Genomic DNA, 72,089 nt, shown 5'->3' on the forward strand with positions numbered 1-72,089 from the left:
TTTGAAAGTAGAGATTCTCAGTATGCCGAATCCTGGATACAATATTCAGTCGAAACCGTAAAATAAACGCAATCTGGCTTGCCCGAAAGAAACCACGTCAGGAAATAAATCAGATCAATACATTCAAATCAGTTTTGTACCCATTTGATATTTGCACCCATTTGATATGAGAAGGATGGTGAATCTGCTAGCTGCACTTTAGGTAGAAAGGCCAGCATGTTGAGTAGCTCTGTTGAAGTTCAGACTAAAACCACGAACGGAGTCACCATGGCATTGGCATGGAAACGTCGCTCCATGCCGTCAGCTGCAGCTGCCCATTTGACAACCCCAACGTGATCAAGATTTCATTCCAGCGATAAGTCTTTCTTTCACATGGATGGAGATTGAGCAAAATTGGTTGCTTATCTCGTCGCAATTTCCCCCATCAAGCGACTTCCCATTGTCAAGTCATTGGACTTTATTGTGGATGTTGACGTAGCCGCCAAAGAGTCACCAGGGATGACATCCTTTGAGTGGAGGCCTTACACCCCACACGTGCGGTGCGTTTCTCCATTTTTGCAATTGGAGAAACACATAAACAAAGCCGGAGTGGTCCTCTCTCTTGCTCTTCCTCCCGCCCTCCACTCCATCAATATGCAAAGGAATAAGCAGCGGCCCCAACTGAGAGCTTGGCCAAATGGCCCTCCATTGTCACCAAACCTTGTTCCTCTATTGTGGAGGAGCCACACACCAGCTGAGCTGAATGGCGGAGCAAAGAGGCGTGGGAGGGCCCCCTGGAGCAACCAGCCCTTGGGCCTGATCCCAGCTGTATCCTTTCCAGCTCGGCTTTTGTCGTGCGCAACAAAAGGGCAGAGAAAGAACTTTTGTCTGGAGATGTTGCCCGAGCAGGCGACCTGTCCTTTGCTCGCTGGCACCCGGCACAATTAACCGGATGGAATTGATTCAGGCTTTAGCACTGGAAGCTATCAAACACGCAACATCCCTCATCCCCCTCCACTAATCCCCAGGGCGGCTCAAGCAACCTCTCAAAGAGCCTTCAAAGACATGGGTGATGGTGTGTTTCCATTACGACTCCTCCTTTGGGCCCGGCTTTGTTTCCTCTCTTGAGAGACCTTGCTATCCAAAGATAAGGGAAGGACTCGGGCGATGGGAGGAGATCTCCAAGCAGATGTCTCATGAAAGACATCTTTCCTTCCTTGAGGGCCACACCCAGTCGGTGAAGTTAGGGGACACCTGCTCGGACCCCTGGCCCTTGACCTGTGGGGTCCCGCAAGGTTCCATTCTGTCCCCCATGAGTTGCCAGTTGTACAAGCTGGATTTAGAAAAGGCAGAGGAATGAGAGACCAAATTGCCAATATCATGAGGAATCTGTATAAGTATTGTCGAAGGCTTTCATGGCTGGAATCACTAGGTTCTTGTAGGTTTTTTCGGGCTATAGGGCCATGTTCTAGAGGCATTTCTCCTGACGTTTCGCCTGCATCTATGGCAAGCATCCTCAGAGGTAGTGAGGTCTGTTGGAACTAGGAAAATGGGTTTATATATCTGTGAAATGACCAGGGTGGGATAAAGGACTCTTGTCTGCTGGAGCCAAGTGTGAATGTTTCAACTGACCACCTTTGAACCCTCTTGTGTTCTTGGGGAAATGCCTTGAAAGCAGCCTCTCCCCATGTCTTCCAGACACTGTATAAGGACCAAGTAGCAACAGCAAGAACTGACCATGGACTTACTTACTTAGGCGATCCCTCGTAGTCCGAGGATGATGGTCCTCCAAGTTTGGTGTCCTGGCGGTGGGTTCGTAGGTGATTGTGGAGCCCTATTCTTGACCATGGAACAACATACTGGTTCAAGATTGGGAAAGGTGTATGGCAGGGTTGTATACTCTCACCCAACCTATTCAACTTGTATGCAGAACACATCATGCGATGTGCGGGGCTTGATAAATCCAAGGCTGGGGTGAAAATTGATGGAAGGAACATTAGGTAAAGGTAAAGGTAGTCCCCTGACAATAAGTCCAGTCATGTCTGACTCTGGGGGTTGGTGCTCATCTCCATTTCTAAGCCAAAGAGCCAGCATTGTCCGTAGACACCTCCAAGGTCATGTGGCCGGCATGACTGCATGGAGCGCCATTACCTTCCCGCCGGAGCGGTACCTATTGATCTACTCACATTTGCATGTTTTTGAACTGCTAGGTTGGCAGAAGCTAGGGCTGACAGCGGAAGCTCACGCCGCTCCCCGGAATCGAACCTGTGACCTTTCGATCAACAAGCTCAGCAGCTCAGTGCTTTAACCCACTGCGCCACCGGGGGCTCCTCGAATATGCAACCTTAAATATGCAGATGATACCACTTTGATGGCCGAAAGCGAAGAGGAACTGAGGAGCCTTCTAATCAAGGTGAAAGAAGAATAGTGCAACATCTGGGTTGCAGTTAAACATAAAAAATAAGATTCTGGCAACAAGAATGAGTGATAACTGGGAAATAGAGGGAGAAAACGTGGAGGCCATGACAGACTTTGTATTTCTAGGTGCAAAGATTACTGCAAATGCAGACTGCAGCCAGGAGATCAATAGACACTACTTTCTTGGGAGGAGAGCAATGACCAGGCTCTGACTTATAAGAAGCACTTCTTGAATATCAAGCAAAAAGTGGATGCTAGAAATAATATCATATGAAAGCTGACAGGCACAACCTGGGGATCACAACCAGACACAGTGAAGACTGCTGCTGCATACGCATGCCCAGTGTGGAATACATATCACCAGGGTAAAACAGTGAATGTGGCTCTTAATGAGACATGAGACATTATCACAGGGTGTCTACGCCCTACACCACTGGAAAAAGTACACTGTTTAGCCGGTATTGCACCACCTGACATCCGCCGGGAAGTAGCAACCAATAGTGAAAGGACCAAGGCAGTGACATCTCCGGCTCATCCCATTTGGGTATCAGCCAGCATGCCAGCGACTTAAATGAAGAAATAGTTTTCTAAGTTCTACAGAAACACTTGCTGGAACACCTCAGCAAGAGAGAGTCCAAAAGTGGCAGGCTCAAACCCAGAATCTCAATCAATGGCCGATACAAAATGAGAGACTCCAGAAAACTGGCGACTTGGACTGTGTTCTGGCACCATGAGATGCAGAGCCAACCTTAAGAAATGGGGCTACAAAGTGGAATCCACGACATGCGAGTGTGGAGAAGAGCAAACCACAGACCACCTACTGCAATGTAGCCTGAGCCCTGCCACATGCACAATGGAGGACTGTCTTGTGGCAACACCAGAGGCACTCCAAGTGGCCAGCTACTTGTCAAAGGACATTTAATAGAATACCAAGCCTGCAAACTTTGTGGATTGTTTGTTTGTTTGTTTTTAATGCAACACAACTGTTTTGGTTCACTCCTGATACGATAAAAAAATAAAACATGGGGAAATGGTGGAGGAAGACCCTGTAAGTTTCGGCTTCAGGGTGGGGGCTTCTCTTGCAATGAAAAGGAGGGGTCCTTACTCCATCCAAAGCCTGAGACAGAAAGTTCCCCAGTCCCAGCTTGTGGGGCAGCAGTATTGTCACTGTCAAAGAATAGCAGGTTGGTGCGATAAAGTCCTGAATGTGAATACCAGGCAAAAATGTTCTCTGCATAAGCATCCAAAAGAAAACATGACATTTCACCTTTTATCCCACAGCGTTCCCAACCTTGGGCAGAAAAGAATTCTCTGTTCTGCCGAGAGTATGCCTGCCCCAAATGTTTGACTTTCAGCTCCAAGAAGCACAGTTCCAAAAACATCCTCCGACTCCTGGCTCCAGGTAGGGCATGTGTTTTTGTCTGTGTGAAGAATGCCTGCCATTCACCACTGCAGGCAGGGCTACTGTATGGTCATTTCCTGAGGCTAATCCTATTTTCCTGCTGAGGATCAACTCTCAACCCTACTCCTGTGTGTATATATTGGTGCGTGTGTGTACAAAAGCCTTCACTTCATTTCCCATTGCGCCCTTTGACCGTTGGAAAAAGCAACCCTCTGAAACCTCCACTAGTTGTTATGTACATAATTTAGATTGTTTACTGTGTTGTATATGTGTGTATTGATATGCAATTTGACCGTAACTCTTTGTTGTGGGAGGGGCTACAGACCACGTGACCAGGTCTGGGCTTGTTCAGGACTCAGACTTCAATTCCCATTGCACCCTTTGACTGTTGGAAAAAGCAACCTTCTCAAGCTTCCAATAGTTATTTGTTATGTACATAATTTAGATTGTTTACTGTGTTGTATATGTGTGTATTGATATGCAATTTGACCTTAACTCTTTGTTGTGGGAGGGGCTGCAGACCACATGTTCAGGTCTGGGTTTGTTCAGGACTCAGACTTCATTTCCCATTGCACCCTTTGACTGTTGGAAAAAGCAACCTTCTCTAGCCTCCACTAGTTATTTGATATGTATGTAATTTAGATTGCTTACTGTATTGTATATGTGTGTATTGGTATGCAATTTGACCATTACTCTTTGTTGTGGGAGGGGCTGCAGACCATGTAATCAGGTCTGGGCTTGTCCAGAGCTCAGACTCCATTTTAGAAACAGTTTGTTTTGGACTTCAGTAGGAAGTAGACTCCATTGGACTTTCAGACTAGACAGAGACTCTATTATAGACTCTCAAAACAGAGAGATGCTTTGGAGTCTGGAATATTGGTTTTAAGAAAGATGCCCTGTGTTACCTACACAGAGAAAATTCTTCAAATCTACTTATAACTGGATTGATAAGCAAACTACCTATATGTGAAATACATGAAGTTTGTGAGTAAACCAACTACGAGAGTTGAATGAAAAGTACTGCCTCCACCTTCATAACTCCTCAACAGAAGGCAGTACTTGTAGATGGCAGGTACTGGCTTGCTCAGTAGACTCTCCTCTACAGTTCCATTTTGGTGGGAAGCCTTAGCATTGAACGGTTGTGTTGTTAAAGTGAGACGTATGGAATCCTACACAGAAGGTCGGTCAATGCGACTTAAGCACCATGCAGTCATTGAATTCTTGACAGCAGAAGGTGTCACCCCAAAGGAGATTCATCAGAGAATGCAAGCTGTTTATGGTGATTGTGTTGATGTGAGCACTGTGTCAATGGGTAAGTTTAAAGATGTTGAAGTGGGAACATCTGACTTCCATGACAAAGAGTTGGATGTCCTGGGACAGCAATCACCGAGTCTAACAAGCAAAAAGTTGACAGATTGATTCAGGACGATCATTATATCACTCAGAGAGAAATTTCAAGCATAATCGGTATTTCATAAGAACATGTGGGTCACATTATTGCTTTGCTTGGCTATTGGAAGATCTGTTCACGATGGGTTGTAGAGGAAAGTCTACTGAACAAGCCTGTACCTGCCACATACCTGTACTACCATCTATTGAGGAGATACAAAGGTGGAGGCATTACTTTTCATTCAACCCTCGTACATGACTCTCATGTTCCCTCTCAATCTTCTCATCTGCAGGCTAAACTTCAGCCTGGTTCTCCCCCAAATGTGTTGGACTCGAATGTTCACCATCCCACAGCCAATGTGTCTGGACTAGAAACGGAACATGGAAGGCTTTCTCAGTCCCATCATGATATCTCAAGATATTCCTTAATCCATCTAAAACACAGATATGTGCCTTTCACCTTAAGAACAGACAAGCATCCAGAGCTCTGAGGATTACCTGGAAAGGATTCCCACTGGAGCATTTCAGCGCACCCAAATACCTGGGAGTCACTCTGGACCGTGCTCTGACCTACAAAAAGCACTGCCTGAACATCAAGCAAAAAGTGGGTGCTAGAAACAATATCATACGAAAGCTGACTGGCACAACCTGGGGATCACAACCAGACACAGTGAAGACATCTGCCCTTGTGCTATGCTACTCTGCTGCTGAGTATGCATGCCCAGTGTGGAACACATCTCACCACACTAAAACAGACAACAACCGTTTTCTGCAGTCTTCCAATTCATTTGGCAGACGTGGCTTTGAATGGGGTTACACTATGTCTTAATTGGCTTTGATATTGCCGTAGCCTTTGTGTGTTTCACCCAAAGTGTTGCTTAATTGTTTTTTTAACTTTTGTACAAATAACTTTTTTTCCTAGCAATAATTGCTCGTAAGAGGGGGGTAGTCACTAATTAAAACATGTTGAAGTTCACACAGTTTGATGTGGTGAGTCTGATCTCTCAAAAAGGAACGGGGAAAGTCAACAGAGAGTCGTATGCTTCAGTCTGCGAACAGTCATCACTGAGTTAACCTGCAAGGCAACTCAAGATTCTCAAGTCAAATTAGTACACTCAAAGCAGGGCATCTCCGCTCCCTCCCATGTTTGCCTGTGACTCACTGGGCCTCCTTGGGGCCAGCTCCTTTTCATCCCTTCTGCATGCGCCGGATAATATCGGAGCCTCGTGGCACTAGCCGTGAGCATGCCACGAATTGGGCCCCGTCTCCCACAAAAGCTGTCCCGCTTCTCCCTGACCTCCCTTGCCTTAAGGTTGCCCAAAGCAAGGCTTCCATGACTGGTCTCCACCAATGATGGAACTGGATTGTTGTAGTTTTTTCAGGCTATATGGTCATGTTCTAGAAGCATTCTCTCCTGACATTTCACCTGCATCTCTGGCAGGCATCCTCATGTCATGCTACCCCTCTATTCTGCTTTGGTTAGACCACACCTGGAATATTGTGTCCAATTCTGGGCACCACAATTCAAGAAAGATATTCACAAGCTGGAATGTGTCCAGAGGAGGGCGACTAAAATGATCAAGGGTCTGGAGAACAAGCCCTATGAGGAGCGGCTTAAGGAGCTGGGCATGTTTAGCCTGAAGAAGAGAAGGCTGAGAGGAGATATGATAGCCATGTATAAATATGTGAGAGGAAGCCACAGGGAGGAGGGAGCAAGCTTGTTTTCTGCTTCCTTGGAGACTAGGATCGGAACAATGGCTTCAAACTACAAGAGAGGAGATTCCATCTGAACACGAGGAAGAACTTCCTGACTGTGAGAGCCGTTCAGCAGTGGAACTCTCTGCCCCGGAGTGTGGTGGAGGCTCCTTCTTTGGAAGCTTTTAAACAGAGGCTGGGTGGCCATCTTTCAGGGGTGATTTGAATGCAATATTCCTGCTTCTTTGCAGAATGGGGTTGGACTGGATGGCCCATGAGGTCTCTTCCAACTCTTTGATTCTATGATTCTATGCTTCATGCAGGGACATGAGAGAAGCCTCCCACAAAGATAGTAAAAACATCTGCAAAGATGTTGTCCCCTGGGCGATTCTCTCACACCAGACGCAACTTGCAGTTTCTCAAGCCGCTCCTGAGACGAAAAAATATTATTATTATTATCATTATTCAGAAGATATTATTATTCCTCGTCTGTAGTGGTGCCAAACCTTTGGAGCACTCTCCAAGGTTTCCTCTGTTTACATCTTTGCATTCATTGGTACAAACACCCTCTTTTCAAGACAAAAATTGAGCTGAAACTTGTTGTTTTCTCCTGATTTCTATGATTCTATGTGAGAGCCGTTCAGCAGTGGAACTCTCTGCCCCGGAGTGTGGTGGAGACTCCTTCTTTGGAAGCTTTGAAACAGAGGCTGGATGGCCATCTGTCAGGGGTGATTTGAATGCAATATTCCTGCTTCTTGGCAGAATGGGGTTGGACTGGATGGCCCAGGAGGTCTCTTCCAACTCTTTGATTCTATGATTCTATGATTCTATGTGAGAGCCATTCAGCAGTGGAACTCTCTGCCCTGGAGAAGGACCACATTGGCCTTCCTCCAATGTCTGGAATAGTGGGATAAAGGCAGAAATTGCTGCACAGTGACGCAGTGGGTTAAAGCACTGAGCTGCTGAACTTGTTGATCGAAAGGTCGCAGGTTCGATTCCGGGGAGCGGCGTGAGCTTCCGCTGTCAGCCCTAGCTTCTGCCAACCTAGCAGTTCGAAAACATGCAAATGTGAGTAGATCAATAGGAAGGTAAGGGCACTCCATGCAGTCATGCCGGCCACATGACCTTGGAAGTGTCTACGGACAACGCTGTCTCTTCGGCTTAGAAATGGAGATGAGCACCAACCCCTAGAGTCGGACATGACTGGACTTTATGTCAGGGGAAAACCTTTACCGATGTTTGACAATACAAATGTGAGTAGATCAATAGTTACCACTCCGGCGGGAAGGTAACAGTGCTCCATGCAGTCATGCTGGCCACATGACCTTGGAGGTGTCTACGGACAACGCTGGCTCTTCGGCTTAGAAATGGAGATGAGCACCACACCCCAGAGTCAGACATGACTGGACTTAGTGTCAGGGGACTACCTTTACCTACATTGCAACTACAATTGTTATGCACGTGCAGGATTCTGCCCACAATCTTTCTCTTTCTCGCCTCAAGCGATGGCAACCCCGGCTCTAACCAATGGCTGGCAAGTGCTTATCCCCCTTCAGCTGTTGCTTTGCAGGCAGGATCTGTCCCTCTGCCAAGAGAGAATCATCGGGATGGATAAGTGGAACAGTGTTTTCGTTGTTAATTATGTGTAAACTTACCGCCTCCTGGCTCCATGGTGTCGGCCGAAGGAGCAACTTTTGCTGACATGGAGAAAAGAAAGGTCCCTCCCTAGGTGCATGCATGCAAATAACCCTGAGAGTTGGTTCCTCTTCTGAGAGAGAGAGTCTAGACATGTGTTTCAATTCCACCCGATTACATGGTGCCTCAACAAGCATGGGTGGGAAGGGCAACACTGTGCTGGGGCAAGAGCGCCCGCCCGCGTTCAAAACCCAGGCCCACTCCCAAGCCAAAAACCTGCCATGCGTTGGAGAAGTCCTAATCCCTGTCCCTGCCATTGACAACTCTGGGAAATCCATTTGATCTCCTGTCCCTTTCTTTCGCTATCCGGGCGGTGGGAATAAACCTGTCCGACTCCCTCCAAGTGCAGTGACAGCTAACAGTAGCTCATCACTCGGCGGAGCCTGGATGGGATTAGTCATAGCTTTTGAGAGCCTTTTAATTGGGATTTACACTAATGCGGATTACAGCCTGCGTAGCGGACGTTTATTTTGTCAAAATGCAATTTCCTTCCTTTCCAAACCAAAAAAAAAGGAAGAGCGGGGGGAAAAAGACATTGAGAGTGGTGAATAAGATTTGCCACCAGCAAGAGAGATTGGAGCCAGATCACATCAGTAGGAGGTGTGCAGAATTCACCATCCGCATCCAGATAGGTGGCTTCCTTTGGTTGCAGTCATAGAGCAAGTCACCTGTCCATCATCGTTAAGTTTTGGTAAAAATAAAGGTTTTCCCCTGACATGAAGTCCAGTCATGTCCGACTCTAGGGGTTGGTGCTCATCTCCATTTCTAAGCCAAAGAGCCGGCGTTGTCCGTAGACACCTCCAAGGTCATGTGGCCAGCATGGGGGACACGGAAAGAGCCTCCTCGAAGACTGAGTAAATACAATGTATTGTCAAACGTCGGTAAAGGTTTTCCCCTGACATAAAGTCCAGTCTCGTCCGACTCTAGGGGTTGGTGCTCATCTCCATTTCTAAGCCAAAGAGCCGGCGTTGTCCGTAGACACCTCCAAGGTCATGTGGCCAGCATGGGGGACACGGAAAGAGCCTCCTCGAAGACTGAGTAAATACAATGTATTGTCAAACGTCGGTAAAGGTTTTCCCCTGACATAAAGTCCAGTCATGTCCAACTCTAGGGGTTGGCGCTCATCTCCATTTCTAAACCAAAGAGCTGCCGTTGTCCGTTGACACATTCAAGGTCATGTGGCCAGCATGAGGGACACGGAAAGAGCCTCCTCGAAGACTGAGTAAATACAATGTATTGTCAAACGTCGGTAAAGGTTTTCCCCTGACATAAAGTCCAGTCATGTCCGACTCTAGGGGTTGGTGCTCATCTCCATTTCTAAGCTGAAGAGCCGGCATTGTCCATAGACACTTCCAAGGTCATGTGGCCGGCATGACAGCATGGCGCGCAGTTTCCGATTCAAGGAAAAGACATTTATTTATTTGTTTGTTTATTTACTGTATTTGTGCTGGTACAACTGTACCAGGAGCTCCCACTTTATTTGCTTTGTATTAAATGTTTGCTTGCAGTCAGGGACTCTGCAGATATGTGGCTTCCTTTGGTTGCAGTCATAGAGCAAGTCACCTGTCCATCATCGTTAAGTTTTGGTCCCACCCCTTGCTCAGGGCAATTGGGAAGGGAAGGGAGCCATTTTTAGTTAGTCTCAGCAAGGAAAGCTAATGTACAAGATGTGTGCATGCTTCCCCTGTACAAAAGCTTCAACCCTTAAGACTTTCCGGGGGGAAACAATCTTAAGAGTCTCCAAAGATTTCCAGGAAAACAGCCCTGGATGCTCTTGAGAAAGGAAGCTTTTCTACGGGACGAGCTGGTCTACGTCCTATAGCTTAGCTACCTTGTGTGAGACTGCCCAAAAATGGCTCCTTTCCCTCCCAGAGCCCAGAACAAGGGGTGGAACCAAAGCTTAATTATGATGGACAGGAGGCCTGTCCTATGACTGCAAAACAGATAACAGAAAGAAAATAAAGTTGGAGCTCTTGGTACAGCCGTACCAGCACAGTGACCACACAGGAGGAAAACTGGGTCCATCACTCTGATCCTGAGACTCAAGTCCAGTCAATGCCATGGAAGCATCCTGACTCACTGCCTCCAAAGAAGGCACGTGCCCAACTCTCGGCAGGCAAGGTCATGCTCACAGTATTTTGAGACCAGCACAGAGTAGTATGGGTGGATTTCCTAGCAAAGGGGACCATGACCACTGGAGCAGACTAGGCTTCACTGCTGTGAACATTGCAGGAGGCTATCCAAACCAAGAGATAATGTGGCATGCTTACCAAAGGGTCCACCTTCTGCAAGACAATGCACCAGTTCCCAACTCCCATGTTGTCCAAATGGATGAAGCATCCTCCTGTGGCTTTGGAATTCAACCGCATCCTTCTTATTCACCCAACCTTCCACCATTGGACTTCCACCTCTTTCCAACCATGAATTTATTTTGGAAGGGCAAGCATTTTTCAGATGATGAGACTCTGATTTCTGAAGTCGCTGCATGGCTTTTGAAGCAATCTGTTGACTTCTACAAGCAAGGTGTTTACAGTTGTTTAAAAAGATGGAAGAAGTATGTGTCCCTAGATTGTGTCACCCATTAAGAAGGACTCAGAAGACCCCAAATTAATAAGAACATCAACCCTGGCCTTGTCCTACTCAATTGTTGAGTATGTCTGCCTCGTCTGGCATAAATCCCTTCCTCTTGGGATCATGTGACTCATCTTAAGTCACATTAAAGACCTTCAAAAGTCAGTAGCAGTTGCCAATTTGCCATGGCTGCTCCTGCTTTTGGAGGGCTTGTTGCTGTGAGTCACTGCTTCGGGTTTGCCAAGAGTAGGCGTGAGAAGCCTCAAGGGCCACCTCCTATCAGCAGAAGCCATCTTGGTTGCCTACAAGAGATTGCTAATGCTTTTTGTGTATATGTTTACAGTATGTATATATATCCTGCTTTGTCATTTTTTCCAGGTACTTTGTGGGATCAAGCAGCCACTCCTACGCAGCATATCACATCCCCAGAATCTTCCCTTTGAATGTTTTGGCCTTGTAGTCAACTGACAACAATGCCGACTTGGCATGGAAACAAAAACCATCAGATCCACCTTTGCAGTGTTTGCTTCTCTTATATCTCTCATAACCTTTAGAAGCTCAAAACTCAGCATTTGCTTGTTGAAAAGCTGTTGTTGCAGCAGCAACATAAAACACATCAGTTGGTATTCGAGATGGGACAATCTCCCAGGGTACAGCTACACCATAGGATTCATATAGTTGGAATGACTTTGACTGCCTTGATGCAATGCTATGGGTTCCTTGGAGTTGTAGTTTCATAAAATGCAGAAACATCGTACTGGAATCCAACTGGTGACTCTCAACGTCAATAGAACCATTTGGTGTTGAATAATGAGTCAAGACATTGATAAATCCCATTGATCCGAATGGTCTGTTTCAGTTGTTGCAATATCATCAATGTAGGTATATCTTGGAAGAGTGTCTAGAAATCCCAGTTGATGCTTACATACTTGCTTAGGCGATTCCTCGTAGTCCGAAGATAATGGTCCTCCAAGTTCAGTGTTCTGGCTCATTTCAGAACGTAGAAATCACAGAGTCATATAGTTGGAAAGGGACTCATTAGCCATGGAGTCCTTACTTTACTTACTCGATGTCTGAGTAGGATGGTCTTCCAAAGTTAGTGTTCTGGTGGGTCCGTAGGTGACTGTGGAGCCCTATTCTTGATCTGCATCTTCTCCCGCAGCGAGGGCATTGGTTTCCAGGTGGAAGGCGGTCCCGATCGGGGTTGGCTTGATGTGCCTTCCTCTTGACACGTTTCTCTCTTTCGCCCTCCATTCGTGCCTCTTCAAATTCTACAGCACTGCTGGTTACAGCTGACCTCCAGCTGGAGCGCTCACGGGCCAGGGCTTCCCAGTTCTCAGTGTCTATGCCACAGTTTTTAAGGTTGGCTTTGAGTCCATCTTTAAATCTCTTTTCCTGCCCACCAACATTCTGTTTTCCGTTCTTGAGTTTGGAATGGAGCAACTGCTTTGGGAGATGGTGGTCGGGCATCCGGAAAACGTGGCCGGTCCAGCGGGGTTGTTAGCGGAGGATCATCGGTTCAGTGCTGGTGGTCTTTGCTTCTTCCAGCATGCTGACATTTGTCCATTTGTCTTCCCAAGAGATTTGCAGGATTTTCCAGAGGCAGCGCTGATGGAATCGTTCCAGGAGTTGCATGTGATGTCTGTAGACAGTCCACGTCTCGCAGGCATAGAGCAGGGTTGGGAGGACAATAGCTTTATAAACAAGCTCCTTGGTATCCCTACCGATGTCCTGGTCCTCAAACACTCTCTGCTTCATTCGTAAAAATGCTGCACTCGCAGAGCTCAGGCGGTGTTGAATTTCAGTGTCAATGTTGACTTTTGTGGAGAGGTGGCTGCCAAGGTATCGGAAATGGTCAACATTTTCTAATGTTACACCATTAAGCTGTATTTCTGGCATTGGAGAGAGATTGCCTGGTGACTGCTGGAAGAGCACTTTGGTTTCCTCGATGCTACTAAACTGCTGACCTGAAGGTTGGCAGTTCGAATCCACGAGATGGGGTGAGCTCCCATGTGTCAACCCTAGCTCCTGCCGATCTAGCAATTCAAAAACATGTAAATAGTAGATAAATAGGTAGCACTTCAGCGGGAAAAGGCAAAGAGATGCTCCAAACAATCTTGCCAGCCACATGACCATGAGATGACAATGCAGACTCCTCAGCTTGTAAATATAGAAATCATCTCCCCAGAGCCACAGATGAGACCGCCTCCAGAATCATAGAATCAAAGAGTTGGAAGAGACCTCATGGGCTATCCACTCCAACCCCATTCTGCCAAGAAGCAGGAAAATTGCATTCAAAGCACCCCCGACAGATGGCCATCCAGCCTCTGTTTAAAAGCTTCCAAAGAAGGAGCCTCCACCACACTCTGGGGCAGAGGGTTCCTCTTCTGAACGGCTCTCACAGTCAGGAAGTTCTTCCTAATGTTGAGATGGAATCTCCTTTCTTGTAGTTTGAAGCCATTGTTCCACGTCCTAATCTCCAGGGAAGAGGAAAACAATCTTGCTCCTCCTCCCGGTGGCTTCCTCTCACATATTTATACATGGCTACCATATCTTCTCTCAGCCTTCTCTTCTTCAGGCTAAACATGCCCAACTCCTTAAGCCGCTCCTCATAGGGCTTGTTCTCCAGACCCTTGATCATTTTAGTCGCTCTCCTCTGCACACATTCCAGCTTATCAACATCTCAATTCAATTGTGGTGCTCAGAATTGGACACAATATTCCAGGTGTGGTCTAACCAAGGCAGAATAGAACATGGAGAGCATGACTTCCCTGGATCTAGACACTAGACTCCTATTGATGTTGGAAATGAAAGAAGCCTCCGCCTTTGTTTCTGTTTGTGTGTCTCATTATACATGATTGTAAAGGCATTGAATGTTTGCCAATGTATGGCAATGCTGTAATTTGCTCAGAATTCCCTAGGGGAGTAGGGCAGAATATAAATAAAGTGTATTATTATTATTATTATTATTATTATTATTATTATTATTAGGAGCCTCCGTGGTGCAGTGGTTAAACCCTTGTTTTTTGTTTTATTTTGTCGTGTCAGGAGCGACCTGAGAAACCACAAGTTGCTTCTGGTGTGAGAGAATTGGCCGTCTGCAAGACGTTGCCCAAGGTTCGCCCAGATGATTTGATGTTTTTATCATCCTTGTGGGAGGCTTCTCTCATGTCCCCGCATGAGGAGCTGGGTAGCACCTCATGCGGGTGCTGATAGAGGGAGCTCATCCACCCTAAACCCTTGTGCCAGCAGGACTGTTGACTTGCAGGGTGGGTTGCTGACCTGAAAGTTGCCGGTTCGAATCCAACCCGGGGAGAGTGTGGATGAGCTCTCTCTATCAGCTCCAGCTCCATGGATTTATCAAAAACAAGTCATGCCAGGCTCATCTGATCTCTTTTTTCGATAGAGTTACAAGCTGGGTAGATGCGGGGAATGCCGTGGATGTGGCGTACCTGGATTTAGGTAAGGCCTTCGACAAGGTCCCCCATGACCTTCTGGCAAACGAACTAGTCCAATGTGGGCTAGGCAAAACTATGGTGAGGTGGATCTGTAATTGGTTAAATGGACGAACCCAGAGGGTGCTCAGCAATGCTTCCTCTTCATCCTGGAAAGAAGTGACAAGTGGAGTGCCATCCGCAGGGTTCCGTCCTGGGCCCGGTCCTGTTCAACATCTTTATTAATGACTTAGATGAAGGGCTAGAAGGCAGGATCATCAAGTTTGCAGACACCAAATTGGGAGGGATAGCCAATAGTCCAGAGGACAGGAGCAGGATTCAAAACGATCTTGACAGATTAGAGAGATGGGCCAAAACTAACAAAATGAAGTTCAACAGTGACAAATGCAAGATACTCCACTTTGGCAGGAAAAACAAAATGCAAAGATACAGAATGGGGGACAATGCCTGGCTCGAGAGCAGTACGTGTGAAAAAGATCTTGGAGTCCTCGTGGACAACAAGTTAAACATGAGCCAACAATGTGATGTGGCGGCAAAAAAAGCCAATGGGATTTTGGCCTGCATCAAGAGGAGCATAGTGTCTACATCTAGGGAAGTCATGCTACCCCTCTATTCCGCTTTGGTTAGACCACACCTGGAATACTGTGTCCAATTCTGGGCACCACAATTCAAGAGTGATATTGACAAGCTGGAATGTGTCCAGAGGAGAGCGACTAAAATGATAAAAGGTCTGGAGAACAAGCCCTATGAGGAGCGGCTTAAGGAGCTGGCCATGTTTAGCCTGAGGAAGAGAAGGCTGAGAGGGGATATGATAGCCATGTATAAATATGTGAGAGGAAGCCACAGGGAGGAGGGAGCAAGCTTGTTTTCTGCTTCCTTGGAGACTAGGACGCAATGGAACAATGGCTTCAAACTACAAGAGAGGAGATTCCATCTGAACACGAGGAAGAACTTCTTGACTGTCAGAGCCGTTCAGCAGTGGAACTCTCTGCCCCGAAGTGTGGTGGAGGCTCCTTCTTTGGAAGCTTTGAAACAGAGGCTGGATGGCCATCTGTCAGGGGTGATTTGAATGCAATATTCCTGCTTCTTGGCAGGGGGTTGGACTGGATGAAGGCCCATGAGGTCTCTTCCAACTCTTTGATTCTATGATTCTATGATTCATGCAGGGACATGAGAGAAGCCTTCCACAAAGATAGTAAAAACATCTGCAAAGATGTTGTCCCCTGGGCGATTCTCTCACACCAGACGCAACTTGCAGTTTCTCAAGCCGCTTCTGACACGAAAAAATATTATTATTATTATCATTATTCAGAAAATATTATTATTCCTCCTCTGTAGTGGTGCCAAACCTTTGGAGCATTCTCCAAAGTTTCCTCTGTTTACATCTTTGCATTCAATGGTACAAACACCCTCTTTTGAAGAAAAAAATTGAGCTGAAACTTGTTGTTTTCTCCTGTTGTGCTTGTTTTTAACTCCGTCTGGGGTTTATCCTTTCTGCTGATTTTACTTTTGTTTCAATGGTGTGCTGATTCTGGTTTCATCTCCAACGTATCTGACCTTTTCCATTATCGGTTTGTTTTTTGTTATTGTACTTTATGTTTTTAATTTCTGCTTTATTGCGAGAACTTCAGCCATTGGGTGGTTTAAAAAATGTAATAAAGAGACAAACCGTTTATGGATTTCCCCCCCCCCCTCATTGCTGCTATTCCGACGCTCCAGTATTATCATAAAAGCTGTTTTACTTTGTAAATATCATGATTTTTACCCTTACTATTAGCCTGCTCAAGCTCCTTGGAACTAATAACTCCCATCAAGCAGTCCATTTTACTGGCTTAGGACTCTTGACATCCTAGTTCTTAGGCATGTGTAAAAAATTCAGAAGATTTGGAAATCATAAAAAATTCGGAAGCCATATCCGAAGCATTTGCAACGCCCACACCAAATATTTTAGAATCAAAACTTCAAATTTAGAGAAACTGGAGAAGATGAAATGGAGGTGCATCTACACTATAGAATTAATGTAGTTTGACCGCATCTTAGCTGGTATGACTCAATGCAATGGAATCTTGGGAAGTGTAGTTTATCAAGTCTTTGTGATTTATTTGTGGTGTTCCCTTGTAGGTAAATGGGATGTCGGATGCAATAGACCATTGGTTGCATCCAGAAGGCCCCTTAATGTCTACCTTTTCCTAGGACCATCCAATGAGCCACCATCTATTTGGTCAATAGTGATTCCTCTGGTTTCTTTCCCAGATTGCGACTGATGATCCCTTTAACTCAGCATTTCTCAACCTGGGGGTCAGGACCCCGGGGGGGGGGGGGGTTCAGAAGGGTCACCAAAGACCATCAGAAAACATGTATTTCTAATGCTCTTAGGATAGATACATAGATGTGTAGATGGACAGACAGACAGACAGATAGATGAGTAGATGGACAGACAGTCAGACAGACAGATGAGTGGATGGATGGATGGATGGATGGATGGATGGATGGATAGATAGATAGATAGATAGATAGATAGATAGATAGATAGATAGATGGATGGATGAGTAGACAGGTGGATGGATGGATGGATAGATAGATAGATGAGTAGATGGTTGTATGGGTGGGTGATGGGTGGATGGATGGATGGATGGATGGATAGAAAGAAAGAAAGAAAGAAAGAAAGAAAGAAAGATAGATGAGTAGATGTGTGGATGAATGGATAAATAGATAGACAGACACCCAGAAAGATAGATGAGTAGACAGGTAGATGGGTAGATGGATGGATGGATGGATGGATGGATGGGAAGATGAGTAGATGGGTGGGTATGGGTGGATGGATAGATAGATAGATAGATAGATAGATAGATAGATAGATAGATAGATGAGTAGATGGGTGGATGAATGGATAAATAGATAGACACACAGAAAGGTAGATGAGTAGACAGGTGGATGGATGGATGGATGGATGGATGGATGGATGGATGGGAAGATGAGTAGATGGGTGGGGATGGATGGATGGATGGATAGATAGATAGATAGATGGATAGATAGATAGATAGATAGATAGATAGATAGATAGATAGATAGATGAGTGGATAGATAGATGGATGGATGGATGGGAAGATGAGTAGATGGGTGGATGGGTGGATGGATAGATGGTTGGGTGGGTGGATAGATAGATAGATAGATAGATAGATGAGTAGATGGATAGATGGATCTATCTATTTAGATGAATCTATTTATTTAGATGAATCTATCTATTTTTGATGGTCTTAGGAATCCCTTTGGCAGAGAAGGCTAAAGATCTCTCTGCCTGTCCTTCTCTTTCTTTTTGGAAACAGACAGGGAATCCTCCCATCAAAAGCCCTCCTCTGCTGTGATTGGCCAGTCTCTCAACCAAGGGGAGGGCTGTTTCTGAGACTTCAAGCAAAGAGGGGAGAGCAGGCGTGCTCAGCGTATGGCAGTGTGGTGTGCATGTGCAGACGAGGGCGAGTGTGTGAGGTTGGAGGGAGGCTCGCGCCAGTGAGTACCTTCAAGTCATGGGAGTTCTGTGTGGGAATTTTGGCCCTATTCTATCGTTGGTGGGGTTCAGAATGCTCTTTGATTGTAGGTGAACTATGAATCCCAGCAACTACAACTCCCAAATGTCAAGGGCTATTTTCCCCAAACTCCAACAGTGTTCACATTTGGGCATATTGAGTATTCGTGCCAAGTTTGGTCCAGATCCATCATTATTGGATGTAGGTGAACTACAACTCCAAAACTCAAAGTCAATGCCCACCAAACCCTTCCAGTATTTTATGTTCGTCATGGGGGTTCTGTGTGGAAATTCTATCGTAGGTGAGGTTCAGAATGCTCTTTGATTGTCGGTGAACTATGATTCCCAGCAACTACAACTCCCAAATGTCAAGGGCTATTTCTTTCAAACTCCACCAGTGTTCACATTTGGGCATATTGAGTATTCGTGCCAAGTTTGGTCCAGATCTATCACTGTTTGAGTCCACAGTGCTCTCTAGATGTAGATGAGCTCCAACTCCAACAGTCAAGGCCAATGCTCACCAAACACTTCCAGTATTTTCTGTTGGCCATGGAAGTTTTAGTGTGCCAAATCTGGCCCAATTCCATTGTTGGTGGAGTTCACAATGCTCTTTGATTGTAGGTGAACTATAAATCCCAGCAACTACAACTTCCAAATGACAAAATCAATCCCCCTCCTATGTGGTATTTGTGCCAAATTTGGTCCAGAGAATGAAAATACATCTGCATATCAGATATTTACACTACAATTCATAACAGTAGCAAAATTACAGTTATTTATTTATTATTTATTATTTATTTATTCACGACATTTAGATGCCGCCCTTCTCATCCTGAAGGGGACTCAGAGCGGCTTACAAGTAAAAAGTAAAGACACTCCCAAAAAAGATTAAAAAACAAGGTTTATTTTAGTTTCTTCATGAAGAAGACGGGCAGCCTGGCAGCATACACAGATGCTACCCTTCAAGTGACTGCCGCGCCCCTCCTCTTTTTCTGCTGACTTTTATACTCAAGTAATAGGTTATTGAAAGTACTCTCTTTCCAGCCCCTCTCCCTTGACCTTTTGATGGAAAGTACCTTCTTCTACCTGCAGACTCTGCGCTTAACCACAACCTTTGAACTTAACCACAACACAACTTCCGACCTCTACATGTCACATCTTGTTTCTTAAAAACATTTCCTTTCCTCTTGCTCCTTTTCTACAGAGAATGGGTATGTTTCTCTTTTGCTGTTAATTTCATTCAAAGCTCCTTGCTTAGCATTTACAAATTTCACTCAAAGATCCTTTCAATATTATTTATTACATTGTACTATAACATTATACTGTAATATTATTAGTAATATTACGTTTAATATAAAATATATAATTATAATATCATAATATTATTAGTATTACATTGTATTACATTATAATATTATCAATATTATATGTATATACAATATATTATATTATATTATATTATATTATATTATATTATATTATATTATATTATGAAGTTATGAAGGTGCAATGAAAATAATGTTATGGTTGGGGGTCACCACAGCATGGGGAACTGTATTAAGGGTTCATGGCATTGGGAAGGTTGAGAACCACCGCTTTAACTGGTGACTGCACCTTAAACCTTTAGCCTACAACACATGCGCCCTGAATCCTGGCCACATTTGGTTTTGTTGAAAGCTTTACCGTTTCATCGTGCCTTAATTGTCAACTTGGCATGGATTCTACCCACCCTCCCAATGCCAGCCCATTGCCTGTTTGGAACATGCATACCAAAAGGATGAGTTGAAGGAAAACTGGGAGAAGGGGGGAGGGAAAACAAGATGCCCGATGCAGAATAGTTTCCTGCCACACCTGAAAATCATGGAGAAGAAAAATACTCACTTGGGTTTGGAGAACATGCCATCCAAATGAGCAGTTGTGCAATTTACCCCAAGGATGAAAACACTCAGCAGCAGGAGGGAGGGAGAGAGATAGAGGAAATGCCTTTGTAGACCTATGCAAATATGTCCCCCTTAATTCATCATTTCACTGAAGGGTGGTTTGAGAGGATCATTTCAGAACGTAGAAATCACAGAGTCATATTGTTAGAGACCCTAAATTGGGTCTTCTTAGGTCCACATCATGGGAGCAAATAAGGAAGGAGACAGTCCCCCCCAAAAAGATAAAAAAACAAGGTTTGTTTTAGTTTCTTCATGAAGAAGATGGACGACCTGGCAACATACGCAGATGCTACCCTTCAAGTGACTGCCGCGACCCCTTGGCTTTTGTACACCGTTATATACCCTTGAGTAAACAAGAACTTTTTTTGTCATGGAAAGTATTCTCTTTTTAGCCCCCCCCCCTCCCTTGACCTTTTGATGAAAAGTACCTTCTTGGACCTGCAGACTCTGCACTTCACCACAACCTTTGGCTTAACCACAACACAACTTCCTATGTGAGTTTGAACTTTGTATGACTTATACATGTCACATCTTGTTTCTTAAAAACATTTTCTTCCATGTTGCTTCTTTTCTACAGAGAAAGGGTATATTTCTCTTTTACTGTTAATTTCATTCAAAGCCCCTTGCTTAGCATTTGCAAATTTCACTCAAAGAACCTTTCATTATAGTATAGCCATGGAGTCCTTACTTTACTTACTTACTTAGGTGATCCCTCGATGTCCGAGTAGGATGGTCTTCCAAGGTTAGTGTTCTGGTGGGTCCGTAGGTGACTGTGGAGCCCTATTCTTGACCTGCATCTTCTCCCGCAGTGAGGGCATCAGTTTCCAGGTGGAAGGCGGTCCTGGTCGGGGTTGGCTTTACGTGCTTTCCTCTTGGCATGTTTCTCTCTTTCGCCCTCCATTCATGCCTCTTCAAATTCTACAGCACTGCTAGTCACAGCTGACCTCCAGCTGGAGCGCTCAAGGATCAGAGCTTCCCAGTTCTCAGTGTCTATGCCACAGTTTTTAAGGTTGGCTTTGAGCCCCATTGTGATGACCAATGGCTAATGTCTTCTAATTCCAAATGGTAGTAGAAAACCCATATTATGTTTCAGATCCTGCTAGTTTATTAGGTTTTCTTTCCAAAGAACGTGGGCACCCTACCACTTGAGAGAAGCAGGAGGTTGGAGGTTAGCGGAAGGATTCTTGCCTGATTAATTTTCCATGTTGCCCCACACGGAGAAGAATAGTCCTGTGTTAAATTGCTTCTGTTCAGGAGACCCCGCGGTGCTGTTAACTCTCCCACCTCCTTTGTTTAGCTGAGCCTGGTTCTGACACACATATACATATGAAACAAATCCAAGAGTAATAATCCACAAAGAACCATTTTGAGTTCCATTCGGGGGGCCTCGGAAAACTCGGAAAACAACAGGCAATCATCTCTGTGGGGTTATTTGACACACGGGCCAACAGACGTAGACACACACACACATCCACTTACTCCTTCCTTGCCCACATCTGCTTTTACTGGTGTTATTAAGAACAACAATTACTTCCATCCTCAGCACCACGAATGTCGGGTTTATCCGTGTGTCGCTCACACTTTATAAACAAAACAAACCAAATCCAGACCGGTTTCACTTCCAAACTAGATCTTGCTCATGACGTCGTTTCCAAACAACTTCAGTCATCTCCTTTGTCCCAACCCTGTATATCCATAAGCCAAGTTCTCTTACTGCCATAGGAAATAATTACGGACTGCTTCTTGATCTGAGCTGAAATGTGCACATTGGATCTACTCTTTGTCTTCAGCTCCATGATGACATGATGGCAACAGTCTTGGGCAGCAATGGCTCCTAAAGTGACCCATTTAAGGTGGAATCAGGTGTCAAACAGAGATGTGTTATTGCCCCAACTTAATTCTCCATCTTCATCACTATGACACTTCATCTTGTTGACGGGAAGCTTCCTACCGAAGTGGAAATAATCTATCAGACAGATGGCAAGCTATTTAACCTCAGCAGACTGAAAGCCAAAACCAAGGTTGCAACAACATGTTATAGAACTTCAGTATGCTGACGACAACGTCATCTGTGCGCACTCAGAAGATGATCTACAAGCCACTCTAAACACCTTTGCAGAAGCATATGAGACGCTTGGCCTGTCATTGAACATCAAGAAAACCAAAGTGCTCTTCTAGCAGTCACAAGCCAATCCCTCTCCAATGGCAGAAATACAGCTTAATGGTGAAACATTAGAAAATGTTGACCATTTCCGCTACCTTGGCAGCTACCTCTCCACCAAAATCAACATTGACACTGAAATACAACACCGCCTGAGGTCTGCAAGTGCAGCTTTTTTTCCGAATGAAGCAGAGAGTGTTTGAGGACCGGGACATCCGTAGGGATACCAAGGTGTTTGTCCTCCCAACCCTGCTATATGCCTGCGAGACGTGGACTGTCTACAGACGTCACATGCAACTCCTAGAACGATTCCATCAGTGCTGCCTCTGGAAAATCCTGCAAATCTCTTGGGAAGACAAGCGGATAAATGTCAGCGTGCTGGAAGAAGCAAAGACCACCATCATTGAAATGGTGGTCCTCTGCCATCAACTCCGCTGGACCGGCCACGTTGTCCGGATGCCCGACCACCGTCTCCCAAAGCAGTTGCTCTACTCCAAACTCAAGAAAGGAAAGTGGAGTGTTGGTGGGCAGGAAAAGAGATTGAAAGATGGGCTTAAAGCCAACCTTAAAAGCTCTGGCATAGACACTGAGAACTGGGAAGCCCTGGCCCTTGAGTGCTCCAGCTGGAGGTCAGCTGTGACCAGCAGTGCTGTAGAATTTGAACAGGCACGAATGGAGGGCAAAAGAGAAAAACATGCCAAGAGGAAGGCACATCAAGCCAACCCCGACCGGGACTGTCTTCCACCTGGAAACCAATGCCCTCACTGCAGGAGGAGATGCAGATCAAGAATAGGGCGCCATAGTCCCTACAGACCCAGCACCAACACACTGATCTTGGAGGATCATCATCCTCAGACAACAAGGGATCGCCTAAGTAAAGGTTGTGTTCAGCTCTCCTCTTCCACATCTATAATGCAAACGGGAGCTCTGGGAGCAATTCCAAACAGACAGACTTAAATGAATGAATGACATCACCATAGATAGGATCAGAATGGCATAATTATAGAAAGTGACACTACCTGGAACATGCCATGCTACCCAGCAATGCCTCACCGATTCCTAGATTCTGGGAGAGACTCCAAATCATTAATGGTCCAAAAACATGTTAATAACACCTGGCAAACTGGGAAGCCAAGAGACTAAATAGGTTCCATTCATATTCCATATTTTCCTCCAAGCATCTCCAAGCCCTTTCTGCTTCCTTCTACACTTCTCACTTCTGGTACATTGACTTGCCTTTGAGGAGCATGCCATGCCTCTTGGTTTTGATGGCCTCCCACAATTTCTACAGCAGTGAAGTCTAGCATGACTCAGAGATCAAGATCCCCATCCATCCTCCTCCATGCTAGTCTCAAAATACTGTGAGCATGACCTTGCCTGCCAAGAGTTGGGCACGTGCCTTCTTTGGAGGTGATGAGTCCTGATGCTTCCATGGCATTGACTGGACTTGAGTCTCAGGATCAGAGGGATGGACCCAGCTTTCCTCCTGTGTGGTCAGTCTGTGAAGAAAGTCCTCCTGGTTTCCATGGCACATCATTGTCAAGAGAGCCTGAGAGCTTTCGATTCGTTCCTGCTTCTGGAAAGGTGTGAGCTGCCAGGAGACACAGAGAGCGGATCCCTTATGCATGTGAAGATAGTCTTGCGTGATTTTTTTCCCCATGGACCACACACTCAACTTGACATTTTAGGCTAGGTGGAGAATGGTTACTTGGGGATTTTCCAAAATGGTGACCTTGCTGGATGGTGTGTTCATCAATAGCAGAGTGGAGTCACCCTGGAATTGGAGCTGTTTGCACCAAATACGACCAGATTGGAATTGATGATACCAGTTCTGGACTCCACTTACTTAGGCAATTCCTCATTGTCTGAGTAGGATTGTCTTCCAAGATCTTGGTGGTGGGTCTGTGGATGACTGTGGAGCCCTATTCTTGATCTGCATCTTCTCCCACAGTGAGGGCATTGGTTTCCAGGTGGAATGCAGTCCAGGTTGGGGTTGGCTTGACACGCCTTCCTCTTGGCATGTTTCTCTCTTTCACCCTCCATTCGTGCCTCTTCAAATTCTACAGCACTGCTGGTCACAGCTGACCTCCAGCTGGAGCGCTCAAGGGCCAGGCCTTCCCAGTTCTCAGTGTCTATGCCAGAGTTTTTAAGGTTGGCTTTGAGCCCATCTTGACAAGCTGGAATGTGTCCAGAGGAAGGCAACTAAAATGATCAAGGGTCTGGAGAACAAGCACTATGAGGAGCGGCTTAAGGAGCTGGGCATTTTTAGCCTGAAGAAGAGAAGGCTGAGAGGAGATATGATAGCCATATATAAATATGTGAGGGGAAGCCACAGGAAGGAGGGAGTAAGCTTGTTTTCTGCTTCCCTGGAGACTAGGACGCGGAACAATGGCTTCAAGAAAGGAGATTCCATCTGAACATGAGGAAGAACTTCCTGACTGTGAGAGCCATTCAGCAGTGGAACTCTCTGCCCCGGAGTGTGGTGGAGGCTCCTTCTTTGGGAGCTTTTAAGCAGAGGATGGATGGCCATCTGTCAGGGGGGATTTGAATGCAATATTCCTGCTTCTTGGCAAAGGGGTTGGACTGGATGGCCCATGAGGTCTCTTCCAACTCTATGATTCTATGATTCTATGATTCTACTGGTACCGCAATTAATGTATCTAGTTTTATTTTGAAATCACCCTCGGCTTATGTTTGAGTCAATACATTTCCCCAGTTTTTGTGGTAAAATGAGGTGCCTCGGCTTATATTCGGGTCGGCTTATACTCGAGTATATACGGTATATCATTACACATAGGCAGTTTCAGCACCCTGTGATAAATAGAAGTGGATCAGGGGAAATCTTTCATGAACATCCCTCGTAATCCTCTTGCCTGCTACCCAAGAAATCTCCATTAGTGTGTTTGTGGATGCTTGCCTTCTTCCTCTGTTGCAGGCCGTTGCCCAAACAGAAGTCTCCCTTTGGTCTCCCTGGCTTCTTGGGTGCTTCACGGGAAGGTTAGGTGGCGGGGTCATCCGCATACCCCAGCACCGCCTCTGGGCTTACAGTCCCACTCTTGACTTCAAAAGAGTGGCTCGCATTCCTGAGCCGTGTCCCAATAAGCACTAATAACACTGAAAAATGAAAACCAAAACAGATGTCTCCAATGGCGTTGAGCCTTATTAGCCCTTCGCAGCTACCCTGACACCTCTAGGCGTAGTGAAGGGGAAAGCCCTTCTTATCTCGGGGGCTCTGAAAGGTACATCGGAGTCCAACTAATGACTCTGGAATGCTCACCTTGGATTCCTCTCTCCTCGGCCGCAGTTCTCGTTTCATTCCTGACAGTCTGTCTCCAGTGTAATCTTAAGAGCGAAGCTGTTGAAGATGTCATTGAAAAATGCACCCAAATATGCTCAGGGAAAAAAAAAGTGGAAAGAGAAACCTTCTTGCTTAATGAGGCCAGCTGCTGATGAATGCGGGTTGACAAAACACAAGCTATTAACACTTTGAAGTATCCCCCCTCCCCGTGAGATGCGTAGTTCCTTCCATTGTAGGTGGAAGGAGAGAATTGTGAATGCCCCGCAATGGTCTTAAATGTATTTGTCACTGTCATTCAGCTGGTTCAGATGTAATACCAATGGTGCCTAGTACTACAAGAGGTTCCCAAGACCATCAGAAATATGTGTTTTCTGATGGTCTTTGGTGACCCCTCTGAAACTTCTTCATGACCCCCAGGGGTCCTGACTCCCAGGTTGAGAAGCACTGCCATAGATCGTCCTGAGTATTTACTGCCCTCACATGTAATCCAGGTTGTGGCTCAGCTGGTTGGGAGTCAGCTGCAGTAAAATCACTACTGAATTCAAAGCCAGCTTGTAGATCTTCTTCTGAATGCGCTCAGATGACGTTGTCATCAGCGTATTGGAGTTCTATAACAGATGGGTCTGAGTGAGCTTCCAACCATTTGTCTAGCTTTCTGTTGATCTTTGCAGCCCAAAAGACAGTTGCCTTTGTCAAGTAGGAAATTTAGGTACCACTTATGCGGGGAGGCTAATTTAACTAATTACGATGCCATAGAATCATAGAATCAAAGAGTTGGAAGAGACCTCATGGGCCATCCAGTCCAACCCCATTCTGCCAAGAAGCAGGAACATTGCATTCAAATCACCCCTGACAGATGGCCATCCAGCCCCTGTTTAAAAGCTTCCAAAGAAGGAGCCTCCACCACACTCCGGGGCAGAGAGTTCCACTGCTGAACGGCTCTCACAGTCAGGAAGTTCTTCCTCATGTTCAGATGGAGTCTCCTTTCTTGTAGTCTGAAGCCATTGTTCCTTGTCCTAGTCTCCAAGGAAGCAGAAAACAAGCTTGCTCCCTCCTCCCTGTGGCTTCCTCTCACATATTTATACATGGCTATCATATCTCCTCTCATCCTTCTCTTCTTCAGGCTAAACATGCCCAGCTCCTTAAGCCGCTCCTCATAGGGCTTGTTCTCCAGACCCTTGATCATTTTAGTCGCCCTCCTCTGGACACATTCCAGCTTGTCAATATCTCTCTTGAATTGTGGTGCCCACAATTGGACATAAAACTCTCCAGCAGCATGCAAAAGAATGAGGAAGTACTCCGTCAGTGTCACAAACAGATGGTGAAGCAACAGCTCCCCCGGTGGTCAGAATTCAAAAAGCATAACCTCATGAAGCTGGAAAGTTAAATAGCCTCTATGTCTCTATCTATATATGCTGTGTGTCTATGGTATAGAATGTTTGCCATATATATGTGCATTGTGATCCGCCCTGAGTCCCCTGCGGAGTGAGAAGAGCAGAATATAAATGCTGTCAATAAATCTATATAAATAAAAATGTAATGTTCGTTTGTGGGATTAACAGAACTCAAAAACCACTGGACAAATTGACATCAAATTTTGACACAAGACACCTAACAACCCAATGTATGTCCTTCACTCAAAAAAATTGATTTTGTCATTTGAGAGTTGTAGTTGCTGGGATTTATGGTTCACATACAATCAAAGAACCCCACCAATGATGGAATTGAACCAAACTTGGCACACAGTTCTCCCATGACCAACTGAAAATACTGGAAGGGTTTGGTGGGCATTTACCTTGAGTTTTGGAATTGTAGTTCACCTCCATCCAGAGAACACTGTGGATTCAAACAATGATGGATATGGACCAAACTCTACACGAATACTCAATATGCCCAAATGCGAACACAGATGGAGTTTGGGGAAAATAGAATCTTGACATTTGGGAGTTGTAGTTGCCGGGATTTATAGTTTACCTACAATCACAGAGCATTCTGAACCCCACCAACGATAGAATTGGGCCAAAACTCCCATACAGAACAGCCATGTGAGCCACAGCAACGCATGGCAGGGGACGGCTAGTATATAAATAAAAATGTAATGTTCGCTTGTGGGATTAACATAACTCAATAACCACTGGATGAATTGACACCAAATTTGGACACAATACACCTATCAGGCCAATGAGTGACCATCACTCATAAAAACACTGAAAAACACAGCAGAAGGGACTTCAAAAGCCAAAAAAATAAATAAATACATTACAATGCATGCGCAAAACCACATATATAAACACAAATGCTCATATATACACATATACACAAATATACACACACACAAAAAACATATACACAGACTGGGCCACAGCAACGTATGGCAGGGGACGGCTAGATAGATAAATAAATAAATAATCTCTCAAAGCACAGCCAAGTATAGGACACGAATCAGGAAGCATTGCACACTGCAGAATTACATAATTTCCACCATTGCAATAAACTGTCACACCCAGAGGCAACATCATCGGTGACAAGGGCTCCCTTTGCCACCCAACCGGTCCCCCCTCCTGACTGGAGAATGCTATCGCTTGGCACGCCGCGCCACCAGATCAATTGCACACCATGCGCTTTTGGAATATTAAGCAAAGGCTTCCATACCGCCCAGGTCTCAGCGGGGGCCCTTCACGTTGCTGCAGGGGAAACACATTTGGCATTTATTGTATTCTCTCTGCCACATTGGCTGCATAATTTGACTTTCAAAGGGAAGTAGCATGGGAGGAAGGCATCACTCAGAAGCAAAGAAAGACAGGGGAAGAGAGAACAGGAGACAGCGACTGGTGAGAAGGAGATATTCGGGGCATGGGACCAAGAGCCTTCCTCCAAGAAATCCTTGTCTTGCTCAGGCGTTTTCCAGACATTTGTTGGTAAAAACACAAATAGTAGAGGATATAATTTCCCAATGTCTTCCCATTTTCTGTTGAAATGCACAGCAAGGGAGGATTGGGTGTGTTCTACATAGTACTCACAATTCAGACAGAGTTTCATTGACTTCTGATACACCATTGAGATGGAGATACAACAGAGTGGTAGAGCACATGCTGTGCACGCAAAAGCCTCTCTGGCATCCTCAGGTAAATCCATCTTGGAGAAGAAACTGCTAAAGTTATTCCCTACTTTACAGAAGACAAACCTTTATGTCAGTAATTCCCAACCGTTTTTGACCAGGGACCACTTGATCAAGGACTACTTGACCAGGGACAACATTGACCAGGGACCACTTTGATCATGGACCACTTGATCAGGGATCACTTTAATCAGGGACCACTTTGACCAAAGATCACTTTGACTAGGAACCACGTGATCAGGGATCACTTTGATCAGGGACCACTCTGATCAGGGACCACTTGAGCAGGGAGCACTTGAGCAGGGACCACTTGATCAGGGACCACTTAGATCAGTGACCACTTGATCAGGGACCACTTTATCAATGACCACTTGAGCAGGGACCACTTTAAACAGGGACCACTTTGACCAGGAACCACTTGATCAGGGACCACTTTATCAATGACCACTTGAGCAGGGACCACTTTAAACAGGGACCACTTTGACCAGGAACCACTTGATCAGGGACCACTTTATCAATGACCACTTGAGCAGGGACCACTTTGAACAGGGACCACTTTGATCAGGGACCACTTTGACCAGGGACCACTTTGATCAGGGACCACTTTGAACAGGGACCACTTTGACCAGGGATCACTTTGACCAGGGACCACTTTGACCAGGTTCCACTTGACCAAGGACCACTTGACCAGGGATCACTTGACCAGGGACCACTCAATCAGGGACCACTTGACCAGGGACCACTCTCCAACATTAGTACCAAAAGGATTACAAATCGGTGTTTGGTCAACTTTAGATTCGGTTTGGTTATTTGGGATGCTGATTCAGAAAATTGCATTGGATGAACCACATCAGCTCTAGTTTCTGATACGGAACATATGCCATCCAGTAGTCTGCTCGCCTACAGAAACCCATACTTGACAAGCCTCAGCACTATAAGAGGGTTTCGAGAGCCAGTCACTCTCATTGCAATGGTGTTGTAAAGATGAGGCCATGGACCATATTTTAGTTATTGTGGACCACCAGTGGTCCACAGACTACATGTTGGGAACCACTGCTCTACATGAAGGCTGTCAATAGGCATTTTTTGCTGATATTTTACATTGGCGATTTTGGCACATAAGTATATCCAATGACAGATAGATATGATTCATGCACACACAGATATAGTATCATAGATTTGAAAGGGACCCCTAAAGAAGGACATTGATATGTTGCCTATTCCAGAGTAGGCAAGCCAGACAACATCTACATCAACACTGACAAAGAAACAACAAGAAATACTGTTTACTCACAAGCAGAAAGACATTACACCTATTAGAAACCAACATTTTCTCATCACTTTATTTTCCAGATCACCAGACTGGGCCACAGCAACGTGTGGCAGGGGACAGCTAGTGAAATAATAAATAAACAACCAAAAATGGCTAAAAATCGTCAAAATGGCAGCCAAGAGTGGCATTATGTCCAAAACCTGGTGGTGTGCCACTTCGGAAAGGTGCAAAGGGCAAATACGCCCGCCACACAGTTGCCCAATCCTGATTCAATGGTGACTTCGATGTCCCACCCTTCGGGGCATGATACGCACCCCTTTCCTGGCCTCCCGGAGAGCTGCCCCATCCAGAAATATCCTTAACTCAGCAGTAAAGGGTCTGAGCTTAATTGGCCGTCCCCTTAAGCATGTGTTTAATTCCATCCTGTGGGGAATAGAGGCGCACGCCTTAAATAATTGAGTGGCCGCAAGATTGGTTAGTTCTGTTTTCATGACCCATATTGATTTAAGCGTAGTTAATCCTTTCAAGAATCCATGTCACCTAACCGCCTGATGGCTCTCTTTAGAGCCATAATGCTCTTCCTGCTAGATTATTTCACATCAAGCATTGTAATGTCACAATAAATCCACTGCCTGGGCCCCCCTGCCTCGCCAAGCAAACTACCAGATGGGGACCATCTCTCTTTCCATTAAAGTCCTCATTTTCACGGGGAGAGGAAGAGCAGCTGAATACGTTTTGTTAATTCCCTTCGCCGCCAACCCCACCCCAACCTTTTGTTCACCCACCCATAAAAGAACGGGCTGACAGTGACACTTAAATAATCGCACACCCAATTAAACCAACACATTAGAAATGAAAACAAAATAGAAATCAGCCAGGAGGGATGTGGATAATAATACGAGTGCCTCCCCCCCCCCCTCCCCTTTGTTGTTTAAATTGGGTGGGAAGCATTTGGGCAAAGCGCAATTAGGAATCAGTCCATCTCCCATCCAAGTCAATGAAGGAGAAATGGCTCAACCGCTAAGATTTATGAATGGAGTCTGATAGCAAATTGAACCCACCAGTTTATTCAATGACACAGTGCTGAGTAGATTCTGGCTTGGAAGCTTAGTCTATCCTGAACAAGGAAGTTAAGCAAAGATAGGTAGATGGATGGATGGGTGGATGGATGAGTAGATGGACAGATGGATGGATGGATGGATGGGTGGGTGGATGGATACGAAGATGAATAGATGGGTGGATGGATGGATAGATGATAGATAGATAGATAGATAGATAGATAGATAGATAGATAGATAGATAGATGATAGGTGGGTGGGTGGGTGGGTGGACGGACAGACAGATAGATGGATGGATAGGTAGATGAGTAGGGGGATGGATGGATGGATGGATGGATGGGAAGATGAGTAGATGGGTGGGTGGATGGATGGATGGATGGATGGATGCGTGGGTGGGTGGGTGGGTGCGTGGATAGGAAGATGAGTACATGGGTGGATGGGTGGATGATTGGATAGATGGGTGGATGATAGGTGGATGGTTGGTTGGATGGATAGATAGATAGATAATAGATGGATGGATGGATGGATGGATGGATAGGTAGGTAGATTGGTGGATGGATGGATGATTGGACAGATGGATGGGTGATAGGTGGATGGTTTGATAGGTGGATGGATAGATAGATAGATGATTGATAGATGGATGGATAGGTAGATTAGTAGATGGGTTGATGGATGAATGGATGATAGGTGGTTGGTTTAATGGGTGGATAGATAGATGATAGATGGATGGATAGGTAAATGAGTAGATGGATGATTGGATAGATGGATGGATGATAGGTGGATGGATTGATGGGTGAATGGATAGATAGACAGATAGATAGATAGATGATAATAGATAGATAGATAGATAGATAGATAGATAGATGATAGATGGATGGATAGGTAGATGAGTAGATGGATGATTGCATAGATGGATGGATGATAGGTGGATGGTTTGATGGGTGGATGGATAGATAGATAGATAGATAGATAGATAGATAGACGATTGGGTAGATGAGTGGATGGCTGGATGGATGGATAGATAGATAGATGGATGGATGGAGGGAGGGAGGGAGGGAGGGAGGGAGGGACAGAGAGGGAGATAGACAGATAGACAGATGGGTAGATAGCTAGATGTTGCAGTGGAAACAACTGAGCAACAAAAGAGTGCGACATACATTCATTTTTTCCTATAAGGAGCAAGCTCTATTCTCAAACGATAACTGCGAGCAGACATTTCCTTAGCATAGAAAAAATATCTGGATGTGGCTCTGTATCTATCATGTAATAAAAGAGAAAATGTGTGTGTGTGTGTGTGTGTGTGTGTGTGTGTGTGTGTGTCTGGGATGCCCACTTACACAGACATGCTCCTGCCTCCACAAACAGCTATAGCTCCCACTACTCAGGAGATACCACAGGCCTGCCCTCCAATGACATTGCAGCATATAGTGATCACCATGAACATGTCCAGGAGCACTGCCAATCAGTGTCCTCCACAAACACCACGTTGTCCACCACCCAAGTGAAGGCTTTCATACAGGGGCAATTTCCTCCTAGGTTTTATGTGTTTCCTCCAGCACAGAGATCCCAGTGTTTCTGACTCTCTCCATTGGTGTGGAAGTTGCATGATCCCACCCACTGCCTCTCCCTTTACCATTTTCCTACTCTTTTCTATGGCACACAGCAAACAGAGGAATCGATCAGCAACTGAACTTACTAAAGAGGTGTGGGGAGAATTCACCATGATTTATAGAAGTTGTAGGTACTGGGATGTATAGTTCACCTTCAATCTAAGAGCACTCTCAACACCACCAGTGATGGACCTGGAACTAACTTGGCACACAGAAACCCCTTGACCAACAAACAATACTGGAGGTCTTTGGAGGGATTTAGAGGAGTTGTAGTTCACCTACATCCAGGGCACACTATGAACCCAAACAATGATGGATCTGGTCCAAACTTGACATGCATAACCAATATGCCCAAATTTGAATACTGGTGGGCTTTGAGGGGAATTGGCATGGGCATGTTGGAGTTGTAGGTAATGGGATTTATAGTTCACCTGTACTCCACCAAAGATGGAATTGGACCAAATTTGGCACACGGAACCCACATGATGAGCAAAAAATACTGGAGGTCTTGGGAAAATTCGCCTTGATTTGGGAGAGTTGTAGTTCACCTATATCCAGAGAGCACAGTGTGAACCCAAATACCGATGGATCTGGGCCAAACTTGGCACACGTACCTGATATGCTGACTGGAGGGGTTTGGGGGGAACTGACCCTCCTTTCTGGGAGTTGTAGTTCACCCACAACGAGAGGAACAGTGACCGCAATGGATTTATTTATTTATTTCTCGTGTCAGGGCAGCCAGACCTCAACCGATGATGAACCTGGACCAAATTTGGCACACAAAACCCCCATGACTAACTCGATCTACTGGAGGAGTTTGAGAGGACTGACTCACCATGGTGGGAGTTGTAGTTTCCACAACATTTAAAAAGGAAGAGACCATTGTGTCTCCGAAGTGGAGAGAATGCAGGACAAATTTTGCAATGTTGTGAATGTTCGACCTAGTTTAGGAATGCGCAGCCCCGACTCCCAGCATGTTACTTAACCAGACATAAATCTTTCTTTGAGCAACATGTTGTCTGGCTGACAGCTAGAGGTAGACAAGCGTACAGTACAGGGCACCTGGGCCTTGAGCTATAATTAAGAGGCTTGCCTAAGCAAGCTACGCTCCACCATTCCTTGGGTCAGAAACCCAAACTTGGGCCAAACCTTGAAGACACCGCATTTTGTGAGCTTCCTGTTGATCCGAGTGATGTGCCCTTCTTCTTTTCTTTGGCACAGACTTGAAAGGAAGGACACTGAAATATGCAAAACTCTCTGTATGACGGTTAATTATTTTTATGACACGGCCCACCGGGAGAGCTTCTAAGTATTCGAAATGCAGGTGTTACAGTCTGAAACTCCACCAAATCAAAGTGAAATCCCCCCCCCCCCCTTAACTGTAAATCCATTATTACCATTACCATACGGAAAACTCTGGGATGGAAAAATACTGTATGTGTAAGGTCATAATTTAGGACAGTGTTTAGGACAGGTAAGAAGGGAAAAATCATAGAATCCTAGAGTTGGAAGAAACCTCATGGGCCATCCAGTCCAGCCCTGTTCTGCCAAGAAGCAGGAAAATCGCATTCAAAGCACTCCCGACAGATGGCCATCCAACCTCTGTTCAAAAGCCTCCACCACATTCCGCGGCAGAGAGTTCCACTGCTGAACAGCTCTCACGGTTAGGAAGTTCGTCCTCATTATTCAGGTGGAATCTCCTTTCTTTCATGTCATTTGAATCCATTGTTTATTTATTTGTTTGTTTGTTTGTTTTACTGTATTTGTACCGCAGGCGACTCAAGGTGGTTAACAGGGTAAAATTCAATGCTTACAATATCCCAAATACAATTAAAAACATAACATATAATAAAAATTAAATCTGTCAATAAAATATAAATTCATAGTGTCTCCTTTTTAAAAACGTCGTCCGGTCTCATTGTCGTCGTTCCATTTTCCAATGTGAGTTACTCTGCATTTGGAAATGCTTGTTCAAAAAGCCACGTCTTGACTTCTTTCCGGAATGTTAAAAGGGAGGTGGCCGATCTAATATCTATAGGGAGGGCATTCCACAGTCGAGAAGCCACCGCCGAGAAGGCTCTGTCTCTCATCGCCGCCAAATGTACTTGCGACAAAGGCGGTAACGAGAGCAGGGCCTCCCCAGATGATCTTAAGATCCTAGATGGTTCATAAGGGGAGATGCGTTCGGACATGTAAGTTGAGCCAGAACTGTTTAGGGCTTTATAGGCTAAAGCCAGCACTTTGAATTGTGCCCAGTAGCAAACTGGCAGCCAGTGGAGCTGGCGTAACATGGGAGTTGTATGCTCCCTATATGCCACCCCAGTTATTAATCTGGCTGCCTCTCGTTGGACTATTTGAAGCTTCCGAGCAGTCTTCAAAGGCAACCCCAAGTAGAGTGCGTTGCAGTAGTCTATCGAAGATGTAACGACAGCGTGGACCACCATGGCCAAGTCTGACTTCCCAAGGTACGGACACAGCTGGCACACAAGTTCTAAAACGTGGCCATATACCCACAACAACCCAACTTCCTGAGAGTATACAGAAAACCTACACACAGAGATAGATACCTCCATAAAAACTCCAACCATCACCCAAGTAAAAAAAAAGAAGCACAATTAAAGCCCTGGAAGACCATGCAAAAAGAATCTGTGAAGCCCACCTCCTCCAAGATGAACTGAACCACCTCAACTGGGCTCTCCAGGCCAATGGAGAGTCTACCACAGACATTGGAAGAGCTGTGAGGCCAAAACCAAGCCACGAGAGTCCACCCAGAGGAAAAGTGTTCTTGCCAGACATCAAGTGAACCACTGAGAGGCTGATGAAGAAACACAACCTATAAACTATCTATAGACCCAATAAGAAAATCCAACCAATGCTACGTTATGCAATGGACAAGAGGGATCCTCTCTCCTCTGCAGGAGTCTCCCGTATCCCATGAAGCTGTGGACAAGTCTACATAGGGACCACCAAACACACCATTGCCCAAACACGAATCAAGGAACATGAAAGGCACTGCAGACTAAGTCAACCAGAGAAGTCAGCCATAGCAGAGCACCTGATGACCAAACCTGGACATAGGATATTATCTGAGAATACAAAAATGCTGAACCACTCTAACAACCACCATGTCAGACGACACAGAGAAGCCACTGAAATCCACAAGCATGGAGACAATTCCAACAGGAAGGAGGAAACCATGTGATGGTGCGAATGGCGCCACCTATATGTAGAACTGTAAGTTGCAGGATTTGAACTGTTGTATCATGCCTGATTTTGCCTTTTTACCCTGTAAATGTATAGTTGGATTGATTGGTTATTTATAGCTGTCAATCAATGTTGTTTGCACCAGTTGAATTGCTCCTCCTGCTCAATTGTTTGACCCCACCTCTTCCTAGAGAGCAGGACAGTGTTTCCTTTTCCATTCCACCATCAAACTTTCTATCAGATGGACGTGAGAGAGAGACTTGGCTCTGAAGCCCTTGATTAAGTTGCCTCTCAGCACCAATTCTGAGGTTCTTACCCTTGAGACTTATGCTTCATGTTCAGATCAACCTGAACAACGTTGAGAAGTCTCAAGCGCCTTCAAACCAGTTCTTTGGCACCAGAGGAAGGCTTTGTGCCTTCAAAATATAGGCCATTGGAATTGGGGTTGTGATTATTCCGATATTCACAGCCATTGAGAAAGAGGGACCTGGAAAAGCTTCTCAGCTGCAAAACTTCTTGGACCCAAGACAACCAGAGACTGTAATGTATATTTTCCTTTACCCCTTTGAAACTTCAGCTTATTGCCTTAAAGGGATAACTCTTTGTGAACAAACAGACAAGAGTTCTTTCTTCCATACTGGACATTCCACAGGTATATAAGCCCCACTTGCCTAGTTTCCAACAGACCTCACAACCTCTGAGGATGCCTGCCATAGATGCAGGCAAAATGTCAGGAGAGAATGCTTCTAGAACATGGCCAGACAGCCCGGAAAACTCACAGCAACCCAGTTACAAAAGTCATTGCAAAATTAGGGACCACCATGTTTATAAAGTGTTTCTAAAGTGTTTCTAAAGTATCATTGGTGAAAATTTCATTACTATAGCAAAAGTAAGGAAGTTTTGTTACTTTTTTCGTTATAGTAATTGCGCAAAAAACCTACAACAACCCTTTGGAAAAATTTCTGAGATAATGGTCTTCCTGGTGCGAGATGTGAGGATCAGCTGGATTTTAGTAGCAAAAATAGTCTTTATTCACCCTGCCTCCCTCTCTTTGTGTAATTTCATATTGACTTACGGCCCGTAAGGAGCAACCCCCAAGACACAGCTTCATACTTTTCTTTTCGGCTCATCAGCTACATGTATATTTTATGTTCTGGGCTAATAGCAACAAAACAAATGGGGAGTCTGCAGAGAGATGTGTCTGGGATTAGCCGCTGAATCACTCCCGTGAAACGATTTTCTATTTTGGTTTTAGAAGGAAACAAAGCGTTGATTCCAGCCTCACTCCGTGTTTTGGGGCAATGGAAACGGGGGAGAAATATTCTTCAAAGCACCAACCCTCCCAAATCATAAGAATGGTGACATCTTAAACCAGAAGTTTAAGATGTCATACAAGTTGTTCTTGGGTTGCAGATCTCTTTGGTCAGCATGACCAGTTGGCCATGATCATGGGAACTGTCAGGAAGTTGGGTTGCTGTGAGTTTTCCAGGCTGTATGCCCATGTTCCTCATGTTTTGCCCACATCTATGGCAGCCATCCTCAGAGGTTGTGAGGTCTTTTGGAAACAAGGCAAGTGAGGTTTGTTGACATGACTAAGCCGTATGGATACCAATGTAGCATTGCAGCATTGCAACGAATTTGTCCAGATGCATCTAAACCAAATCGGGCATTGAATCCTTGGATGTTTCCTCTGCCAAAGATGAGAATTGTGGTGCCACAAGTGCCAGCCTATCATCGTTGGGAGAGAAAACAAACGGCACCCCTTGCCACATGCTCACAGACGTCCCCACGCTCCTCGTCTCTGCTGGCACCCCAAGCGGCTTGCAGTTCTCTGTAATTAGCTCTGGTGGTGAGAGAAGACAAGAGGAGCACTTGTCAATGGGATTAAAGAGGCTCTTTGCTCGACACCCTTTGAGCTGCAGGAGATGTGTCAGCCCCATCAGCATCGCCCATCAAAGCTCCATGAAGAGAGTGATGACAAGCAAGGACTTGCCTCTTCCAGGGCGATGCTGGCAGGCCAGATTCTGATACACCAATGGGACAACGTCCTCCTGGAGGGATCGTCTCACAAAGGCTTGCTTCGTCCAAGGAGGTTTAATACCATCCCTCTAACGCTTTGCTGCCTACTGTTCAGTTTCTAGACCCAATTCAAAGGCCTATGTAAAGACCAATATGGCTTAGGTCCACTCTATTATAATCTACTGCATCTGCACATGGTTTGGTAACAGTGGCAGAGATGAAGGTGCTCCAAAGGGTCATCACTTCTGCACAGCAAATCACTGGTTACATATTTTCTCCTCTCCTTGGAAGAACTTTATAATTCCTGCCACTTTCAGAAAGCTCAGAGCATCCTTGGGGATCCATCTCATCTGGCTTTTGGTCACTTCTGGTAGTAGATGGCAAAAACAGAAGACCAGCCTGCCAGGACTACCATTCATCCATTTCATGGGAAATCTGCTACAAAACAGGAGCTTTTTTGTTGAGTTCCAAGACCAGAGAACCAGATGGTGAAAACAGAAGAACGGCCTGCCTCGGGGGAGTGTACTTCCTCCATCAATGTTTAACATTTACACAAATGATGCTGATGATCTATGCTGATGATTGTGCCATCACCACCCAAGCAGGGAGCTTTGAAATGGTTGAATAGAAGCTCTCTGAAGCTTTAGGTGCTCTTACTGCGTATTACGAGGGGGGGGGGAGGTGATTCCTAATCCATCTAAAATGTAAATGTGTGCTTTTCATCTTAAGAACAGACAAGCATCTCAAACTCTAAGGATTACCTGGGAAGGAATCCCATGGAGCATTGCAGCACACCCTGGGAATCACTCTGGACCGTGCTCTAACTTATAAGAAGACTACTTAACTATCAAGCAAAAAGTGGGTGCCAGAAATAATATACAAAAGCTGACTGGCACAGCCTGGGGATCACAACCAGACACAGGGAAGACATCTGCCCTTGCGCTTTGCTACTTTGCTGCTGAGTATGCATGACCAGCATGGAACACATCTCACCATGTTAAAACAGTAGATGTGGCTCTTAATAAGCCATGCCAGATTATCACAAGATGACTACGCCTTACACCACTGGAGAAATTGGACTGTTTAGCCAGTATTGCACCACTTGACATCCTCCGAGAAGTAGCAGTCTGTAATGAAAGGACTAAGGCAGTGACATCTCTGGCCTATCCTGTGTTTGGATGTCAGCCAGCATGCCAACGCCTTAAATCAAGAAATAGCTTCCTAAGATCTACAAATATACTCGCAGGAACGTCTCAACAAGCGAGAGTCCAAAAGTGACAGGTGATAGCCAAGAACCCCAATCAATAGCTAAGACTGGATGAGAAACTCGTTCTAGGGTACACAGAAGATTGGATGACCTGGAATACACTGAACAGAATGTGCTTTGGCACCATGAGATGCAGAGCCAACCTTAGGAAATGGGGCCACAAAGTGGAGTCCATGGCATGCGGATGCACAGAAGATTAAACCACAGACTACTTACTACAATGCGGTCTGACCCCCGCTACATGCACAATGGAGAACCTTCTCACGTCAATATCAGAGGCACTCCAAGTGGCCAGCTTCTGGTCAAAGGACATTTAACATAATGCCAAGTTCTTAACTTTGTTTGTGTTTTTAAATACATTATAACTGTATCGTCAATATGCTTCTGACATTATAAATAAAAAAATGAAGTTCCACAAGATATACATGTGTGTCCATGAAGATCCTGAATCCACCCAAGTGCAGAAAAAGGTGTGTTGTTGTGTGCCTTTTTGATCATTCTGTATATGCAAGATCCAATGACCTGGAAGTATCCCAATCATCCCATGGCCCTTGTAGTCACCCACAAAGCATTGCAAGTAGATGGTGCCCTTCCCAAGATTTGTACAGTTAAGGACAGCAAAGACCTGGCAAAAAAAAAGCAGCATCAGCTGTGTCGACAATAAAGTGTGTTGTCGGGGCGAACGAGGCAAGAATGCGAGGTGGCGGCAGGCACCTGGGGAGTCCGTGCTCATAATCCAGTCGGCAGGAAAGGCCGACTGTCAAGAAACAATCCCAGGATTCCCGCTGAGAACGACATTCAGAGGCTACAAACACCTTCTTCTCCTTGTTGCTTTTTTTGGCCTGACCTTGTGAACTTTGGTAGTTCCTGGGAATCTATTGCCCTGACTGACACGGCCACGGAGACATCGGGTCTCAAATTAAATTCCTTTCCCGGCTCCCCCTTTTCCCTTCCAAGAAAACCCACCATCCACCCAAAACGCTGCAAATAAACCTCTGGAATGCAGGACATCAAAGCACACGGGACTGGGAGATGCTCCAGCCCATGAGCAATGTTGCTAAGCTTCTGCATTCCTCCCTTCCCACCTGGGAGAGCTTTGACCACGTGCTCCCAAACTTCCTTCCCTAGAGCGTAAGGGCCAGAAACTTGCTTATTTAACACGTGGCAGCTGGGAATCTCAGGACTCCTAGGCAATGCTGCTAATCTTGCCTTGGAGCTAAGCAATGCTGAAATGGCATAAATACCCAGTGTCGTATATGGAAGCAATGTGTGGCTTTCCCGTCAATGAGTTACAGTTCCCATATTATTATTATTATTATTATTATTATTATTATTATTAAACTTTTTTGTACCCCGCTAGCATCTCCCGAAGGACTCGATGCGGCTCACAAAAGCCAAGGCCTCAACACAACAATCTCATGGAATTAGCCATGTTGACATATCTGAATGGTGATGACTCCCCAGCCTTTAAAGCCCAGAGTTGTATCATCATTTAGGAAAGGCAGATTGTTTGTTTGTTTATGTTGCTGTTCATTCGTTCAGTTGTTTCCGACTCTTCGTGACCTCATGGACAAGCCCACGCCAGAGCTCCCTGTCGGCCATCAACACCCCCAGCTTACACCCCACTAAAACCACGCTAAAACAGTGGATGTGACTCTTAATGAGACATGCCGCATGTGGTATGTCACGGGGTGTCTGCGCCCTACACCACTGGAGAAATTACACTGCTTAGCCGGTATTGCACCACCTGACATCCGCCGGGAAGTAGCAGCCAATAGTGAAAGGACCAAGGCAGAGAAATCTCCAGCTCATCCCTTGTTTGGGTATCAGCCAGCACGTCAACAACTTAAATCTAGAAATAGTTTTCTAAGATCTACAGAGACACTCGCTGGAACACCTCAGCAAGCGAGAGTCCAAAAGTGGCAGGCTCAAACCCAGCACCTCAACCAATGGCTGATACCAAATGAGAGACTCCCTCCTGGGCACATAGAAGTCTGGGCGACTTGGAAGGCACCGAACAGACTGCGCTCTGGCACCACGAGATGAAGGGCCAACCTCAAGAAATGGGGCTACAAAGTGGAATCCTCAACATGCGAGTGTGGAGAAGAGCAAACCACTGACCACCTGCTGCAATGCAACCTGAGCCCTGCTACATGCACAATGGAGGACCTTCTTGCAGCAACACCAGAGGCACTCCAAGTGGCCAGATACTGGTCAAAGGACATTTAACCAACTACCAAACTCACAAGTTTTGTATTTTTCTATTTGTTTGCTTTGTTCTGTTAGAAATGTAATATAATGGACTGGTTGCTCTGACACGACAAATAAATAAATTCCAGTGGTTTTTAACATCTTTACAACTCAGTCATTTCAGGGAGCCAAAGGGAGAGCTAGTGGGCAGGAAGGGATTTAACTCAGGGACAACATCTGTAGTATTCCCAAATTACTTTGGTGGTGGCAGCAACTCTATTGGAGTATACACATTACCTCAACAATCATCTAAACGCTCAAAGTGATGGTAGCAGGTAGGAGGTATTAGAAAATAATAACCCCCAGGACCTAGCATCATGTGATTTTGTTATAACCTCCTCTCCATAAGCTAGGTCACACAGATGGGTCCTCTTTCGCAAAGGATTTTCAGAGACAGGGAGCAGCCATGGAGAAGGCCTCCTCTCTCGTTCCCACCAGCCATGCTTTAGACGTGGGTGGGACCGAGAGGAGGACCTCCTCCATGGACCTCAGTACTCATGCTGGTTTGTATGTGGAGATGCTGTTTTTCAAATAGTCTGGGTCCGAACCATTTGGGGCAGTGCTTCTCAGCCTTCCTAATGCCGCGACCCCTTAATAGAGTTCCTCATGTTGTGACCCCCAACCAAAACACTGTTTTCATTGCTACTTCATAACTGTAATTTTGCTGCTGTTATGAATCATGTTACGATATGCAGGATGTATTTTCATTCACTGGACCCAATTTGGCACAAATACCTGATACGCCCAAATTTGAATACTGGTGGGGTTGGGGTGGGGTTGATTTTGACATTGACCTTGAGTTTGGGAGTTGCAGTTCACCTAAATTCAGAGAGCACAGTGGACCCAAACAGTGATGGATCTGGACCAAACCTGGCACGGATACTCAATATGCCCAAATATGAACAGCACTGGAGTTTGGAGAAAATAGACCTTGACATTTGGGAGTTGTAGTTGCTGGGATTTATAGTTCACCTACAATCAAAGAGCATGCAATCCAAAGGGACATAGCTGACTTGCTTCTCAAAAGGCATGCCTGCCATCAGGCCCCGGAGCGACTTGGACAGTGCTTTTCCTCCCCCACCTAAATCCTCTCCTTGCCATTGATCTGCCATGGCAACATTAGCGGTAGTTATCTCGCCTGCGGTAGAAGACATAAGGCAGTGTGTCAAGATCTTGAGTCAGCTTTTCTTCCCCATGCTAACCGCCAGCTGATGGGCAGTTTAATAAAAAATGACAAGAGAGAAGGAATTTATCTTCCTATATCCTCTGTGCCGCTGCCCTCGGCTCTTTCCTAATCTCTGCAGAGAATGCAAAAGCGACATTGAAAAAAGAGAGAGAGAAAGTAACAGATAAGAGGAGGAGAAGGAGACTGAAGTCCACCGACCAGCTCCTCACAAAGCTTATGCAGGAAGAGTTCTCATGAATCCAACGGGGTTCTACTTCAAGTAAAACAGACTTGAATCTTTGGGTCTCTACTTACTTGGACCAAGTTCCTACATCAACATTGATTATTGTACTTCTTTGTGTGCCGTGTTCTTCATTAATGAGTGAACACAATCCTTACTGTGTCCATACTGTTCACCATCATCTCCCCTGGACCGGCCACGTTGTCCGGATGCCCGACCACCATCTCTACTTGCTCTACTCCGAACTCAAGAATGGAACTCTTGCTCTACTCCGAACTCAAGAATGAAAAACAGAATGTTGGTGGGCAGGAAAAGAGACTGAAAGATGGGCTCAGTGTCTGGCATAGACACTCAGAACTGGGAAGCCTTGGCCCTTGAGCGCTCCAGCTGGTGGTCAGCTGTGACCAGCAGTGCTGTAGAATTTAAAGAGGCACGAATGAAGGGTGAAAGAGAGAAACGTGCCAAGAGGAAGGCGCGTCAAGCCAACCCCGACCGAGACCGCCTTCCACCTGGAAACCAATGTCCTCACTGCGGGAAAAGATGCAGGTCAAGAATAGGGTTCCACAGTCACCAACGTACCCAACACCAGTACACCGATCTTGGAAGACAATCCTACTCAGACAACGAGGAATCACCTAAGAAAGTACTGTTAACTGTACCAAAGATGTTAAACTTGCAACCCAACACAAGACGAAATGGACATATATACCCATGTGCAATGTGTACACATGTCTATAAGCAGTGGCATGAAATAGTACAACACATATCATACAGCTTTGTACTCAGTGATTCCCGACCTGTGGTCTGTGCACCACAGTGAACTAAAATATGGTCACTGTTACTACGAGTGCGACTGGTCTCGTGAAACCCTCTTATAGTGCCGAGGCTTATTAAATATGGTTTTCTGTGGGCAAGCAGATGGCGACTACTGGATGGTATATGTTCTGTATCGGAAACTAGAGCTGATGTGGTCTATCCAATGCAATTTTCTGAATCATCACTCTAAATAACCACACTGAATCGAAAGCTGACCAACAACTGATTCATGCATTGGATAGACCACATCAGCTCTAGATTATTAAATATGGTTTTCTGTGGGCAAGCAGATGGCGACTACTGGATGGCATACGTTCTGTATCGGAAACTAGCACTGATGTGGTCTATCCAATGCAATTTTCTGAATCATCACTCTAAATAACTACACTGAATCGAAAGTTGACCAACAACTGATTCATGCATTGGGTAGGCCACTTCAGCTCTGCACTGGATAAACCACATCAGCTCTGCATTGGATAGACCACATCAGCTCTAAATTATTAAATATGGTTTTCTGTGGGCAAGCAGATGGCGACTACTGGATGGTATATGTTCTGTATCAGAAACTAGAGCTGATGTCGTCTATCCAATGCAATTTTCTGAATCAGCACCCCAAATAACCACACTGAATCGAAAGTTGACCAACAACTGATTCATGCATTGGATAGACCACACCAGCTCTTCATTGGATAGACCACATCAGCTCTAAATTATTAAATATGGTTTTCTGTGGGTGAGCAAATGACGACTACTGGATATGTTCTGTATCGGAAACTAGAGCTGATGTGGTCTATCCAATGCAGTTTTCTGAATCAGCACCCCAAATAACCACTGCACATCAGCTCTGCATTGGATAAACCACATCAGCTCTAGATTATTAAATATGGTTTTCTGTGAGCAAGCAGATGGCGACTACTGGATGTTCTGTATTGGAAACTAGAGCTGATGTGGTCTATCCAATGCAATTTTCTGAATCAGCACCCCAAATAACCACACTGAATCTAAAGTTGACCAACAACTAATTCATGCATTGGATAGACCACATCAGCTCTAGATTATTAAATATGGTTTTCTGTGGGCAAGCAGATGGCGACTACTGGATGGCATAGTTCTGTATCGGAAACTAGAGCTGATGTGGTCTATCAAATGCAATTTTCTGAATCACTAAATAACCACACCGAATCTAAAGTTGACATTGCATAGACCACATCAGCTCTATCTTCTGATACAGAACTTATGCCATCCAGTAAAAGGTAAAGGTAGTCCCCTGACATTAAGTCCAGTCATGTCTGACTCTGGGGTGTGGTGCTCATCTCCATTTCTATGCCAGTGTTGTCCGTAGACACCTCCAAGGTCATGTGGCCGGCATGACTACATGGAGTGCCATCCAGTAGCCGTCCTTATTTGCGGTGCTGATTCAGAAAATTGCATTGGCTAGACTACATCAGCTCAGATTTATTCATCTTGAGCTGATGTGGTCGTAGTAATCATTGAATGGCTATGTGGGTGGGCTTCAGGGGCTGTTCTGAAATTCAGAGTGGTAAATGGTTCAGCATAAGCCTACCTACAGACCTATGTTCTCTACTGAGCCAAAGAGAATTGCTGCCGTGGTTGGAAGCATTGTAGATTCACCTATGAGCCTTGCATTCGGCAACCCTGTTCCTCATATCCCAGATAAATTGCATTGCATTACAGTGTTTCCTGGCTTACAAAGGTGAGCGGTAGTCACACATCGAGAGCATACTTCCTGCTCATGTTTTTTTTTTCTTATTTCTTTCTTAAATCCACAGGGTCAGATGTAATATCGCACTCCGCCCCCCTCTTCCCAATACATGCTCCGGGTCTAATAAAGCAATGTTACAGAAGTCATGTTTCTTCCCCGGTTGCTATGGCAGCCTATGGGGCGGGGGGGGGGGGATGCAGAGATGTCGGATGACCTGCCTAGCAGTGACTTCGTCCCCAAAGGATGCCTCCCAAGGCCGAGGAAATGTAACGTCCTGCCAAAGATACAAATTGTGGGGCTGTGGTCATCGGGAAAACAGGAACGAACCCTTGGCTGCTGCATTGCATGCGCAAAGGCTGAAATGAAGACGATACTTAAGAGAACATTGCACCTTTTAAGATGATTTTAGGGATATATTATTTTTGGGAGAGAGGGCAGGTTATAAAAATTATTATCGTTGTTGTTATTGTTATTATTGGGTTGTTGTAGGTTTTTCAGGCTATCTGGCCATGTTCTAGAACAGTGTTTCTCAACCTGGGGGTCGGGACCAGTGGAAGGGTCACAAGGGGGTGTCAGAGGGGTCGCCAAAGACCATCAGAAAACAGTATTTTCTGTTGGTCATGGGGGTTCTGTGTGGGAAGTTTGGCCCAATTCAATCATTGGTAGGGTTCAGAATGCTCTTTGATGGTAGGTGAACTATAAATCCCAGCAATTACAACTCCCAAATGTCAACGTCTGTTTACCCCAAACTCCACCAGTGTTCTCAATTGGGCATATTGAGAATCTGTGCCAAGTTTGGTCCAGATCTATCATTGTTTGAGTCCACAGTGCTCTCTGGATGTAGGTGAACTACAACTCCAAAACTCAAGGTCAATGCCCATCAAACCATTCCAGTATTTTCTGTTGGGTCATTAGAGGTCTCTATGTCAAGTTTGGTTCAATTCCATCATTAGTGGAGTTCAGAATGCGCTTTGATTGTAGGTGAACTATAAATCCCAGCAATTACAACTCCCAAATGTCAACGTCTGTTTTCCCCAAACTCCACCAGTGTTCTCAATTGGGCATATTGAGAATCTGTGCCAAGTTTGGTCCAGATCTATCATTGTTTGAGTCCACAGTGCTCTCTGGATGTAGGTGAACTACAACTCCAAAACTCAAGGTCAATGCCCATCAAACCATTCCAGTATTTTCTGTTGGGTCATTAGAGGTCTCTATGTCAAGTTTGGTTCAATTCAATCATTAGTGGAGTTCAGAATGCTCTTTGATTGTAGGTGAACTATAAATCCCAGCAACTACAACTCCCAAATGACAAAATCAATCCCCCCGCCAACCCCACCAGTATTCAAATTTTGGCATAACGGGTATTTGTGCCAAATTTGCTCTAGTGAATGAAAGTACATCCTGCAGATCATTATTTACATGGCGATTCATAATGTTAGGGTTATGGTTGGGGGTCACCACAACATGAGGAACTGTATTAAGGGGTTGCAGCATTAGGTAGGTTGAGAACCACTGTTCTAGAAGCATTCTCTCCTGACATTTCGCCTGCATCTATGGCAGGCATCCCCATACGTTGTGAGGTTTGTTGGAAACTAGGCAAGTGAAGCTTATATATCTGTGGAATAATGTCCAGGGTGGGAGAAAGAACTCTGGTCTGTTTGAAGCATGTGGGAATGTTGCCATTGGAGTTGTAGTTGCTGGGATTTATAGTTCGCCTACAATCAGAGAGCACTCTGAAGTCCACCAGTGATGGAATTAAACCAAACTTGGTATGCAGGATCTGATATGCAGGATGCATTTTCATTCACTGGACCAAACTGGGCATAAATACCCAATACAAACAAATGTGAATGCTAGTGGGGTTGGGGGAGGATTGATTTTGTAACTAGGGAGTTGTAGTTTCTGGGATTTATAGTTCACTTATAATCAAAGAGCATTCTGAACTCCACCAGCGATGGATTTGAACCAAACTTGGCTCTCTTGACCAATGGAAAATACTGGAAGGGTTTGGTGTGCATTGACCTTGAGTTTGGGAGTTGTAGTTCACCTACATCCAGAGAGCCCTGTGGACTCAAACAATGATGGATCTGGACCAAAGTTGGCACTAATCCTCAATATGCCCAAATGTGAACACTGGTGGAGTTTGGGGAAATGGACCTTGACATTTGGGAGTTGTAGTTGCTGGGATTTATAGTTCACCTACAATCAAAGAGCATCCTGAACTCCACCAAGGATGGAATTGAACCAAACTTGGAACACAGAACTCCCATGAACAACAAAAAATACCGGAAGGGTTTGGTGGGCATTGACCTTGAGTTTGGGAGTTGTAGTTCACCTACATCCAGAGAGCCCTGTGGACTCAAACAATGATGGATCTGGACGAAAGTTGGCACGAATCCTCAATATGCCCAAATGTGAACACTGGTTGGGGGGATTGATTTTGTTATTTGGGTGGAGTTTGGGAAAATAGACACTGGTGGAGTTTGAGAAAATAGACCTTGACATTTGGGAGTTGTAGCTGCTGGGATTTATAGTTCACCTACAATCAAAGAGAATTTGAATTCCACCAATGATGGAATTGAGCTAAAACTTGGCATGGATACTCAATATGCCCAAGTGTGAACACTTGGGGAAAATAAATCTTTACATTTGGGAGTTGTAGTTGGTGGGATTTATAGTTCACTTACAATCAAAGAGCATTCTGAATTCCACCAATGATGGAATTGAGCCAAACTTGGCATGGATACTCAATATGTCCAAGTGAACACTTGGGGAAAATAAATCTTGACATTTGGGAGGTGTAGTTGGTGGGATTTATAGTTCACCTACAATCAAAGAGCATTCTGAAGTCCACCAATGATGGAATTGAGCCAAACTTGGCATGGATACTCAATATGCCCAAATGTGAACCCTTGGGGGAAATACATCTTGACATTTGGGAGTTGTAGTTGGTGGGATTTATAGTTCACTTACAATCAAAGAGCATTCTGAACTCCACCAATGATAGAATTGGGCCAAACTTTCCACATAGAACTTCCATGGCCAACAGACAATACTGTGTTTTCTGATGGTCTTTGGTGACCCCTTGGACCCCCCCCCCAGGGGTCATGACCCCCAGGTTGAGAAACATTGCTCTATAGGAAAAGACAGTATAGCAACTGCTCTAACCACCATCTTCCTGTCTTCTCCCTCTTTTCATTGTCTGGCTGCTAAACACGGATGCTCTTATCAACAGACGACCAGGCAAGGTGGTCCTCTGGGAAGGTCTTATACTTTTTATGCTTCCACTGTCCAAATAGATATCTTCCCATTTTATTTTAAAGGCCAGCTCTTTTTTTTTAAAAAAAAAAGCAAATTTTCTCCTATGGAAAGTGGTCATAGGAAAATAGCTATATAATTGAATATCCTTTCTCAGGGACCACGAAAACCATCAGTGCAAATATCAGCCGACTTTACCTTTTGAGAAAGTCCTTCCTGCCCCCTGGTCACCTTCCCCCACTTTATTTTATTGCTTCCTTAACATATTCTCCTTTCCTGCATTGAAGAAATGAATATCAGCAAAGAGCCAGGCGGGCTTGTCGGCATGTGGGAATGTACCGATGTGTATTTGTCCAACCCAGTAATGAACACTCCCTTATATTGGGATATCAAATATGAACTTAAGGGAAACCTTTGGGATATTTTTTTCACTTCTAAGTTTCTCTGTGTCTGTTCAATGTTTGGCATTCTGCTCAGCTAGAGGAGTGAATATCATGTCCATAGTACTATTGGATTCCCAAAATAGTTACTATACTCCCTACTCAAGAACGAGAAACGTAATGTTGGCGGGCAGGAAAAGAGATTGAAATATGAACTGTGGCATAGACACCAAGAACTGGAAAGCCCTGGCCCTTGAGCACTCTAATTGGAGGTCAGCTGTGACCAGCAGTGCTGCAGAATTTGAAGAGGCACGAATGGAGGGCGAAAGAGAGAAATGCATCAGGACGAAGGCCCATCAAGCCAACCTTGACCGGGACTACTTTCCACCTGGAAACCGATGCCCTCATTGCAGGAAAATATGCAGATCACAAATAGGGCTCCACAGATACCCACGAACCCACCTCCAAGACACAAGACTTGGAAGGCCATCATCCTCGTGTTACAAGGAATTGCCTAAGTGACAAGAAGACTATTGTGTTTAAGTGCAGGCCAAGGTCTTGAGGCACTGCACCCAGTAGTACAAAAAAGAAAAGAAAAGATCACTGGGTTGTTGTAGGTTTTTTGGGCTATATGGCCATGTTCTAAAGGCATTTTCTCCTGACGTTTCGCCTGCATCTATGGCAAGCATCCTCAGAGGTAGTGAGGTCTGTTGGAACTAGGAAAAAGGGTTTATATATCTGTGGAATGAACAGGGTAGGACAAGGGACTCTTGTCTTCTGGAGCTAGGTGTGAATATTTCAACTGATCTTGAAAGCAAAACCGTGACAAAATAAAAACGTTGACCCAACTGAGGCAACTCTCTCCCATGAATCATTATAAAGCTTTTTCAGATCCCGAAAAGACAATGTGAAGACAATGACGCTGGGGAAAATGGAAGGAAAAAGAAAGAGGGGCCAACCAAGGGCAAGATGGCTGGATGGGATCCTTGAAGTGATGGCTTGACCTTGAAGGAGCTGGGGGTGGTGACGGCCGACAGGGAGCTCTGGCGTGGGCTAGTCCATGAGGTCACGAAGAGTCGGAAACAACTGAACGAATGAACAACAACAAAGTTTTGACTCTTAAATTTTTGGCATGGATATACGAGTTGGATATCACGTTGTAAGTATGAATTTAACAAATTTGATACAATTTATGACAATTAACAAAAACTTGTACATCCCTAATGTTTACATAGTGAAGAGACATGAGGTTCAGCCTTGTCTGCTTCCAGGTTGTGCAAATTTTATGAGAACAGAAACTCTATGTTCCAGGTGATCTAGCAAGTATCAGACACAATGTTTTATGTTTGTTAACATACAGTCACATCCCGCAAAAGGGGGCAGGAAGCACTTCAGAAAGGCCAGGGTTTGACAAATGACTAATCTGATCTCTTTTTTCGATAGAGTTACAAGCTGGGTAGATGCGGGGAATGCCGTGGATGGAGCATACCTGGATTTCAGGAAGGCCTTCGACAAGGTTCCCCATGACCTTCTGGCAAGGAAACTAGTCCAATGTGGGCTAGGCAAAACTACAGTGAGGTGGATCTGTAATTGGTTAAATGGACGAACCCAGAGGGTGCTCACCAATGCTTCCTCTTCATCTTGGAAAGAAGTGACGAGTGGAGTGCCGCAAGCAGGGTTATAGGTCTTAACCTATAAAGCCCTAAACGACTACCTGTCCGAACATATCCTCCCCTATGAACCATCAAGATTGCTAAGGTCATCTTGAGGGGCCCTGCTCTCGATCCCACCGGCCTCACAGGTGCAGCTGGTGGAGACGAGAGACAGGGCCTTCTCGGTGGTGGCCCCTCGACTCTGGAACTCCCTTCCTCTGGAGATCAGAACTGCCCCTTCTATCTTAATGTTCAGGAAACAGGTGAAAACTTGGCTTTGGGGATTGGCATTCGACGAATGAGCCATAATCCTGTGATATGGATGGATGACGACGAATAATGATTTTTGATGACGACTGACCACTGTCATTATACAATTGTATTTTGCTATTTTAATGTTTTAGTGTGATTTAGAATATGATGTTTTAATGACTGTCTGTAATATTGATGTTGGAAACTGGCCTGAGTCCCTCGAACGGAGGTGAGAAGACCGGTATACAAAACTGCTAAATAAATAAATAATACATTCCATCCTGGGCCTGGTCCTGTTCAACATCTTTATTAATGACTTAGATGAAGGGTTAGAAGGCAGGATCATCAAGTTTGCAGACGACACCAAATTGGGAGGGATAGCCAATACTCCAAAGGACAGGAGCAGGATTCAAAACGATCTTGACAGATTAGAGAGATGGGCTGAAACTAACAAAATGAAGTTCAACAGTGACAAATGCAAGATACTCCACTTAGGCAGGAAAAACGAAATTCAAAGATACAGAATGGGGAACGATGCCTGGCTCGAGAGCAGGACATGTGAAAAAGATCTTGGAGTCCTCGTGGACAACAAGTTAGACATAAGCCAACAACAACAACAATAATAATGACACTTTATTTGTACCCTGCTACCATCTCCCCAAGGGACTCGGTGCGGCTTACATGAGGCAATGCGATGTGGCGGCAAAAAAAGCCAATGGGATGTTGGCCTGCATCAATAGGAGCATAATGTCTAGACCTAGGGAAGTAATGCTCCCCATGCTCTATTCCACTTTGGTTAGACCACACCTGGAATATTGTGTCCAATTCTGGGCACCACAATTGAAGGGAGATGTTGACAAGCTGGAATGTGTCCAGAGGAGGCCGACTAAAATGATGAAGGGTCTGGAGAACAAGCCCTATAAGGACCGGCTTAAGGAGCTGGGCACGTTTAGCCTGAAGAAGAGAAGGCTGAGAGGAGACATGATAACCATGTATAAATATGTGAGAGGAAGCCACAGGGAGGAGGAGGGAGCAAGCTTGTTTTCTGCTTCCCTGGAGACTAGGACGCGGAGCAATGGCTTCAAACTACAAGAGAGGAGATTCCATCTGAACATGAAGAAGAACTTCCTGACTGTGAGAGCCGTTCAGCAGTGGAACTCTCTGCCCCAGAGTGTGGTGGAGGCTCCTTCTTTGGAAGCTTTTAAACAGAGGCTGGATGGCCATCTGTCAGGGGTGATTTGAATGCAATATTCCTTCTTCTTGGCAGGGGGTTGGACTGGATGGCCCATGAGGTCTCTTCCAACTCTTTGATTCTATGATGCCATGAAATGGAAATGACACCAAAACCACATGTTGGCATGGCTCGGATGTTTACTCTCCTGCATGGCATACCTACTGCAGAGCTGGCAAATGTCAACAAACAAGTTCAGGCATCTGGCTATGGTGTATATAATCGTGACCTGGATATGAGCGCAAGTTTGGCAGCCAAAGGACTCTCAAGGATAAACATTTCATGCATGCTTATTCAAGGAGACCTGCCACTCACAAGCGTGGATCCAAAGCCCTGAAGTCAATCGGGTGAATCACTAAACATTTTATTGTGGTCACATGGAGAGAAGACATAAAGAATTCAACAACCTATTAAAGATAATATTGACTGTGGTCAAGAAACTAGAAGATGACTAAGACTTGGAAGGAGAGCTAGGCATAAAGCAAAAAACAAATAGGCCATTTAATATAATGTTTCTCAACCTTCCTAATGCAGTGACCCCTTAGTATAGTTCCTCATGTTGTGGTGAACCCCAACCATAACATTATTTTTGATGCTACTTCATAACTCTAATTTTGCTACTGTTATGAATCTGATACGCACATTGTATTCTCATTCACTGGACCAAATTTGGCACCATATTTGAATACTGGTGGGATGGGGGGGGGGGGAGTAGATTGTTTGGGAGTTGTAGTTGCTGGGATTTATAGTTCACCTACAGTCAAAGAGCATTCTGAACTCCACCAGCGATGGAATTGAACCATACTTAGCACATGGAACTCCCATGACCAACAGAAAATACTGGAAGGGTTTGGCGGGGATTCAGCCTTGGGTTTGGGAGTTGTAGTTGCTGGGATTTATCATTCACCTACAATCAAAGAGCATTCTGAACTCTACCAATGATAGAATTGAACCATATTTAGCACACGCAACTCCCATGACCAACAGAAAATACTGGAAGGGTTTGGTGGGCATTGGCCTTGAGTTTTGGAGTTGTAGTTCACCTACATCCAGAGAGCACCATGGAGTCAAACAATGATGGATCTGGGCGAAACTTGGCATGGATACTGCATATGACGAAATGTGAACAGTGGTGGAGTTTGGGGAAAATAGACTTGACCTTTGAGAGTTGTAGTTGCTGGGATTTATAGTTCACCTGCAATCAAAGAGCATTCCGAACTCCACCAGTTATGGCATTGAACCAAACATGGCATAGAGGACTCCCACGACCAACAGAAAACACTAGAAGGGTTTGGTGGGCATTGGCCTTGAGTTTTGGAGTTGTAGTTCACCTACATCCAGAGAGCACTGCGGACTCAAACAATGATGGATCTGGACCAAACATGGCATGGATACTGAATATGCCCAAATGTAAGCACTGGTGGAGTTTGGGGGAAATAGACCTTGACATTTGGGATTTGTAGTTACTGGGATTTGTAGTTCACCTACAATCAAAGAGCATTCTGAACTCCACCAATGATAGAATTGAACCATATTTAGCACATGCAACTACCATGACCAAGAGAAAATACTGGAAGGGTTTGGTGGGCATTGGCCTTGGGTTTTGGAGTTGTAGTTCACCTATCTCCAGAGAGCACTGTGGACTCAAACAATGATGGTTGTGGATCAAACTTGGAATGGATACTGAATATGCCAAAATGTGAACACTGGTAGAGTTTGGGGGAAACTGACTTGACCTTTGAGAGTTGTAGTTGCTGGGATTTATAGTTCACCTACAATGAAAGAGCATTCTGAACCCTACCAAAAAGGAAGAGAAGGACAGGCTGAGAGATCTTCAACCTTCTCTGCCAAAGGGGCTCATAAGACCATCAGAAATATATTTTTTTCTTATGGTGTTTGGTGGTCGCGAGAAATGAAGAAAACTGTTGGGGAGAAGATCAACTCCTCTGTATCCAAAGCTTGATTTCCATTGGACAATATTAGAAGTGACAACGCTAAATGAAGAGGCATTATTTAACGACGAAGCCCTATTTAACCATCACGCTACTGTGTAATTACACTGGGAATGCATTATAAATCCAGAGTAATTGCATGTTCCCGAAGAATGCCTTGTAATTATATTTCATGTCACCAAATAGCTGCAAGATTAATTGCCCAGAAGAATGACAGTCGCTTTTCTCCTCTCCCTCCCCCCCTCCTCTTTCTGGCATGATAACACCTGATAAGCAAAGCGGAAATTATGAGAGTTCCCAATCTGATATGAATGTTAGGAGCCTTGGGAACCGATGGCAGAAGCCAGGAGGTTTTTAAACGGGTAGATTAACCTGTATTTTTGGAATTCATTGAACCAGAAAAATCCCCGAAGAAAGATTGTGGATACATTTCCAAGAATAAAGGTTGAAAGAGTGTGACTTGCCTAAGGTGACCTACTAGTTTCCATGGTCCATGCTCGTTTCATCCCGAATAGATTACTGCAATCACTCTACGTGGGGCTGCCTTTGAAGACTGTTCAGAAATTACAACTAGTCCAACGGGCTAACTGGAGCGACATACAGGGAACATACCACCCCCTTGTTGCGCCAGCTCCACTGGTTGCCGGTCCACTTCTGAGTTCAATTCAAAGTGCTGGTTTTGACCTATACAGTTCTGGCCCAGCGTAATTGTCTGAACGCATCTTCTCCTATGTCCCACCTCGCAGTTTAAAACCATCCGGGTGTCATCGAAGGCAGCGGAGGCCCCCGCCCCAAGTGTGGTCTGATACGCAGCGGAGAGTTCCACAGTTCCTGGAAGTCACAACTGGGCCAAAATGACGGAATGTGCCCCAACAGGCAGCTCAAAAACAAGGACTGCACTCAGCCTCTATGCCTTTCTATTACTTTCCCCCAAGCCCTAACTTTGTAGCTATTCCCTAATAAAGATACTTGAAATTGCAACTTTTAACTTTTCCGGTGGATACTTTGTGTCTTTCCTTGCCTGAGCTATCAATTGCATGAAATAAACCTCTTTCCAGGCTCCGGGGAACTGCGGGCCTGCCCGGAATGCCTTCCTGGCACTCCAGGGACGCCGAATCTGCGTTTCATGAAACCGCGGATACGGGATTTCTCCTTTCGGATCCCGGTATCCACAAAATCATAAAATGGCGGATCGGCTCCATTTCAATGCCATATTTTTCTGTACTAAATTCCAAGCCTATCTGCTATCTCGCTTTTCACACTATGGACCCCTACGCCTGGGAAATAACCTCTCAATTTTTGAGAATATTTTTTGACCAGAAACAGCTGATTGTCAAACTCGCCGGTTCCATTCCTTCCGTGCTGCGCTGCTCAGCTTCTCCTCGCCCCTGCCTGGCTCCGGACCCAAGGACTTGATGTGGCTCCCCCATGGGACTTCGAGGAGGAGCATGGCCAGGGGACCCCAGCCCTTGGGAAGGGATTGTAGTTTCCCAAGGACCAGGACGTGGATTCATGGCAACCCATCCAGAGCCTCATCTGTTAACTTTTACGAACTCAAGCCTTTTTCTGCGGCTCACTTTGGACTTCAAGAAACACTTATTTCTCACAGATCTTCTTCAAGAACACGGGACTCAAAGACTAAATAAAATCAATTCCTTTATTAAATATGCGTGGGACGTGGGATAGGAATGGGATCTTTGCACTGTATAGTGCCTATGGTTTAAATGTATCTTTTTATGAAATATTATTTGCCCTTCTGTTTTACCCCTTGCCCTCTCCCCCAGAAAAAGGTGACCAGGAAACATTCAGTGCCTGAGGGAGAGCTGTTGTTCCCCTCGAAACCAACCTTATCACAGACATGTGCATGGACAATAACAGTTAGAAATTCTTTGTTTATTTTCTGAGTTGGTCTGATAAACGGGGAATTTCTCTAGGCACATTCTAATTTAATCACAAAGGGGCGAGACTGGCCCCAAGGGTCTTCTTGCCCAGCTCTGTTTGTTTCGTCCACAGACCCATCGAAAAACACACCTTATCTTCTTAAGTTAATCAACTTTTTTCCGGCCAAACAATGCCTCAATGTTCCATCTGGCCGATTGTGTCATAATCCCATTGCCTTCCATTGTCCGTGATCGTCCCGCCTCCTCTTCCCTGATTTGTTGATCCACAGAAGTGAGAAAAACGCGCTGATTGGCTCTCCAGAAGCGGAGAAGCCTCCTGATTGGCCTGGGCTGAGGGCGGGCCGCCAAGCCTCCTCCCAGCTGTTCGGCTCCCCAGCCAATCAGCAAGAAGCCGGGCGGGGAAGGACGAGCGGGAAATTCAAATTCTCTGAGTGTATTTTGTCTATAAAATGCTTGCAAAACTCTGTAACGGCATGCTTGTGGAGGAGCTATCCCCACAATTGCATCCGATCCAGCTGAATTGCTCAATAAAGAACCTCGGTTGCCATCTTCTTCCGCTTTGGTGGGATTTATATTATTTTTAATATTTTTATCGCTGGAATTCGACTTCCCTGTCCTCACCAAGGTTTAGGGACCCTCTTTGGTGCGGTCCTAGGGGTCTTCCTTACTGGGGAGACCCTCCTAAAGTCCGTATTGACTTCACAGGGAGGCCCTGCTCTCGCTCCCGCCAGCATTGCAAATATGTCTGGCGGGGACAAGACAGGGCCTTCTCAGCTGTGCCCCCCCCCCCGCCCCGCCTGTGGAACTCCCTTCCCACCGAGGTAAGATTGGCTCCGTCCCTCCTGTCATTTAGGAAAAAAGTTGAAGTCGTGGTTCTGGGACCAGGTTTTTGGACAACAGGCATAGATAGCACTTTGGGATATGGAATTGACTGGAATTGGTGATACGGCTCTTTATACTGCTTTTACTGTTTTAATAAATGTTTTATTTATTGTTTTAATTGTTATTATATTGCTCTGCTATATGTAGTGGCATCAAATTGCTGCCAATGTAAGCTGTCCTGAGTCCCCCTTCGGGGGTTGAGAAGGAACGGGATAGAAATACTGGAAATAATAATAATAATAATAATAATAATAATAATAATAATAATAACAATTCTCAATAAACTGCTTGCTGGTTTACCAAGCTGGTGTGGTGTGTAGGGATTTCCAGCAGAGTGGAAATCATCTATTGGACAGATGGCAAGCTATTTAACCTCAGCAGACTGAAAGCCAAAACCAAGGTTACAACAACATCTGTTATAGAACTCCAGTAAGCTGATGACAATGTCATCTGTGCACATTCAGAAGAAAATCTACAAGCCACTCTAAAAACATTTGCAGAAGCATACATGAAGCCTGGCCTATCATTAAGCATCGAGACAACCAAAGTGTTCTTCCAGCAGTCAACAGCCAATCCCTCTCCAATGTCAGAAATACAGCTAATGGTGTAACATTAGAAAATGTTGATCATTTCCGCTCCCTTGGAAGCCACCTCTCAAAAAAAGTCAACATTGACACTGAAATTCAACACCGCCTGAGCTCTGCGAGTGCAGCTTGTTTCCGAATGAAGTAGAGAGTGTTTGGGGACTGGGACATCCATAGGTATACCAAGGTGCTTGTTTATAAAGCTATTGTCCTCCCAACCCTGCTATACGCCTGCGAGACGTGGACAGCCTACAGACGTCACATGCAACTCCTGGAATGATTCCATCAGCGCTGCCTCCGAAAAATCCTGCAAATCTCTTGGGAAGACAAGCAGACAAATGTCAGCATGCTGGAAGAAGCAAAGACCACCAGCATTGAAGTGATGGTCCTCCGGCATCAACTCCGGTCACTTTGTCTGGATGCCCGACCACCGTCTCCCAAAGCAGTTGCTCTACTCCAAACTCAAGAATGGAAAACGGAATGTTGTTGGGCAGGAAAAGATATTGAAAGATGGGCTCAAAGCCAACCTTAAAAACTCTGGCATAGACATGGAGAACTGGGAAGCCCTGGCCCTTGAGCGCTCCAGCTGGAGGTCAGCTGTGACCAGCAGTGCTGTAGAATCTGAAGAGGCACGAATGGAGGGTGAAAGAGAGAAACATGCCAAGAGGAAGGCATGTCAAGCCAACCCTGACCAGGACTGCCTTCCACCTGGAAACCAATGCCCTCACTGTGGGAGAAGATGGAGGTCAAGAATAGGGCTCCACAGTCACCAACGGACCCACCACCAAGACACTAATCTTGGAAGACAATCCTACTCGGACAACGAGGGATTGCCTAAGTAAGTGGAGTCCAGAATTGGCATCATCAATTCCAATCTGGTCGGACTTTGGTGCAAACAGCTCCAATTCATTTCCGCTCCCTTGGCAGCCACCTCTCCGCAAACGTCAACATTGACACTGAAATTCAACACCGCCTGAGCTCTGCAAGTGCAGCATTTTTCCAAATGAAGCAGAGAGTGTTTGGGGACCGGGACATCCATAGGGAGACCAAGGTGCTTGTTTATAAAGCTATTGTCCTCCCAGTCCTGCTCTACGCCTGCGAGACATGGATGTCACATGCAACTTCCACCTGGAAACCAATACCTTCACTGTGGGAGAACATGCAGGTCAAGAATAGGGCTCCACAGTCACCTACGGACCCACCGCCAGGACATTACACTTCGAGGACCATCATCCTTGGACTACGAGGGATCACCTAAGTAAGGTCAGAGGTGTTCGTGCTGTAGACTACGACAGTGGTCCTCCCAACCCTGCTCTACGCCTGTGAGACATGGATGTCACATGCAACTTCCACCTGGAAACCAATACCCTCACTGTGGGAGAACATGCAGGTCAAGAATAGGGCTCCACAGTCACCTACGGACCCACCGCCAGGACACTACACTTGGAGGACCATCATCCTTGGACTACGAGGGATCACCCAAGTAAGGTCAGAGGTGTTCGTGCTGTGGAGTACGACAGTGGTCCTCCCAACCCTGCTCTACGCCTGCGAGACATGGATGTCACATGCAACTTCCACCTGGAAACCAATACCCTCACTGTGGGAGAACATGCAGGTCAAGAATAGGGCTCCATAGTCACCTACGGACCCACCGCCAGGACACTACACTTGGAGGACCATCATCTTCAGACTACGAGGGATCACCTAAGTAAGGTCAGAGGTGTTCGTGCTGTGGAGTACAACAGTGGTCCTCAAGCATTGGCCTTCCTTATTTTGGATCTCAGCTCTCAGTATCCTACAACATGTGGTCATGTTGGAGATGAAGTTCAAAACCCTGAGAACTAGTGAACCACCTCCAACTGGGGAAACGGCCCACTAGCTGTGATCGTGACACCATTAAAATACTATATGCAGTTTATCACCAAACCTGCCCTTAACACATCACCTGTGACACGAGGCAGAAGGAGGAAAATTACATTCTCTATTTCTCCGCGCAGTACAGCAGAGAGTGATATCCTCCACCATCTCTCTCTCTCACACACACACACCTCTCTTCCTTTCTATTCCTTTTCCCCCCTCAGGCCTCTGCAATCTAGGGATGGAGACAAGAGCATGAGATTAAGGCGGTGGGAAATTAAGGCCAAGGTAGGTCAGTTCATATATTACGGCTCCCAGCCTAAATTTCAAGGGACTCCATGAGTATGATACACTTGATGAAAGTTGACCGAGATGCTGCATACCACATCGCAGGCCTAGCGCCACATAAAGGAATGCGCTTTACATTAACCTCTTCATGCCAACAAAATTTAATAACTTGCTTTGCAACTCAGGGGAGTTGACATTAAGAACTTGCCATTTCCCCGGTCCTTCCGCCAGGGTTGGGTTTGTGTGTTCGATGAGATGCGGTGTTGTTGTTTCTGAATTGTCTGCCTGGGCGTCTCAGATGACTTGAACTCCTGGTTTTATTTACTGTTCATAATTAAAGGAAGAGGAGGAGGCGGCTCAGGATGACGACAGGTTATCCTTCAATATCTAAGGTTAGGAGGTTTAGGTGTGTGTTGTGTGCATTCAAGTTGTTTCTGACTTATGGTGACTCTAAGGTGAACCTATCACAGGTTTTTCATAGCTAGATTTGTACAGAGATGTGCCTTTGCCTTTCTCTATGGCTAGGAGATGGTGGCACAGCTGGGCTTACATGGCTAAGTAGGACCTCAGATGTTGGTCTTCCAAGTCCTAGTCCAATGTTAAACTGGTTCTCAGGAATAGGTACATATTAGAAATTTAAAACTAAATATAGAGTCATCTTGGTCTAAGTCAGTGGTTCTCAACCTTCTTTCTTGGTCTAAGTCAGTGGTTCTCAACCTTCTCTCTTGGTCTAAGTCAGTGGTTCCCAACCTTGGTCTAAGTCAGTGGTTCTCAACCTTCTTTCTTGGTCTAAGTCAGTGGTTCTCAACCTCTCTTGGTCTAAGTCAGTGGTTCTCAACCTTGGTTTAAGTCCGTGGTTCTCAACCTTCTTTCTTGGTCTAAGTCAGTGGTTCTCAACCTTGGTCTAAGTCAGTGGCTCTCAACCTTCTCTCTTGGTCTAAGTCAGTGGTTCTCAACCTTCTTTCTTGGTCTAAGTCAGTGGTTATCAACCTTCTCTCTTGGTCTGAATCAGTGGTTCTCAACCTTCTTTCTTGGTCTAAGTCAGTAGTTCTCAACCTTCTTTCTTGGTCTAAGTCAGTGGTTCTCAACCTTCTTTCTTGGTCTAAGTCAGTGGTTCTCAACCTTCTTTCTTGGTCTAAGTCAGTGGTTCTCAACCTTCTTTCTTGGTCTAAGTCAGTGGTTCTCAACCTTCTTTCTTGGTCTAAGTCAGTGGTTCTCAACCTTCTTTCTTGATCTAAGTCGGTGGTTCTCAACCTTCTTTCTTGGTCTAAGTCAGTGGTTCTCAACCTTCTTTCTTGGTCTAAGTCAGTGGTTCTCAACCTTCTTTCTTGGTCTAAGTCAGTGGTTCTCAACCTTCTTTCTTGGTCTAAGTCAGTGGTTATCAACATTGGTCTAAGTCAGTGGTTCTCAACCTTCTCTCTTGGTCTAAGTCAGTGGTTCTCAACCTTGGTCTTAGTCAATGGTTCTCAACTTCTTTCTTGGTCTAGGTCAGTTGTTCTCAACCTTCTTTCTTGGTCTAAGTCACTGGTTCTCAACCTCCTTTCTTGGTCTGAGTCAGTAGTTCTCAACCTTCCTAATGCCACAACCCCTTAATGCAGTACCTCGTGTTGTGGTGACCCTCAACCATAACATTATTTTTATTGCTACTCCATAACTGTAATTTTGCTACTGTTATGAATCATAAAGATCTGATATGCAGGATGTATTTTCATTCACTGGACCAAGTTTGGTGCAAATACCCATTATGCCCAAGAGTTGAGGGATTTATAATGTCATGTGAGAGGTGTAGTTGCTGGGATTTATAGTTCACTTATCAAAGAGCATTCTGAACTCCACCAATGATGGAATTGAACCAAATTTGGCATGGATACCCAATATGCCCAAGTGTGAACACTTGGGGAAAATAAATCTCGACATTTGGGAGTTGTAGTTGATGAGATTTATAGTTCACCTACAATCAAAAAGCATTCTGAACTCCACCAATGATGGAATTGAACCAAACTTGGCACACAGGACTCCCATGACCAACATAAAATACTGGAAAGGTTTGGTGGGCATTGACCTTGAGTTTGGAAGTTGTAGTTCACCTACATCCAGAGAGCACTGTGGACTCAGACAATGATGGATCTGGACCAAACTTGGCATGGATACTCAATATGCCCAAGTGTGAACACTGGTGGAGTTTGGGGAAAATAAATCTTGACATTTGGGAGTTGCAGTTGGTGGGATTTATAGTTCACCTACAATCAAAGAGCATTGTGAACCTCATCAATGATAGAATTGGACCAAACTTCCCACGCAGAACTTCCACGATCAACAGAAAATACTGTGTTTTCTGGTTGTCTTTGGTGACCCCCTGAAACCCTCTTACGACCCTCCCTGGGGTCCTGACTCCAGATTGAAAAACACTGTTCTATGGTGAACTCCATCAACGATAGAATTGGGCCAAGCTTCCCAATATGCCCAAGTGTGGACACTGGTGGAGTTTGAGGAAAATAAATCTTGACATTTGGGAGTTGTAGTTGGTGGGATTTATAGTTCATCTACAATCAAAGAGCATTCTGAACCCCACCAACGATAGAAGTGTGCCAAACTTACCAAACAGAACACCCATCCCTTGAAGGGACTTGCTGGTGTGAGCCCCCCTCCAGCCTCGCACGCTTTCCCTCGCTGAGCACGCCTGCTCTCCCCTCCCTGCTTGGAGTCTCAGAAACAGCCCTCCCCTTGGCTGAGAGACCGGCCAATCACAGCGGAGGAGGACTTTTGGTGGGAGGATTTGCCGCCTGTTTCCAAAAAGGAAGGGAAGGACAGGTGGAGAGATCTTCACTTTCTCTTCACTTTCTCATGTTTTCTGATGGTCTTTGGCAACCCCTTTGAAACCCCCTTGCAACCCCCAGATTGAGAAATGTATTGTCGAAGGCCCAAATCACTGGGTTGCTGTAAGTTTTTTGGGCTGTATGGGCATGCTTCTGACCCCTCTGAAACCCCCTCGTGACCCCCCAGGGGTCTGACCCTCAGGTTGAAGAATGCTGTTGTAGAGCATCTCACAAGTCTCAAGCCATCTAACACAGTGAGATGCTTACACTGTGGTACCTCTATGGGATCTGAAGTTTGTTGAGCTACTACAGTGAAGTTGAACAAGACCCCCCCCTCCCCATAAGAGATAGTAACTTATAGTTTTGCTAAGGACAAGGACATCAGGCTGGATAATAGTGGTCAAGTCTTGGTCAATTTGCAAAGACACTAACAACAACAACAGGGACCCTTCCCATGTCAGATAGTGTGTACATTTAATCAAGGTTTTATGCCCTATGTTTCATATATAGCAGAAGGTAACAAATTTATTACTGAAAACCAAGCCACAAAAGTCATCTGACTTTTTCCATCTGATACACAACTGGGCTAGAGAATTAATGGCTCTCCAATTGGTTTCCCATCTCTGTCAACGACTCACAAACAAAAGGGACTCCCCTTTGAGCTGAGAAACATTTACATATCCAGGCTAAAAGTTAACCAAGAAAAACATTATGCTCTCCATACTTTATGAGATGGGGAGGGTTGATATGATTTCTTTTACCCTCTTTATGAATGTATACCCTATGAACCCCATATATGTGTCTGTATACAATATGAAATGCCACCTCTTCATGACCCCAGCACACCAAAGATCTCAGGAAAATCTTCTCATTTCCTGGGATAGAAAATCCCCTGATTGAAAGGACTCAACAGAAACCTCTTGCATGGACAATACAATAGGCACACACCTTCAGGTTTCGAAGCATGGCCACCTCAAGGATGTGCCTTATGGTGATATAATCATTCTTCACAAAGGGGTCATCCTGCCTTAGGGATGATTTGGGTGCCCAAACTGCCTCACTCATTTGTCCCCTTGGCCGAAACCAGAGACAAGATATCATCAGTTGATCCCATATCCAGGACTACGGATTACTGTGGTCTGGCATCCACGCCAGACCAAGATGTTTATTTCATACACTTGGAACAATACAAAAGGCTAGCTTGAGGACTCTTGGAGTTATCGCCAGCAATTGGACAACCATTAAGCCATTTAAATTCACTCATTTCTTTCATCCTGGTCATTTGTTTCCAGCCTGGATTGCTTCCTCATGCCTCATTGGCCGAAAGGCAAAAGCGGCGCTGGCTCCCTGATTGGCTGAGGCACAACAAAGCCAGCCGCACCTCCACTCCAGCTGATTACACCTACCAATCAGTGTGAAGTCAGCAAGAGAGGATGGGAGCAGGAGATTTGAACCTTACAGTACTGGTGCTCCTTACAGGGAGAGGTCAACCCTTCTGTTTAAGGAGCTCCATTGGCTGCCGTTCATTTTCCGGTCCCAATACAAGGTGCAGGTGCTTACCTACAAAGCCCTAAACGGTTTGGGACCCGCCTACCTGCATGACCGCATCTCGGTGTATGAACCCACACAATCTCTTTGATCTTCCGGGGAGGCCCTGCTCGCGATCCCACCTGCATCGCATGTGCGATTGGTGGGGACAAGGGACAGGGCCTTCTCTGTGGTGGCTCCTCGACTCTGGAACTCACTCCCCAAGGATATCAGGCAGGCCCCGACGTTGGCAGTCTTTAGGAGGAGCTTGAAAATGTGGCTGTTTCAGTGTGCCTTCCCAGAATAGGAAACTACAAGCACTTTGTCCCAAATGCACTTTACTAGAGATTTAGGTCTGTCGGCATGCCCTACCTATTTGCCAAAATACCTATCCATTTTACCCGGTCATGCCCAGCTTTTTAAAATTTTTAACCATTACATCTGGCCCTGACATTGGTTTTAATTGTGTCGTGTTTATTGTTAATGTTTACTGTTCGATTTTTATTTACTGCTGTATTATTGTTGTCTTTTATTGTTGTATTGGGTCTCGGCCTATTGTAAGCCACACCGAGTCCTTTGGGAGATGGTAGAGGGGTATAAATAAAGGTTTATTATTATTATTATTATTATTATTATTATTATTATTATTTTCTCTATAAAAATGTACCGTTCTGCGTTGCAAAACATGTCAGTTTTTGGCAAGGGATTGCAGGTTGACATCCGTACCAGCTGGGACGAAATAAAGGCAACTTGGTGGCATTTTCTTCAACTTGGTGAGACTTTTTATTGGGTGCTTCTGTTCTCACCAGGGCTGTAAGGATTTTCTTTGATGGGTCTGGCTGGTCTCTGCCTACTGGCAAAGACCCCTAAATTCTTGCTCGATATCACTAGGTCTTAGGACACCGTAAGATGCAACCAAGGCTGTTAAGGGTGCAACCATGGCTGTCAACACTATAATTGCGTAGTGTGCAAGAGGCCTTCTTTACGTACCATACAGTGAGCCATCCATTGTTTGGGATGACCCGGATTTGTTGACACCAGTAAGCCTGACTTGAGTATTTCGTAGCAAAGTAAGGCAACCACAGTGCAAAAGGCGTGAGATGAAACACCTCAACAGACACCGAGGAGTCTGTGCTAATGAGAGGCCTTGCAAAACGGAGGCAGATAACAAGGCCATAGCCTCCAGCTACAGAGCGCTCAGAGATAAGCAGACGGGTTCCTCAAGAAAGCATTGCCAAGCGTTGCAAGCCCTTGTGGAGTCAACTGGCAAGAGGTAGCAGCTCTCCGAGAAGTGTGGAGAGAGGCTTGGCTCACGGCCGGTTCGCCATTAGCATTTCCACGGTTTCCCCCAACTTCGCCAGCAAAAGCACAGTTTCACCGTCTCCAAAAAATCTGGGAATGCAAACTGGACCTGGAATTAAACGTTCACGTTCAGGACTTAATTAAAATTTCCCATACCTCGTTCCATTTTTTATTATTTGGTGTATTTACTTCATCTAAGTCAGAGGTTCTCAACCTTCCAAACGCCACGACCCCTTAATACAGTTCCTCATGTTTGTGGTGACCCCTCCAACCATAACATTATTTCCGTTGCTACTTCACAACTGTATTTTTGCTACTGTTATGAATTGTCATGTAAATATCTGACATGTAGGATGTCTTTTCATTCACTTAGCACAAATATCCTGGGTCTGAAGCATTTAGGGAAGTGTATTGTCGAAGGCTTTCATGGCTGGAATCACTAAGTTCTTGTGGGTTTTTTTCGGGCTATATGGCCATGTTCTAGAGGCATTTCTCCTGACGTTTCGCCTGCATCTGTGGCAAGCATCCTCAGAGGGAAGTGCTTCTCAACCTTCCTAATGCCGCGAACCCTTAATACAGCTCTTCATGTTGCGGTGACCCCCAACCATAACATTGTTTTTGTTGCTACTTCATAACTGAAATTTTGCTACCGTTATGAATCTTCATGGAAATATGTGCTTGTATATCCTTCCAATAAAAATAAACAAGAGTAAGGTGGTAATAATAATAATAATAATAATAGTAATAATAATGGTAATAATAAAGGTAATAATAAGGAACCCCTAATGGCGCAGTTGGTGAAAGCACTGAACTGCTAAGCTTGTTGACCGAAAGATCGCAGGTTCAAATCTGGTGAGCGGTGTGAGCTTCTGCTGTCAGCCCCAGCTTCTGCCAACCTAGCAGTTCGAAAACATGCAAATGTGAGTAGATCAATAGGTAGCAAAAATGCAGGATGTATTTTCATCCACTGGACCACATTTGGCACAAATACCCAATATCAGGCCCGTAGCCAGGATTCCGTTTCGGGGGGGGGGGGGGGCTAAAAAAATTTCAGGGGGGGTTTCGGGGGGGCTGAGTTTCGGCGGGGGCTGAGTCTGAGTGAAAGAGGTTCTACCCTAGCAAACCTTTTGTATCATTACCCCAATACCCCCATGCATATGGGATATATTGAGTATGGTGATCAGATCATGATATGAATAAACATAACAGTTTAAATAATGCACCAGTAAGGCCTTTTCACGAACCACCATGAGAATTTCGGGGGGGGGGGGCTGAAGCCCCTCAAGCCCCCCCCCCCCCCCCGGCTACATGCCTGCCCAATATGCCCAAGTTTGGATACTGGTAGAGTTGAGGGATTGATATTGTCATTTGGGAGGTGTAGTTGCTGGGATTTATAGTTCACCTACAATCAAAGAGCATTCTGAACTAAACCAGCGATGGAATTGAACCAAGCTTGGCACACAGAACTCCCATGACCAACAGAAAAGACTGGAAGGGTTTGGTAGGCATTGACCTTGAGTTTGGGACTTGCAGTTCACCTACATTTAGAGAGCACAGTGGACCCAAACAGTGATGGATCTGGACCAAACATGGCACGGATACTCAATATGCCCAAATATGAACACTGGTGGAGTTTGGGGAAAATAGACCTTGACATTTGGGAGTTGTAGTAGCTGGGATTTATAGTTCACCTACAATCAAAGAGCAATCTGAACTCCACCAACAATGGAATTGGACCAAACTTGACACACAGAACTCCCATGACCAACAGAAAATACTGGAAGGGTTTGGTGAGCATTGAGCTAGAACTTTGGAGTTGTAGTTCACCTACATCCAGAGAGCACTGTGGACTCAAACAATGATGGATCTGGACCAAACCTTGCATGGATACTCAATATGCCCAAATGTAAACAGCAGGCTGAAAAAGTCCACCTTGGCTTATACTTGAGTCAGAGTTATTTACTATTTTACTCTGTTATAAATACATAATAAATGTATTATTATTATTACATTTATTATTTTACTCTATTTATTATTATTGTTAATATTACATTTCCATTATTTTACTCTATTATTATTATTAGGTAAAGGCTTTCCCCTGAGATGGGAAACACGAATCAAGAAACATGAAAGGCACTGCAGACTACTTCAACTTCAGCCATAGCAGAGCACCTGATGAACCAACCTGGACACAGCATATTATTCGAGAACACGGAAATGCTGGACCACTCTCACAACCACCATGTCAGACTACACAGAGAAGCCATTGAAATACACAAGTACATGGACAATTTCAACAGAAAGGAAGAAACCATGAAAATGAACAAAAACTGGCTACCAGTATTAAAAAAAACTCTAAAATTACAACAGCACAACAACAGAGAGGAAACAAAAAAGGACATCTAATCACCTCTCAACAAAAGATTGCCCCAGGCACTACCAGGCCATCAAATGCTAATCAAGGTGGTCAGTTGAAACATTCACACCTAGCTCCAACACACAAGAGTCCTTTGTCCCACCCTGGTCATTCCACAGATATATAAACCCTTTTTCCTAATTCCAACACACCTCACAACCTCTGAGGATGCTTGCCATAGATGCAGGTGAAACGTCAGGAGAAAATGCCTCTAGAACAGTGGTTCTCAACCTGGGGGTCGGGACCCCTGGGGGGGGTCGTGAGAGGGTGTCAGAGGGGTCACCAAAGACCATCAGAAAACACAGTATTTTCTGTTGGTCATGAGGATTTTGTGTGGGAAGTTTGGCCCAATTCTATCGTTGGTGGGATTCAGAATACTCTTTGATTGTAGGTGAACTATAAATCCCAGCAATTATGACCCCCAAATGTCAAGCTGGGATTTATCCACCAGTGCTCACATTTGAGCATATTGAGTATTGAGTCCAAAGTGCTTGCTGGATGTAGGTGAACTGCAACACAAAAACTCAAGGTCAATGCTCACCAAACCCTTCCAGTATTTTCTGTTGGTCACGGGAGCTCTGTGTACCAAGTTTGGTTCAATTCCATTGTTGGTGGAGTTCAGAATGCTCTTTGATTGTAGGTGAACTATAAATCCCAGCAACTAAATTTGGGCATGTCATGTATTTATGCCAAATTTTGTCCAGTGAATGAAAATACATCCTGCATATCAGATATTTACATTAAAATTCGTAACAGTAGCAAAATTAAAGTTATGAAGTAGCAATGAAAATAATATTATGGTTGAAGGTAACCACGACATGAGGAGCTGTATTAAGGGGTCGAGGCATTGGGAAGGTTGAGAAACACTGCTCTATAACATGGCCATATACCCTGAAAAAACCTACAACAACCCAGTAAATAAAGTATTGTTATTATTATTATTATTATTATTATTATTATTATTATTATCCTGAACTACGTTTTATTAGCTTCAATGGGAATGAGCTCTGATGAGAATAGCCAATACTTGGAGGGATAGCCAATACTCCAGAGGACAGGAACAGAATTCAAAACGATCTTGACAGATTAGAGAGATGATGGGGCAAAACTAACAAAATGAAGTTCAACAGTGACAAATCCAAGATACTCCACTTAGGCAGGAAAAACGAAATGCAAAGATATAGAATGGGGGACGATGCCTGGCTCGAGAACAGTATGTGTCAAAAAGATCTTGGAGTAGGTTCTTGTGGGTTTTTTCGGGCTATAGGGCATTTCTCCTGACGTTTCGCCTGCATCTGTGGCAAGCATCCTCAGAGATAGTGAGGTCCTTCCTACCTCTGAGGATGCTTGCCATAGATGCAGGCGAAACGTCAGGAGAAATGCCTCTGGAACATGGCCCTACAGCCCGAAAAAACCCACAAGAACCTAGTGATTCCAGCCATGAAAGCCTTCGACAAGATCTTGTAGTCCTTGTGGACAACAAGTTAAACATGAGCCAACAATGTGATGTGGTGGCAAAAAAAGCCAATGGGATTTTGGTCTGCATCAATAGGAGCATAGTGTCTAGATCTAGGGAAGTAATGCTACCCATGCTCTATTCCGCTTTGGTTAGACCACACCTGGAATATTGTGTCCAATTCTGGGCACCACAATTCAAGAGAGATATTGACAAGCTGGAATGTGTCCAGAGGAGGGCGACTCAAATGATCAAGGGTCTGGAGAACAAGCCCTATGAGGAGTGGCTTAAGGAGCTGGGCATGTTTAGCCTGAAGAAGAGAAGGATGAGAGGAGACATGATAGCCATGTATAAATATGTGAAAGGAAGCCACAGGGAGGAGGGAGCAAGCTTGTTTTCTGCTCCCCTGGAGACTAGGACGCAAAGGAACAATGGCTTCAAACTACAAGAGAGGAGATTCCATCTGAACATGAGGAAGAACTTCCTGACTGTGAGAGCCGTTCAGCAGTGGAACTCTCTGCCCCGGAGTGTGGTGGAGGCTCCTTCTTTGGAAGCTTTTAAACAGAGGCTGGATGGCCATCTGCCAGGGGTGATTTGAATGCAATATTCCTGCTTCTTGGCAGAATGGGGTTGGACTGGATGGCCCATGAGGTCTCTTCCAACTCTTTGATTCTATGATTCTATGAATGGCCACCTAAAATTCATGTCTATGAAGTGAGACATGAATGAGGCACCCTGACAGCAAATCTATGAAAAGCTGGAAGAGGGATCAAAAATCCCGGGGAGAGGAGCTGCAACGCGGAGCTGGGGCTGACACCTTAACCAACCCAGTAGCCCAGACAAAGGGTTCCAGAGCATTAAGGCAATATCTGTACAGGAGATTTAGAGATTGCCGCTTTTCATTAAAGACGGGTGTTTTGGCAAAGGCGGCGAAGAAAGCTTTTATCTGGTCATTTCGGTCTGCTTATTTGTCAAGAGTGCGGATGGGGCAGAGGCGGATGAAATTGGCATAAATACCGGGGCAAAGCGGTGGTGCTGGCCCGCTCCGGCTGTTTTGATGTCTCCCCGATAGTTTGAAACAATAACATTCATATCGCCGAACGGCGCAGATAATATCAGCTATAAAAAGCAGGTCTTTTATGTTCGGATCCAGACAAAGCCGCGGCGGTGACTTGATAAATGAATCTGTCTCTCCCTCCCGTCCTCTCTTTTCCTCGGCAGTAATGTTATGAAGGAGCTCCCTCTAGCTTATGGGCTCGACCGGTGTTCATTTGTCTTTCTTCTCCGTCGCTCGATTTCTCCAGTTTTCGAGAGAGAAGTAAACAAAAAGGGGATCTTTTGAGATCACCAAATGCCTTCCAAATAAAAATAAAATAAAAACGCCGCATTTTTAGTCGAGCCGCCTTGACTCGGAGGCTGTGAAATTTTTCAAATTGTCGACATCTCGACATGCGGAGTGCGGCGGAGCTGAATCCGTTTATCTTCCATATCTCGGGTTTTATCTCGGAATATATTACCAATGGCTAATCTAATTTGGCACCCTAAGATGTCCAGATTTTGGACAGAAAGACGGGACGGTATTTTGTGAAATATTTCGTACAAAACAAAACAAAAAACACAATTCGGATTTGGACAACATTATTTCCCTCTCGAGAGGCAGGTTCTCTATTTGGATTCTATCCATTAGAAAATATTGTACACTAAGTCCGTTTCCAATGCTCATTTTTCAGATTCGTAACGTATTTACTATTATCCTTGGTTTCTATTTTTACTCATACTCATTGGATTCGGCAGACAGAATTTTTTCCCTCCCTTAACGAAAAGCGAAGGTTTTCTAAAACTAAAAGGAAAAATACAAACCAGGAAGCTTAGAGCTATATTCCGACTACATTTTCTTGCCGAAATGCTTTTCTATTTTTAGACTAAGGAGATGTCTCTCCGACAGAGAATAACCCAAATCTATTTAAATAAACCGAGCGGTGATAAGCAGTCCGAGAGCTTCGGGAGCAGAGTTAATTAAAAATCTCCAAGGTAACTTATCTTCCTTTGTGAACCAAATACATACATCAAAAGGAGGGAGATGTTACCTGTAAACTGACCGATACACAAAAAGAATACATTTTTGTATATATTGCCGCGCTGAATATTCAGGCTGATAAACACAGAGATGAGATTCCACCTCCCCGCGTTCCCTCCGTTGCATAAATCCCGGCCTCTCCATTATTTTTAATTTTGATTCCGCTTCCTCTTGACGGTAAACCCAGGTCTTTCCATTTTTCCTGTTTTGCACAATTAAAAGGAAGTTTATTTATACAAATAATGTAAAATTAAACACCCAAGCTATTCACCGCAAAGAGAAAGGGGAAAAAAGAAGAGGAGGAGGAGGGAGTGGAAAATTCCGCCAGGAATATGAAAGAGAGAAAATTAACTATTTATGAATTTTTTGGGGGCCGATCAATTTATAAACCGGTGGCAAACGGCGACGATAAAAAATCTTTAGGGATGAAAAATGTGACTTGTCCCATTTCATTAATGAACTGCTTCCTAGTGAATTTCAATGGGAAGAGCCTTAAGGGTGAGCGTGCATTGAAGACGGCTCTTTTTAAGTCATTGTGAAACAGTTTATACCAATGGTTCCCAACCTTGTTTTGACCAGGGACCACTCTCCAATATTAGTACCAAAAGGGTTACGAATCAGTTTTTGGTCAACTTTAGATTTGGTTTTGTTATTTGGGGTGCTGATTCAGAAAATTGCATTGGATAGACCACATCAGCTCTAGTTTCTGATACAGAACATTTACCATCCAATAGTTGCATGTATTGTTATTGTTATTGCTTGTATTGTTGTATTGTGGGTTCAGCCTCATGTAAGCTGCACCGAGTCCCTTGGGGAGATGGTAGTGGGGTATAAATAAAGTATTATTATTATTATTATTATTATTATTATTATTATCTGCTTGTCCACAGAAAACAATATTTAATACACCTCAGCACTATAAGAGGGTTTCTCAAGACCAGTCGCTCTCGTTGCAATGGTGCAGTAACAGTGAGGCCACGGACCATAT

Source organism: Anolis sagrei, chromosome 11 (genome assembly GCF_037176765.1).
Source record: "Anolis sagrei isolate rAnoSag1 chromosome 11, rAnoSag1.mat, whole genome shotgun sequence".
Lineage (NCBI taxonomy): Eukaryota > Metazoa > Chordata > Lepidosauria > Squamata > Dactyloidae > Anolis > Anolis sagrei.